This window comes from Amphibalanus amphitrite, unplaced genomic scaffold, assembly GCF_019059575.1.
Source record: "Amphibalanus amphitrite isolate SeventyFive unplaced genomic scaffold, NRLGWU_Aamphi_draft 000684F_arrow, whole genome shotgun sequence".
In the NCBI taxonomy this organism is placed as follows: domain Eukaryota; kingdom Metazoa; phylum Arthropoda; class Thecostraca; order Balanomorpha; family Balanidae; genus Amphibalanus; species Amphibalanus amphitrite.
In genome coordinates, this window is record NW_024882178.1 from 27020 (window position 1) to 87967 (window position 60948).

Here is a 60948-nt window from a genome sequence, read left to right on the forward strand (position 1 = left end):
GATCTGCCTTCATTGATGGATGATCGAATTAACTACAACCGTTTGTCAAACGCATACACGCATGTAGCCAATCACTCACTCACTGCTCCAAACAGCGCGAACCCAGAGGTTGCATTCGTACCTAATGTGCCCTCCCGTGCCCAGCTCCAGAACGGACCCCATGCACTGCCCCATGGCGACAGGCTCTCTCTTGGACGGGCGCCGGGCACGGTCGGTCCGCCGCTGCGAATTAGAGCTTCTCCGCTATCGCCGCGGCTTTTAACAGATAAACTGAGAGCGTAAAAGGGATGATGGCGAGCCACGGCGGCGACAGGCGACCCTTTGTGGGCCTCACGCCGCGTTAGACGGTTCCGGCGGCTCATTTCCGGCGCGCCGGCGGCGAATCCGAGCCGCCGCGGTGAGTGCAAGGGCGGCGAGTGGTCCGCAGATACAGAGACACACGTCACAGATAGCGCCGCCGGAGGATGTCACAAATAGAGCGCCGCCAGTGAGAGCGGAATCGCGCAGAACCGTGGGACGAGACAATTTGACACTCATTCGCTCGTCAGTCTGTATGACAGAGTTATCTGGTGCCCGAAGTGTTCAACAGATGGCCTTGTGACTTTTTATCTCGACAATGGTTAACGACCATGAAGACACATCGTAGTATTTTCCAGCATATTCGTATTTTCTGATTATCCACGCTATGTATTTCTCTGAGAAATCAAATCTAGTCAATGATTTTAGATAAATATAAAATACGTCCATGTCACAATTGTCACATGGACACACCTGAGAGTAAGCATGTAAATATATGTAGCATTGGCGAGCATGGTTTCGTTACCAAAAGATGGCAATCAATGAGTTAGATTCAGCATACGAGTTTTTATTTTTCAGAACGTTTTACCGGAGGGCAGTCACTGGAAAATTGCATTAATAGTAAATACCAATCCGAGCATTAGAACGTCATTAAACTTCAACGAACTTTAACGTCACAACCAACTAGAAAGAGATGACTTTTCGCGGACAGGATTTTCTAGTGCAGCGAAAAACCTGACTCTTGGCTGAGCAATTTCCTTGGCTATTGAAGTTGCGATTGGCTCTGTGCGGAGGCCTCTCCTAGTGAATGAGGACAAATTGCTCCGTTAAAACTTGCAAGCTGTAATGTCGGCTCTGACTTCAAAAAAATGAAATATTGCAGGAAGATATTGAAAACATGATTTCAGCTGCTTCCAATTGTCATTATCAAATGTTAATTACAGCTTTTAGTGTATCTCACATTTTTATTCTTTGACAGCATCTATTTAATTGCAATAAAACAATTTAAGCAAAAAAATGATCGATCAATACAACTGACATATATCCGCCTGTGCGTCCAAAAAAACTTTCATATGTATTTAATATATAATTCAATTCAAACATGATTTATAGTTCCTAAAATAGTGTTATGGTTAGTGAAGCGATGAAGCAATTCATAGATTCCGGGTCAACTGGAAAACAAGGGATGTTTCAAATGATTGAAGAGTCTTAGCTATCCACTAAAATGCTGACAGGACGTATATTCTAACAAATTATACCAGTTGAATGCATCACGTCCGAGTTAGAAGAAGAATGCGCCACAGGGCTCTCTCGACTTTCATATTTCTTATTGATAAGATTTACCACCGGCGGCATTTCGGGTCGATTATTCTGTCACCATAAATAAGACGTGTCGCGCCGGAGCAATCACATCGTGTTCGTGGGCAGAGCGGCGCTATACCCGCCGATCGAACGGTACCGAGACTGCAGTTTGAGCAGATCGCAGCATGAAGGGATTATCTATTTCCAGTCGATTTTTTTTTTACTTCAACTAAAAAACATTCCGGTGGAATCCGAGCCTTCGTTATCGTGTAGACCCAAGGCGTGCACCGAGAGAGAGAGGAGAGGGAGAGAGAGAGAGAGAGAGAGAGAGTGAGAGAGAGAAGAGAGAGAGAGGAGAGAGAGGGAGAGAGGTAGGGAGAGAGAGAGAGAAGAGGGAGAGAGAGAAGAGAGAGAGAGCTCCCCTCAGCCCAGGTCCGTTCAGCCCTGCCCACACAATGTAGCCACTTGAGTCGCTCAGTGTGGACCATTACCTGATCGATACTAAACGGGCTGCAGCTCCCCACTGCAATGGTCGTCTACAGAAGCACTGTTTGCTGTCGCCGCCGCCCCATAGTTCCCTGTAGAGCCAGGCGCTTGGGGCGAACATTTTCCCAGTTGCCATGGTAACCACAAATGCTAGTCTCTAAAAGGCAGGTAAGGGTGTTCTAGCAGAATATTCCAACTAATCCTCCCATAAAGTTATATTGTATTGTAGGTTATTATCAAAAGAGCCGTGGGTCGAAGAACGGGAAATTTGTTGCAACACGCTATGGAAGACAATGAGGCAGTTTTTCTTTTATTTTCTTTTAACAGATTTATTCCTTAAAAAAAAACTACAAAACTTGTCAATATCGGACAATATGAGATACAAATGTTCTGACCCCCCCCCCCCCTTCCCAGTCGATTTTGCCAGTGAATGGAGCATAATGACCAAGTGTCGATGGACATCTATGTAATCACCAACAACCAGAGCAAATTAAAACATGATTTTGAAAGGCAAATGCAATTTAAATCATGCTTAAATTCAGGTAAACATAAAGCAGGTTATTTAGCCATCCATTACCAAACCCTAAAATCTTCCCTTATAAATACAGGTAGGTATAAATAAATGACACAACAGCCAGAGCACTTTCTACCTGCCATCACTGAGCAGCTCTCAGCTCAGTAGAACGATCGCCGATCACGGCTGCACCTCTGGGCCGCTATGGGGCCATTTGTCGCCGGTCGTCGGGACCGTTCGGCGTCAATCTCCACGCGGCGAGTCTATCTCGCCGACAGGCGATCGGACGGCGGCCGTCTCGGCCGGGTCGCATGCATTCGGACGGTCATCGCCGGCACTTTATCCGGCCATCGTTCAGCCGAGCCGCGCGCCGACGGCCGCAGAACATTGCGCCCAATGTGACGCTGATGGCGCAGCAAATTGTTCGGCAGAGAAGCCCGCAGGAAATTGGTCCATAGTCGGCCTCCATTTCATGTCCAGTCGTATTTTACATTAGTCATCGACAAGGGCTCGATGCGCATTGTTCGATTGATCGATAGTGACGGTTTTATTTCTGATGGATGTTTATATGTGAAAAATATAGAATTGATTAAGTAAATGCGATTTTTCAGAGATATCCAGTTTTAGTTGTAAAAACTCATGCCTGCAGTACAACTACCGGGTGGATGTATCTCCAAATGCATGCTCAAGTTACATCCTTCCGGTGTAATTCACGCAAATGGCACACTTAAAAAGTTTTATGCTCCTTTAAAACCTGAAGAATAATCCTGCAGAACAACACCATATCACAGACACAATATCACATAGTCCGTAGCAAAACCATGAGTATAGTCGCGTTTCGCGCTGGGCTGTGTCGCCAGTCGATGCGGCAGTTACGCTCTTTCCAATAATAAAGAGCAATTGAATGAGGATATCACTTTCATCGTTTAAGCACTACCATACTATGGCCTCCGGTCACAATAAGGGTGTAATATTTCGCACTATAGAGGTCGTTGAACCACACTCATCGCTGGGGATTGCGTTGATGGACATGCATTACTATGAACCGGAAGGTCCATCCTGTGCCACTACCGGGTCCCAGTGGTCGTTATTTATCCTCCATATCCGCTCACGGGCAGTTCCTGAAACTTCCGACCGATTCAGCCTCCCTGAAAGTCTCATCGCAACGGCAAGGCAGGATATCCACGCCATTGATACGCAGGCCATAAGTAATTAAGGAGTGCCTGAAGTGCTCGTATGGAACTGTTTTTACTTTCTGAATGTTAGAAAATATCAGAAGCTTCAATGTAAGCTTCAATGTCAACTGCAGAAGCAACATCATTGTTTTAGGGCCTTGACATTTACTATCTAGCACGATCTCATACACAGTTATGGAATATTACCAACTGGGGATTCAGAACTCGTAATTCCAGCTCAGAGAGGCGATTTATAGCATTTGATGACACAGGTTTGTTGACAATAGCTTACATACAGGAATATCTGTCATTACGTTATATCGCACTCGAACATTGCTTCTTAAGAGACGTTTGATTCATATCTAGATACTCCTGCCCAAAAAACACACGCATTGATGGACAGTTGACACCCTCTAGTTATATGACAGGCGACCCTACAAAACACAGACCTTTTCGATGCCTCCATTGGCTTGGCTGTCATCTCCCTCCCTGATCGGTTCCCTCACGTCTCTTCCCGTCACCGGGTCATAGCGAGCCCTGACGTATGATGAGCCGCCCGCCATTCGACCGCCGCGCCGGCTCACAATGCCCATTCCATTTCCGGCCGGGAAATGGAGCCTCGTCGCCGCCCACATTGGCAATGCGTGCAATGTGCCGGCGGCGATTTTTCATCGCGGCCGCCGCCGGCCGTCATCGACAGGCCGCCGCCGCCAATGTAATGGCGCTCCAAGGAGATGAGAGTCGAGCCGCATTCGGCTCGGCCCGGTATTGGATCTCTCCGCGCTATGACTGGTCATGCGCCGCGTTTGAAATGAACTCCACCGAACCACCCGCCCGGCTTCGACTGCCGAGGTCTCTGGTGTAATGTGGAAACTGGGTGCCTTTCAGGTCTCGAAAGGTTGTGGTGTGTCATGCCATCAGGGTTTGATGGCGGCACAGACTATAGATACTTATACGTCACCTGGCTGGGCGTCTGAACTTACCTAGAAAAGACCCGCTGGGAGATTCTGAAACAGACAACTTGTCATTCAGCGTGACTGCAGCTTCCAAAAACACCCGCATTTTCAGCAATAGCAGCGGGCTACAGACTGATTTAAATTAAATACCCTTAGGGCGGTTTGACGGCAACATATAGGCATGGCTCCATGACTGGCAGATTATAAACGACTTTCCTTATCAACATTACAGACAGCAACGAATAGGCTGTCTATGATGATAAAGTGCATGTACACAACAACACATTCTTGAGATAGACGAGCTCACCATGAAACAATATGACGCTTTGGTATGAAAAATGTATGTCACTATCCCCGGCATATAAAGCTTGTTCTTTGTAGCTTGCTCGATCTAGTTTCATGCGTTTTTGGTAACTGACCACAAACTGCTCTAAATGCATTGTATCAGCTGGTGCAATGGACACCGGATGAGCCTGCACGGCAAGCCAAGTAAGCTGGATACGAACCGATCGACTGTCGAATTTGATGATTTCGTAGCTTATTTCCTCTGTTATTAACTAAGTAGTGGGGCTGGGAATAATGACAACAGATAAAAAAGATCATGAATGGTAATCGATAATCTGTAAAAATCATAGTTATCTGCTTAGCTGCGTGGAATTATTTGAAGCAAAAGCATGCATAGCAGCTCGCTAATTCACCTTACACTTCATTCTATTGAAAAATACAACAAACAGTAACCAGCACAACATATAAGTTCATATAAACAACTGAATGCATACCATGTTGCATTCAAAACAAGGACTCTTACTGATATAGGACGTCGACTGCTTGGTTGAGCCCAAAAGTCCCGCGGTTCAAATGTTTCAAGCCATGCGGCACAGCATACCCCTTCAGGCGCCTACCACTGCTGCCATCTATGGAGACGATTGCAGTTACCGCCACGCGGCCGGCCGGGACGTTGCCGCCCTCAGCAAACGGGTTCACGCCCGCTACCGCTGCCCTACCCCGAGGGAAGAACTCCATGGGGTGTGACACCCTAGCGGGCTGTGGAGGACAGCACCGTCACCGCCGTCGCGCCGGTGGGAAGCCACTCGCGTGTCAGCGACGCTGCGCTGCGTGAGCGATTGGCGCCGCGGCCGATTGTCTAATCATGCCGACATCAAACATGCAGCGGCCAGCGAGCGCTAATGGAATCGCCGGCCGTGCGGCGGTCGCATCAGCGCCAAAGGTGATTGACGCTCACGCAGCGGGCGGTGCCTACCCCGCGGGTTGGAGGGGACGGGTCAGAAGACGAACGTTATCACTGAACGCTGATGGGTATAGCGGGGCGGCGCCGCCAGGGCGGATATGGATACTGGGGTGGTGGGCTATGGATATTAGTGTGTTGGTGAGACTTGCCGTTACAAATGATCACAAAGTTGGGTAAAAGAAAGTTCAAGCACTATTTGAGGACAGAGAAAATGAATGATATAAGGATAGACACTAGACAGCACTGTCGTTAAAGACATAATGTAATGTTCGATAGAGAATTGACGCAGAACACAAAAAGTTGCTTATAAAGAGATTGTTGGAAATATCGATCATAGTCGCCAGCGGCGTTACGAATCAAAGGCATCGTGGTAGTCTATGGATATTGTATTATTGTATAATCGAACGATTTTTGCAGTCAAATATAGAGTGGTATAGAGAGCTTCGTCTATAGATATATTGATTGGTCTAATATTTGGTAAGTACCACTGTTGATAAAAGTCATAGCAAAGAGCAAGCACAAAGCAACTACAGGTAAGTCGTTCTGGGAAAATTCATTGGATCTTCTTTGGTATTTTTCTTCAGCAGGCACCCGTACCAACTCCAGTTAGATTAGCATGTCGTGTGTCGCAATTTAATTTAGCTTGCCTCTTGAGCTGCCTATTTTTCTTGTTTTCTGTTCTTTTTGCGCTCTCAGATGTTCCGTAATTGCTTTCCTGGAAACCATGTTAGGTTGGAGTGGCAATTTCACTTGCAGTCTCGAAAAATGTCCAAGTGTAAGATGTAAGAGAAACAAGTCTCAGTAAAATGTGCAAACATATTATGTTGGTGCAAATGTGTCGAGGTGGTGAACTAGCCCCAGTTTTACCTTCCCCTATCTCAGTTCTGCCTCTTCAGTAACCCGTCTTCTTTCTGCACTCACATGCAACGACCTCAATTGCACCTTTGAAGGGTGACCACCGCCCATCCGGCCCCATCGCGACCCGTCACCCGTTATGTGGCATACCACAACCCAAGGCGGTCGGTGGCACGCGCAGCGAGAGAAAGTGGATGTTAGGAAAACGGGGCTGCTTGTGTATTCGTTTTCACGCGCTGTATCAGCGGCCGCAGGCGCTGTTTGCGTGCCTCTACGGCCTCCGATGTAATTACCGAGCACCGGCTAGCACAGAACGAGACGCAAAAAGCACCACGCTCCGGTGGGACGGGAAGGAGGGGAAGAGGGAAGGGAAGAGGGAAAGAAGAAAAGGAGGGAAGAGGGAGGAGGGAGGAGGGAGGAGGGAGGAGGAGGAGGAGGAGGGAGGAGGGAGGGGGAGGGGGAGGGGAGGGAGGAGAGGGGGAGGGAGGAGGGAGGAGGGAGGAGGGAGGGGGAGGAGGGGGAGGAGGAGGAGGGAGAGAGAAGTGATGGAATCCAAGTAGAGAAGGAGGAAAGAAAATGAGAAGAGGCGAGAGCATGAAACAAAGGACGGCGGAGAAAAGACAGAGAGAAAGAGAGGAAGATGGAACTATTTATGCCAGAGATGACTGATGAGCCAGGGAGGAGAACAGGAGGCTGTGTTTGTTGGCAGGCATGTGACCAATGGTCTCTCCCCCGCAGTCGACCGCAGCGTTTGTTTGTGTTAGCTGTGTTTGTTTGACTGCTCTAAAAACGTCAGACAGCGGGGTGTTATCATGGCATTGGTATAACACGCGTATTGTTGGAAAACAACACCGGCTAAAAGAGGCACGAAGCACTCGAACCTTTGAAGGGGCAGACAGTCAAAACCGTCATAGCTTAGCACAAACTGCAAATATCACCCAATGGACCATTTTATGACGATAGAAACAGAATAATTTTCATTGTGATTCGAGTCCAAACAACGAAATATTTCACAAACCATTACAATCCCAAACGTCCCAAGAATGGCGGCATTCCACTGGCCTGAAATCTTTTCACCCCATGCTTCAGGGTACCGTCAGAAGGTCTGTCTCCACCCATGGTCCGCGACGGTCCCTCTCTCATCCGACGCGCAGTGTCTCTCAGTCCGGGGCTGCGATGATGCACTGCCGTCCATGCGGCGGCTAATGCATCATTATGCTCTCGGCATCCATCAGCCGATGACGTATCTGGGGCCTCGCGGCGCACGAGCTCAATGGGGCGGTCCGCGGCGAGAGAGGCGGCCGAGCGGCGCGCCGTCCGAGCGGCGGCGCCGCCGGCCAGGTGATGGATGATGCCCCGGAGAGCGGCGGGTCCCGAGCACCACACAGAGCGCGGGCGGCCGCGCGCAGCGCGCCCATAGAGGTCCGTGTCCGCCGCACTGATGGAGAGCTATTCAGCACACAGATATGCACAAGGACCGGATGAATTGCAGGGTTCTTTGCACTACAATGGGTTGGGTGGAAGCTCTGTTCTGTTTTTCGACTGTGTTGGAACAATGACGCCCTGGCTTTCTGCGGTGATTGTTCTCGATTTGGTGCCGCTTTCGGTGTTTATTTCTCACGTTCCGTGCAGAGCCGGCCCGGTAAATACGACCAGCACTGGCAGGGCGCGGGCCGTTAGCCGTCAGCGCCAGCCGAACGGACGACGAATGCGGCGCAGGGGCAGCAGAGCGAGGCAGTTAACACGGCCATTAGGCAGATTGCCAGCACCGGCCCAATGGTGCCGGAAAGGCCATTGCAGTCGGTGAGTTCGGCGCACAGTTCAGGCGCCGGTCCGAGCTGCACAGCGCTGTCCAGCAAAGCGTGGATCATACGGTATTATGGGGTGCAGTTCCCGGGGAAATGACTCTAAGTAAGGAGTGTATGCTTACCAAGCAATTGTGAAATCCCGAAGTGTTGGGTAGCCATTTAAGAGAAATGATGGTCTTCCTACAGCCCGACACTTTTGAAGGATATCCATTCCATCGACACTCATTAAACACGCGACTGTGCTTTCTACCACCCTATTATCGCCATACGACATCTAGCGCACGGAACCATTTACACGGCCCCAACTCAAACACTTGGACGAACCCCACTCACTCGGTTCCTTAGCCACCACTTCAATCACTAGCGAAGTCCAGCAGATGTTTCTCTTGATGACGCTGCTCATTTTAAGTTTCCCGTCAGCAGCGAGCGTCTTCCTTTTTCTCCGCCAGCCCTCCGCGTGTCTCTGAAGTATGGATGCGTGAGAGAGCGGAACTGCATACAGACTGCCCTGGCCTCTGCAGCGCGTGAGTTATTGATGAAGTCGTGTGCCCGCCGCGGCAGCTGAGCCCTGAAATTCATGGCGACGAACTGATGGCGAAGGCATCGAATGGCTTCGGGAATAGAAATGGTAGCTGTATGAGAGGGAGTGGGAGAGAAAGTGATAGAGTGGAGAAGAATAAACCACGGAATTATGCTAGCACATGTCATATATTTCGAATAGTTTATACAACTAATAGCAGGAAGGCACACACAGAAAAATATTACACCGTTAGCGGTGTAATTGCACAGTACATATCTGAGCACTTGAGGAAAGTTAATTTAGTCCCTTCCCCGCTTAAATTACTCGCGCTTCCAAATGAACACCAGGAAGAAGGTAATAGAACACTGTTAGGAGGGTTGGGTGTTTTGCTACATGTAGTAAAACACCCAACCCTCCTAACAGTGTTCTATTACCTTCTTCCTGGTGTTCATTTGGAAGCGCGAGTAATTTAAGCGGGGAAGGGACTAAATTAACTTTCCTCAAGTGCTCAGATATGTACTGTGCAATTACACCGCTAACGGTGTCAATATTTTTCTGTGTGTGCCTTCCTGCTATTAGTTCGTATAAACCTATTCGAAATTATATGAACATGTGCTAGCATAATTCCGTGGTCTTATTTCTCTCTCCCCTCTATCCCTCTTTCTCTCCCACTCCCTCTCCATACAGCTACCATTTCTATTCCCGAAGCCATTCGATGCCTTCGCCATCAGTTCGCTTCGCCATGAATTCTTCAGGGCTCAGCTGCCGCGGCGGGCACACGACTTCATCAATAACTCCGCGCTGCAGAGGCCAGGGCAGTCTGTATTGCAGTTCCGCTCTCTCACGTCATCCATACATTCAGAGACACGCCGGAGGGCTGGCGGAGAAGACGCTCGCTGCTGACGGGAAAACTTAAAATGAGCAGCGTCATCAAGAGAAACATCTGCTGGACTTCGCTAGTGATGAAGTGGTGGCTAAGGAACCGAGTGAGTGGGTTCGTCCAAGTGTTTGAGTTGGGCCGTGTAAATGGTTCCGTGCGCTAGATGTCGTATGGCGAATAATAGGGGTGGTAGAAAAGCACAGTCGCGTGTTAATGAGTGTCGATGGAATGGATATCCTTCAAAAGTGTCGGGCTGTAGGAAGACCATCATTTCTCTTAAATGGCTACCCAACACTTCGGGATTTCACAATTGCTTGGTAAGCATACACTCCTTACTTAGAGTCATTTCCCCGGGAACTGCACCCCATAATACCGTATGATCCACGCTTTGCTGGACAGCGCTGTGCAGCTCGGACCGGCGCCCTGAACTGTGCGCCGAACTCACCGACTGCAATGGGCCTTTCCGGCACCATTTGGCCGGTGCTGGCAATCTGCCTAATGGCCGTGTTAACTGCCTCGCTCTGCTGCCCCTGCGCCGCATTCGTCGTCCGTTCGGCTGGCGCTGACGGCTAACGGCCGCGCCCTGCCAGTGCTGGTCGTATTTACCGGGCCGGCTCTGCACGGAACGTGAGAAATAAACACCGAAAGCGGCACCAAATCGAGAACAATCACCGCAGAAAGCCAGGGCGTCATTGTTCCAACACAGTCGAAAAACAGAACAGAGCTTCCACCCACACCCATTGTAGTGCAAAAGAACCCTGCAATTCATCCGGTCCTTGTGCATATCTGTGTGCTGAATAGCCTCTCCATCAGTGCGGCGGACACGGACCTCTATGGGCGCGGCTGCGCGCGGCCGCCCGCTCTGTGTGGTGCTCGGGACCGCCGCTCTCCGGGGCATCTATCCATCACCTGGCCGGCGGCGCCGCCGCTCGGACGGCGCGCCGCTCGGCCGCCTCTCTCGCCGCGGACCGCCCCATTGAGCTCGTGCGCCGCGAGGCCCCAGATACCGTCATCGGCTGATGGATGCCGAGAGCATTAATGATGCATTAGCCGCCGCATGGACGGCAGTGCATCATCGCAGCCCCGGACTGAGAGGACACTGCGCGTCGGATGAGAGAGGGACCGTCGCGGACCCATGGGTGGAGACAGACCTTCTGACGGTACCCTGAAGCATGGTGGTGAAAAGATTTCAGGCCAGTGGAATGCCGCCATTCTTGGGACGTTTGGGGATTGTAATGGTTTGTGAAATATTTCGTTGTTTGGACTCGAATCACAATGAAAATTATTCTGTTTCTATCGTCATAAAATGGTCCATTGGGTGATATTTGCAGTTTGTGCTAAGCTATGACGGTTTTGACTGTCTGCCCCTTCAAAGGTTCGAGTGCTTCGTGCCTCTTTTAGCCGGTGTTGTTTTCCAACAATACGCGTGTTATACCAATGCCATGATAACACCCCGCTGTCTGACGTTTTTAGAGCAGTCAAACAAACACAGCTAACACAAACAAACGCTGCGGTCGACTGCGGGGGAGAGACCCACTTGGTCACATGCCTGCCAACAAACACAGCCTCCTGTTCTCCTCCCTGGCTCATCAGTCATCTCTGGCATAAATAGTTCCATCTTCCTCTCTTTCTCTCTGTCTTTTCTCCGCCGTCCTTTGTTCTTCATGCTCTCGCCTCTCTCTTCATTTTCTTTCCTCCTTTCTCCTACTTGGATTCCATCACTTCTCTCCTCCCTCCTCCATCCTCCCTCCTCCCTCCTCCCTCCTCCCTCCTCCCTCCTCCCTCCTCCCTCCTCCCCCCTCCCCCCTCCCTCCTCCCTCCTCCCTCCTCCCTCCTCCCTCCTCCCTCCTCCCTCCTCCCTCCTCCCTCTTCCCTCCTTTTTTCTTCTCTTTCCCTCTTCCCTTCCCTCTTCCCCTCCTTCCCGTCCCACCCGGAGCGTGGTGCTTTTTGCGTCTCGTTCTGTGCTAGCCGGGTGCTCGGTAATTACATCGGAGGCCGTAGAGGCACGCAAACAGCGCCTGCGGCCGCTGATACAGCGCGTGAAACGAATACACAAGCAGCCCCGTTTTCCTAACATCCACTCTTCTCTCGCTGCGCGTGCCACCGACCCGCCTTGGGTGTGTGGTATGCCACATAACGGGTGACGGGTCGCGATGGGGCCGGATGGGGCGGTGGTCACCCTTCAAAGGTGCAATTGAGGTCGTTGCATGTGAGTGCAGAAAGAAGACGGGTTACTGAAGAGGCAGAACTGAGATAGGGGAAGGTAAAACTGGGGCTAGTTCACCACCTCGACACCCATTTGCACCAACATAATATGTTTGCACATTTTACCTGAGACTTGTTTCTCTTACATCTTACACTTGGACATTTTTTCGAGACTGCAAGTTGAAATTGCCACTCCAACCTAACATGGTTTCCAGGAAAGCAATTACGGAACATCTGAGAGCGCAAAAAGAACAGAAAACAAGAAAAATAGGCAGCTCAAGAGGCAAGCTAAATTAAATTGCGACACACGACATGCTAATCTAACTGGAGTTGGTACGGGTGCCTGCTGAAGAAAAATACCAAAGAAGATCCAATGAATTTTCCCAGAACGACTTACCTGTAGTTGCTTTGTGCTTGCTCTTTGCTATGACTTTTATCAACAGTGGTACTTACCAAATATTAGACCAATCCAATATATACTATAGACGAAGCTCTCTATACCACTCTATATTTGACTGCAAAAATCGTTCGATTATACAATAATACAATATCCATAGACTACCACGATGCCTTTGATTCGTAACGCCGCTGGCGACTATGATCGATATTTCCAACAATCTCTTTATAAGCAACTTTTTGTGTTCTGCGTCAATTCTCTATCGAACATTACATTATGTCTTTAACGACAGTGCTGTCTAGTGTCTATCCTTATATCATTCATTTTCTCTGTCCTCAAATAGTGCTTGAACTTTCTTTTACCCAACTTTGTGATCATTTGTAACGGCAAGTCTCACCAACACACTAATATCCATAGCCCACCACCCCAGTATCCATATCCGCCCTGGCGGCGCCGCCCCGCTATACCCATCAGCGTTCAGTGATAACCGTTCGTCTTCTGACCCGTCCCCCTCCAACCCCGCGGGGTAGGCACCGCCCGCTGCGTGAGCGTCAATCACCTTTGGCGCTGATGCGACCGCCGCACGGCCGGCGATTCCATTAGCGCTCGCTGGCCGCTGCATGTTTGATGTCGGCATGATTAGACAATCGGCCGCGGCGCCAATCGCTCACGCAGCGCAGCGTCGCTGACACGCGAGTGGCTTCCCACCGGCGCGACGGCGGTGACGGTGCTGTCCTCCACAGCCCGCTAGGGTGTCACACCCCATGGAGTTCTTCCCTCGGGGTAGGGCAGCGGTAGCGGGCGTGAACCCGTTTGCTGAGGGCGGCAACGTCCCGGCCGGCCGCGTGGCGGTAACTGCAATCGTCTCCATAGATGGCAGCAGTGGTAGGCGCCTGAAGGGGTATGCTGTGCCGCATGGCTTGAAACATTTGAACCGCGGGACTTTTGGGCTCAACCAAGCAGTCGACGTCCTATATCAGTAAGAGTCCTTGTTTTGAATGCAACATGGTATGCATTCAGTTGTTTATATGAACTTATATTTGTTGTGCTGGTTACTGTTTGTTGTATTTTTCAATAGAATGAAGTGTAAGGTGAATTAGCGAGCTGCTATGCATGCTTTTGCTTCAAATAATTCCACGCAGCTAAGCAGATAACTATGATTTTTTACAGATTATCGATTACCATTCATGATCTTTTTTTATCTGTTGTCATTATTCCCAGCCCCACTACTTAGTTAATAACAGAGGAAATAAGCTACGAAATCATCAAATTCGACAGTCGATCGGTTCGTATCCAGCTTACTTGGCTTGCCGTGCAGGCTCATCCGGTGTCCATTGCACCAGCTGATACAATGCATTTAGAGCAGTTTGTGGTCAGTTACCAAAAACGCATGAAACTAGATCGAGCAAGCTACAAAGAACAAGCTTTATATGCCCGGGGATAGTGACATACATTTTTCATACCAAAGCGTCATATTGTTTCATGGTGAGCTCGTCTATCTCAAGAATGTGTTGTTGTGTACATGCACTTTATCATCATAGACAGCCTATTCGTTGCTGTAATGTTGATAAGGAAAGTCGTTTATAATCTGCCAGTCATGGAGCCATGCCTATATGTTGCCGTCAAACCGCCCTAAGGGTATTTAATTTAAATCAGTCTGTAGCCCGCTGCTATTGCTGAAAATGCGGGTGTTTTTGGAAGCTGCAGTCACGCTGAATGACAAGTTTGTCTGTTTCAGAATCTCCCAGCGGGTCTTTTCTAGGTAAGTTCAGACGCCCAGCCAGGTGACGTATAAGTATCTATAGTCTGTGCCGCCATCAAACCCTGATGGCATGACACACCACAACCTTTCGAGACCTGAAAGGCACCCAGTTTCCACATTATCCACCAGAGACCTCGGCAGTCGAAGCCCGGGCCGGGTGGTTCGGTGGAGTTCATTTCAAACGCGGCGCATGACCAGTCATAGCGCGGAGAGATCCAATACCGGGCCGAGCCGAATGCGGCTCGACTCTCATCTCCTTGGAGGCGCCATTACATTGGCGGCGGCGGCCTGTCGATGACGGCCGGCGGCGGCCGCGATGAAAAATCGCCGCCGGCACATTGCACGCATTGCCAATGTGGGCGGCGACGAGGCTCCATTTCCCGGCCGGAAATGGAATGGGCATTGTGAGCCGGCGCGGCGGTCGAATGGCGGGCGGCTCATCATACGTCAGGGCTCGCTATGACCCGGTGACGGGAAGAGACGTGAGGGAACCGATCAGGGAGGAGATGACAGCCAAGCCAATGGAGGCATCGAAAAGGTCTGTGTTTTGTAGGGTCGCCTGTCATATAACTAGAGGGTGTCAACTGTCCATCAATGCGTGTGTTTTTTGGGCAGGAGTATCTAGATATGAATCAAACAGTCTCTTAAGAAGCAATGTTCGAGTGCGATATAACGTAATGACAGATATTCCTGTATGTAAGCTATTGTCAACAAACCTGTGTCATCAAATGCTATAAATCGCCTCTCTGAGCTGGAATTACGAGTTCTGAATCCCCAGTTGGTAATATTCCATAACTGTGTATGAGATCGTGCTAGATAGTAAATGTCAAGGCCCTAAAACAATGATGTTGCTTCTGCAGTTGACATTGAAGCTTACATTGAAGCTTCTGATATTTTCTAACATTCAGAAAGTAAAAACAGTTCCATACGAGCACTTCAGGCACTCCTTAATTACTTATGGCCTGCGATTATCAATGGCGTGGATATCCTGCCTTGCCGTTGCGATGAGACTTTCAGGGAGGCTGAATCGGTCGGAAGTTTCAGGAACTGCCCGTGAGCGGATATGGAGGATAAATAACGACCACTGGGACCCGGTAGTGGCACAGGATGGACCTTCCGGTTCATAGTAATGCATGTCCATCAACGCAATCCCCAGCGATGAGTGTGGTTCAACGACCTCTATAGTGCGAAATATTACACCCTTTATTGTGACCGGAGGCCATAGTATGGTAGTGCTTAAACGATGAAAGTGATATCCTCATTCAATTGCTCTTTATTATTGGAAAGAGCGTAACTGCCGCATCGACTGGCGACACAGCCCAGCGCGAAACGCGACTATACTCATGTGTTTTGCTACGGACTATGTGATATTGTGTCTGTGATATGGTGTTGTTCTGCAGGATTATTCTTCAGGTTTTAAAGGAGCATAAAACTTTTTAAGTGTGCCATTTGCGTGAATTACACCGGAAGGATGTAACTTGAGCATGCATTTGGAGATACATCCACCCCGGTAGTTGTACTGCAGGCATGAGTTTTTACAACTAAAACTGGATATCTCTGAAAAATCGCATTTACTTAATCAATTCTATATTTTTCACATATAAACATCCATCAGAAATAAAACCGTCACTATCGATCAATCGAACAATGCGCATCGAGCCCTTGTCGATGACATAATGTAAAATACGACTGGACATGAAATGGAGGCCGACTATGGACCAATTTCCTGCGGGCTTCTCTGCCGAACAATTTGCTGCGCCATCAGCGTCACATTGGGCGCAATGTTCTGCGGCCGTCGGCGCGCGGCTCGGCTGAACGATGGCCGGATAAAGTGCCGGCGATGACCGTCCGAATGCATGCGACCCGGCCGAGACGGCCGCCGTCCGATCGCCTGTCGGCGAGATAGACTCGCCGCGTGGAGATTGACGCCGAACGGTCCCGACGACCGGCGACAAATGGCCCCATAGCGGCCCAGAGGTGCAGCCGTGATCGGCGATCGTTCTACTGAGCTGAGAGCTGCTCAGTGATGGCAGGTAGAAAGTGCTCTGGCTGTTGTGTCATTTATTTATACCTACCTGTTATTTATAAGGGAAGATTTTAGGGTTTGGTAATGGATGGCTAAATAACCTGCTTTATGTTTACCTGAATTTAAGCATGATTTAAATTGCATTTGCCTTTCAAAATCATGTTTTAATTTGCTCTGGTTGTTGGTGATTACATAGATGTCCATCGACACTTGGTCATTATGCTCCATTCACTGGCAAAATCGACTGGGAAGGGGGGGGGGGGTCAGAACATTTGTATCTCTCATATTGTCCGATATTGACAAGTTTTGTAGTTTTTTTTTTTAAGGAATAAATCTGTTAAAAGAAAATAAAAGAAAAACTGCCTCATTGTCTTCCATAGCGTGTTGCAACAAATTTCCCGTTCTTCGACCCACGGCTCTTTTGATAATAACCTACAATACAATATAACTTTATGGGAGGATTAGTTGGAATATTCTGCTAGAACACCCTTACCTGCCTTTTAGAGACTAGCATTTGTGGTTACCATGGCAACTGGGAAAATGTTCGCCCCAAGCGCCTGGCTCTACAGGGAACTATGGGGCGGCGGCGACAGCAAACAGTGCTTCTGTAGACGACCATTGCAGTGGGGAGCTGCAGCCCGTTTAGTATCGATCAGGTAATGGTCCACACTGAGCGACTCAAGTGGCTACATTGTGTGGGCAGGGCTGAACGGACCTGGGCTGAGGGGAGCTCTCTCCCTCTCTCTCTCTCTCTCCCTCTCTCTCTCTCTCTCTCCCTACCTCTCTCTCTCTCTCTCTCCCTCTCTCTCTCTCTCTCTCTCTCTCTCTCTCTCTCTCTCTCTCTCTCTCTCTCTCTCTCTCTCTCTCTCGGTGCACGCCTTGGGTCTACACGATAACGAAGGCTCGGATTCCACCGGAATGTTTTTTAAGTTGAAGTAAAAAAAAAAATCGACTGGAAATAGATAATCCCTTCATGCTGCGATCTGCTCAAACTGCAGTCTCGGTACCGGTTCGATCGGCGGGTATAGCGCCGCTCTGCCCACGAACACGATGTGATTGCTCCGGCGCGACACGTCTTATTTATGGTGACAGAATAATCGACCCGAATGCCGCCCGGTGGTAAATCTTATCAATAAGAAATATGAAAGTCGAGAGAGCCCTGTGGCGCATTCTTCTTCATAACTCGGACGTGATGCATTCAACTGGTATAATTTGTTAGAATATACGTCCTGTCAGCATTTTAGTGGATAGCTAAGACTCTTCAATCATTTGAAACATCCCTTGTTTTCCAGTTGACCCGGAATCTATGAATTGCTTCATCGCTTCACTAACCATAACACTATTTTAGGAACTATAAATCATGTTTGAATTGAATTATATATTAAATACATATATGAAAGTTTTTTTGGACGCACAGGCGGATATATGTCAGTTGTATTGATCGATCATTTTTTTGCTTAAATTGTTTTATTGCAATTAAATAGATGCTGTCAAAGAATAAAAATGTGAGATACACTAAAAGCTGTAATTAACATTTGATAATGACAATTGGAAGCAGCTGAAATCATGTTTTCAATATCTTCCTGCAATATTTCATTTTCTTTGAAGTCAGAGCCCGACATTACAGCTTGCAAGTTTTAACGGAGCAATTTGTCCTCCATTCACTAGGAGAGGCCTCCGCACCAGAGCCAATCGCAACTTCAATAGCCAAGGAAATTGCTCAGCCAAGAGTCAGGTTTTTCGCTGCACTAGAAAATCCTGTCCGCGAAAAGTCATCTCTTTCTAGTTGGTTTGACGTTAAAGTTCGTTGAAGTTTAATGACGTTCTAATGCTCGGATTGGTATTTACTATTAATGCAATTTTCCAGTGACTGCCCTCCGGTAAAACGTTCTGAAAAATAAAAACTCGTATGCTGAATCTAACTCATTGATTGCCATCTTTTGGTAACGAAACCATGCTCGCCAATGCTACATATATTTACATGCTTACTCTCAGGTGTGTCCATGTGACAATTGTGACATGGACGTATTTTATATTTATCTAAAATCATTGACTAGATTTGATTTCTTCAGAGAAATACATAGCGTGGATAATCAGAAAATACGAATATGCTGGAAAATACTACGATGTGTCTTCATGGTCGTTAACCATTGTCGAGATAAAAAGTCACAAGGCCATCTGTTGAACACTTCGGGCACCAGATAACTCTGTCATACAGACTGACGAGCGAATGAGTGTCAAATTGTCTCGTCCCACGGTTCTGCGCGATTCCGCTCTCACTGGCGGCGCTCTATTTGTGACATCCTCCGGCGGCGCTATCTGTGACGTGTGTCTCTGTATCTGCGGACCACTCGCCGCCCTTGCACTCACCGCGGCGGCTCGGATTCGCCGCCGGCGCGCCGGAAATGAGCCGCCGGAACCGTCTAACGGCGCGTGGAGGCCCACAAAGGGTCGCCTGTCGCCGCCGTGGCTCGCCATCATCCCTTTTACGCTCTCAGTTTATCTGTTAAAAGCCGCGGCGATAGCGGAGAAGCTCTAATTCGCAGCGGCGGACCGACCGTGCCCGGCGCCCGTCCAAGAGAGAGCCTGTCGCCATGGGGCAGTGCATGGGGTCCGTTCTGGAGCTGGGCACGGGAGGGCACATTAGGTACGAATGCAACCTCTGGGTTCGCGCTGTTTGGAGCAGTGAGGAGTTGAGTGATTGGCTACATGCGTGTATGCGTTTGACAAACGGTTGTAGTTATATTCGATCATCCATCAATGAAGGCAGATCGAATGGTCGATGTCGTCACATGTTCCTCTTTGTACCCAGCTGAACCAGTTGATGTTTATTTCGCTCGCGGTCAGAGTTAATCAGCTCAAGCCCTTTGATTACACTGATGGAACTATTCCGGCCAAGCAGCGAATGGATCCAATGATGTCTCACGGGAGGCAGGCAGTGAAGCAATCAATGTTTCGATTAAATACCACAGATTAACAATGGCTGTTCCAGCGATATTCGATTACTCTACTTGATAACGTCCTTCTAACCCACGAGTATATTCTGAGTCAGGAATCTCATGAGCATTTACATCTACACATACATTTTCGTTAAAATGACACCTCTATTTTTAACATTTGGTTGTTGTCCTGTGACCACTCTACATATTCCCCAAAGCTGAATTATCTTGGGCAGAACGCCAGTTGCTGATGATACGAAGAAGCGATATGGATATTTACATCGTAACTACTTTGATGTGCTTAAGACCCATTAGATATCGTGCTCTTTCATGGTTCATATCCTGTAATGGTGTCTGTCCATCAGCCATTGAATTATTGACTTCTTTGGGCTGCTGCGCTGCTGTAAAGAATCCGGCCCGGCTCCGCAGCGCGGCGTGCGCAGATCATCAATCTTCCGTTCTGGCACGACAGCATTTCTCACAGTCGGGGCGTATTGACTTTTTATCCATCAGGCAAGAAGCTCCGGGGGACCAACACAATATGGTGGAGGAGGTGCGACCCGACCGCGACTGGGCTGGAGTCCGGACTGAGAGGAACACGCGACCGAGACCGGCCGGAGTCCAGACCGGCCCACTGGGAGACCTGCTCCACACACCGCCCGGAGTCCAGACTGGCCGGCCGAGAGACCTGCTCCACGCACCGCTGAGAAACGTGCGCCGGAAAACACCTCCGACCGAGGATATTAAAGGCCATAAAATGTTACAGATGGGCCAAACTCCTACTTTCTCACCTTATGAAGTGATTTGATGACTATATGGTGAGATGATGTTCAAAATCGTTTTGACGTAATTCATAAACGCATTTCCTGGCCGCCTTCTTCCCGATTCTCTGTTCATCCCTTCCCTCCGAGTAATTTTACAACAGCTCGCTTCGTCCGTCCATTCACAAGCTCCGAGCAGTTAGCTCTGTTCGTTTCTCAGTCTCAGACATTTCGACCCGTCCGTTCACGGCCTTCTCGCAGTTCGTCTCGGACATCCATTGCCTGTCAGCCGTTGGTTCTGCCATTTGTTCAGCTCTGCACTTCCCCAATGCTGCGCTGCCGAACTTACGCCGGTTCGTCCTGCTTGGTTTTTTGCTCTTTTATTTAACTCTTCGCTGTGTTTTTGATCAGTTCGTTGCTGTTTATTTTTTGCAATGCTATTTGGCGATTCGCGATAGCACCTATCGAATGTCAGCTAACATCAGTTCATTCTCAGATAGCATTTTTATTCTCTTTGTCGTGTTTATTAGCCTAGTTAGTGTACAGCAATCTTTACACGTTCGCTGTTCGTTTTCTCACGGAAACTGGCACCTGTCGCACGTTTTTTCAGCTCCTGCAGTTTTCTCCTTGTCGTTGCCCATCAGTTTGGCGCAGCTTACAGTGTGTTTGGTATCCACCAGCAGTCAGCGTACAGCCATGCGTTCATTTTCTTGTCATTGTTGGATTGAATTGCCCTGCCGGTGTAACTATTCACATATCGCTGCTGAGTATGTTTACTGCTCGCATCTCCCTGTCTATTCGCTCCGTGTCGGCGTGTTTATATCCCGCTCAATCGCTTTGTATCGGCTCGCTAACAAATCGCTACCGATGCTGTTCCTGTCAGTTTGTTAGCCATATCTCCAGTGAATCGCTCCTTGCCGGTGTGTTTGCATCTCGCTGCAAAATCGTCCCTTTACCGGCGAATTCACATCTCTCCACCGATTCTCTCCGTGCCGCCGCTCCATCAGCCGTGCCGCTACCGGCGGCCGATATATGAGCAGCCGGCACTGCAGGCCCCAGTCCCGATAAACAGCTCTGCAGACGGATAAACAGGCGCGATCGGTGCTCGGAGAAGGTCTCTCTGCACCGGCTCTCCAGGGAACGGCCGCCGCTGATAATGGGATTAACGGTGAAATGAAGACCCTGTAGTCGCTTTAGATATGGTCACTGACTGAGGATAGCGAAAAGAGTAGTTGGCGATTATACTAGAAGTTTCAGGCGGCTTTTGAAAAAGTACCGTACTAATTACCGATGCCTAGGATGGATGTCAGGTGAATTTAACAGCATGATTGAAAGCATCGTTCCACTTTTCACCGGGCGTTACACGCACGTGTATAACCACCTTGTTTTGGCAGGCAAAGCGATGTTTTGCCAATGATGGGTAGTCATGGAGTGTGCGATTATGCTGATTATTATTAATTCATATCGTGCAACCTCAACAGAGCCCATTCCGATCGGTTCACATGTATGTACATAGAGGTCACTGAGGCGTTTGGCGAAGCATATTGCAATGAAAGATGAATTGGCTTATGCACGAATTGATAAGTTACAATCTTTCTCATTTGGAAACCCCTTTGATACGAAGATCACTGAATATGCATATTTGTCATTTCGTTTGATCGTGCGATCCACACTTAGGCACCAAATCAAAGTTGAAACTAAGTTGTCGCCTAGCCGTCTCTTTATTGGCAGCATTGATGCGTTTTTCTGCAGGTGGGATGTCTTCAGCCACATAATAATGCAATAGACCTAGCAATATGCTGAGTAGTGAGTATCAGGATCAATTAATATCCTTCATAGAACCCAGACATGAAGCTCTCAATGTGAAATGAAAACCCGCTATTTGCACAACAAAGAAAGTTTTGCAGCATCGGTTCCAGTACTAAAGTTGAGCTATAGACCATAAATACTGTAAGTAGGTACATACCACGATGCGAGCACCAGTCTGGCGACTTTCCAAATTCTTAGTTACGCATTTTTTTTTTTTTTGCTTCCAAGACGTCTCCCTCAAACCTGCAATCAACGATAGCGGTAGGCCAACTAAATTCCCAGGGATTGAATCATCAGCGTTTTGAACCGAGCCAGTTAATTGAGGGATCTAAATGCAAATCACGCTAAGAAAAGCAGACTAAAAAGTTGGGCCATAGTTTGCAGTTGAGGCTATGGAAAGATTTGCATTCATCATACAACTGTTAATTACAGACAGGAATAGTCTATGAGCAAGCTTCGAGTAAAATTGTTTGGTGCCAGGGTATTACGGGTCTTTGTTGTATAATGTGTTTGATTTTGTAGAAATGCAACGAATACATACAATAATGTTTTCACATATTATACCTTGAGTTTTTCTTACATATTTACGGTAACACACTTATGCTAAACTTGCCCGGCTGAAATATACAAAAGTCGCAGCCTCGTAGAACGCCATTGTCGCCGAGTATCACAAATCCACTGGAGACATCATTAGCTTCACTTCAGTACCAACAAGGCGGTGGCTCCTTGAAAAAGCTGATCCGGTTCCACACTATGCAACCTAATTTCCGCCGGCCGCCTTGTTCTTTAAAGCTAATTTGCACTTGAAAGTGTGTGGATTTAATTACGGAGGACATGGCGACACACTGGAGACGGCGACTCGTCGGGCGACAAAATAAGACGGCCACGACCAGACGAGTTTGGGAGGTCAGTTTGAGGAAAGGAGCTTCCGGATAGGCGGGGGGCTAGGCAAGGAGTCTGGGATATGGGGGCGAAACAGAGTGGCTGATGGAATGAGAGAGGCGAATTGTTGAGAGTTGAGACATACCTACGCAAAACTCGCAGAGATTTGTGAGGGCAGGTGGGATGAGATGTGTAATGAGTCTTACAATTCCTGAGTGCGATGCTTTTCAGTTCTAAAGGAAGCAGTTGGTTTCGGAGTTTATTTTACTTCTGCATGCATATCACGCCCCGGCCAAGCAATGGTATAGCCGGCGAGAGCCGCACCACCACAGCTGGGGCAGCAGTGTGGTGCCCGAAGGGCCGGGGAGGGGGGAACTGCGGACAGTGCACCACCGGGACCGTCATCCGTCAGGCTGATGAATTGATGACGCGGCCGGCACCCGTTCTCGCATGCAGCGCTATGCAGATGACATGCAGATGAGACGTGCGGCTCGTTACCCAGACTTCCCTACATCGGTGATCGAAAACGGCACTCCAATTAACGGTAATTCCCGCTGATCAGCGCATAATTATACCGGATCCTTCTTCATTGTTTGATATATGGGACGGGATCATGGGTGCGTTCACCATAAGCGCGCATGGTTTAAAGGTGAGAAGGAAATCTGCACTCTGCTGTTTGCTGATGCATCTCAATGAGCTGGTAAGAATAATTCCAGCTGGAAAATGGTAAGATGCTGTTGCTGATATCGGAAGCTGAAATGCTGTTTGAGCGCAATGGAGATTTCTGTGCGTCAAAATGAAAAAAAAGATGTCCGAATTACATGTATGTCAACGAGTGCTTCTTGCTAAATTCACATGAACATCGCAGTGGATTCCCCCAGGCAATCTTCATGAAACCTTTCAGCGCGAGTCACGGTGGCAGCAGAGTCCCACATGAGAAAATGGGATCTACTCAATTGGCTTATCCAATATCTGTCAGATGCACACCGATTTTATCCTATCTGAGGAAAATATGCGTATAATCTAGTCAGGAATCTGGTTTGCTGCCAGCTTTCCCGAAAAGCGTCTGCTCTCCGGAAATTCCGACATATCTCAGGCTCAGTCCTCAGCCATTCCAGCAATATACCCGCCTGCACTGGCAGTGCACTGCTGGCATCAGTAATCCAGCGAGAATGGCGAGCCATCAGGAATGCTAAAAGTGACTGGCGACACCGTAAATTGCATTTCTCTAACTGGATTGCGGTGTGACCAGATAGTCTCCACATATCCTGCCGTCCTCTGTTCCTCTCCCCAGCTCTCTCTCTCTCTCTCTCGCTCTCTCTCTCTCTCTCTCTCTCTCTCTCCCTCTCTCTCTCTCTCTCTCTCTCTCTCTCTCTCTCTCTCTCCTCTAACCGGCGTCCCTGCAGGGTTCAGCAATGACCTCTCCCTGCTCTGTCCCACGGAGACTGGCCACGGGGACTGCCGGCGGCGTCCCCTGGGGAGACGTCCCCTACCCTCGACCTCGGCGGAAGAGAGGGAGGGGAGGGGGACCACGCCCTCGGGGACACAGCGGTCACGCCCGAAAAGCCACCCGATCTTGGCCGGAAGGATGGTCACGGCGGCAATTAGCGAGTGGACGGAACAGGGTATGTGGGCCACGGGAGAGAGACCTTGCAAGACCGGGTCGGCTCGGCCGCGTCACTTGGGGTCTTTGATAATGACGAGAACATTATATCAATTTGATAAATGTGCAGTGTTTGCTTTACATGTTGGTCGAAAGCATACAGATTGAAAGCATACATATTTTAGGAAGCGTCGCATCGCTCTGTCCAAGCGTCTAAACTGTTACCCGCTGTCCGTCTTGCGCAAAGACATCTCAAACCAAAATTAAATGTCTACAGCAACGTATGGTATGTACAATGTACATATAATAACCGGTGACCACGGAAGCCTCTTAAACATATGTAGACATTTTCCACTTTCATTGATCCCATCATCGCAGTACCTCGTCTGTTGTCGGACAGTCCCTCTGGCCCCGGCCTTGTGTCGTGTCATGGAGAGGAGCGCGGGGGCCGCCGCTGCGCCGGGCCGGGCCGGGCGGGTCGATCGCTTTTAGACTAATGAGGGGACAGGGAGCGGATCCGGCGACTTCTGACCGCGCGGGCGTCACTCCCGCTCCCAGGGACGCTGGTGGATGGTCCCCGATCCGAATCGAGTCAACTGTGAGCCACAGCTCAGGGGCTTCGACTCCGCTTGGTAGAAATGAAGGAATAGCGGGAGAAGCTAGAGTCAGTGACTGAAAAGGCTTCCGGTTGTTGCAAGAAATAAGAACAAAGTGCAAGAAACGCGTCTTTGAATCAAGCTCGTTGTATTCGAGCATTCGACCCCCGTTAAGTCTAAAGTAAGAATCAGTATGTTTTGGCTGATACATACTCAGTTGGGTAAGATGATTGTGAGGTCGTATGGAACTAAGCTCAGCGATTTTGAGCTCGTTACAGTTGAAAGCATTAATAGAATACCGCCTTTTATTTAGTTTTCTAGTGGTTCAGTAAGACACTCAAGGGCTCTAGTTTAGAAGCTCTCCATCCAGCTCAGAAATGAACAAATTCAATATTCACGTGTGCTTGAGCGTCTTGTCTTGCAGCTTAACGAGAGATTAGAATCATAGTCCAAATGCATTTATAATGTATGTTAAGAGGCTTTCAGCGCGCCACTGTCTGGTGTTTAGCGAGTCCACACGTTAAACGTCACCTGTTCTGTGAACAGCGGCCCGGCGCCGAGGTATTTAGCGGCACGATATGTCAGACTCGACGTGGAGCGGCCAGGTCTTAGAGACCGCTTCGGTTTAATCTGCCCGGTCCTAGCCGGCTCCGGGTGGGGCAAATTGCCACTACATAAACCAAATGGTCCATTTACGTGGCCGCGGTCCCGTCCTGCCTGTGGCCGCCCTACCACCTTGCCAGTGGGCTGGAGAGGGAATGTGGCTGCCCTGCCATCTTGCCAGAGGGATAAAGATAGGGGAGAGGGTGTGGACGAGCGGTAGGGCGAGGGGAAGAAAAGAAATGGTCTGCGCTGCCGATCTCCTCCGCTAAACACGTACTTGTGCGGCGGGGTCGGGAGTACCCGTAGGGTGTCTGTTATGCTCCCTTCTGTTCAGAGGTGAGTGGCTGCCGTCGGAGCCACCAATAGCGCTGATGAGCCTCTAGATCAGTGGTCGGCAGGTCATTCGGGGTCGTGCCCCCTTTTTGGGCGCCAGGCAGGGCCATTACCCCCACCTACCAGACCCCATTGCTGACACAACTATGTTTACTGAAATTCCATACCGTCCTGGAACTCTTTGGGTATTTGTGCATTTCCAATGCATCAAATTTAAAACATGACACTACCTCCACAAAACATTTAATGCCTATATCTCATTAGCGGCGGAACACCTTCAATTAAGGGGGAGGGGGGGGAGCACTGCCGACTTTTGGTCCCATTCTTTCCATGCAACGCCCATAGGGCTAATGTTAAAATGCAAAAATCAAAGGGTGCACGGTGCCCCGGTGCCCTCCCCGTTCCGCCGCCTATGCTATATCCCATTTAACCCTTGTACGTATAGGGGCGGCGGGTGGTTTTTCGTTAAAAGCTCACGTAAAAGGCATTGGATCACGACCAAATTGTACCCTCGAGCCCATCATTTTTTTTTTCACCAGCCCGGAAAATATCATGACCTGAGACCAGTTTTACCAACAGAAAAATAACCGCCTGCCGGAATTTTTGCCTCAAGACCGCTTCACATACGGAGCGTAAACGCGATGGGCTCGTAAGCGGATAGGGCTTTACCGTTTACGCTCCATATGTGAAACGATCTTTAGGCAAAAATTCCGGCAGGCGGCTATTTTTCTGTTGGTAAAACTGGCCTCTGGACCCATAATGACCGTTGGCTTATGAGCTTTTTCTGGAGATCATCTTGAGCCATAAAATCTCACTTCAAGAAGTTATAGCGGGTCCCGATTTTCTCGACACTTATCATTGCCCTCTTGAATGAGACGGAATGACCAAGGACCTTAAAAATGGGCAGCAGCGGCTTCCTATGGTCACGGGTAGCCCGCTCGTCTTTTTTATGCACAGCTCCATATCAGAGTCCGAGAGGCCGCGGGGGTCCGATCGACCCCTCCCCCTTACGTTAGCGGCTGTTGAAACGCCAACAGACGGGCGACGGTTAAAAGTTGCAGCTGCTTTTGAACGACTGTACGGAGGGGTGAGATGGTGAGGCGAGCAGGTACGTGAAAATTGGTATCTAATCAATAGTGTGCTGTGCCTTTGGCCTGGGCTAACCTTTGAACCCTGGGATGCAACAGTCACGATGGCTCCATCACTGGAGCTACAAACTCTAAAAAGATAGGCTTTCTCAGAATCCCTCATTACCCCCACCGAAAGGGCTCCATTACCCCCAAAGGGGGCATGCCCCACCATTTGCCGACCCCTGCTCTAGATGAACAGACGCAGAGTCATCAACGTCCTGGGAAAGACTGAGCAAACGTCTCCCAGGGATAATAGAAAGAATAGAAAGGAAAAAGCTAGTGTGTTAATGCATACCTAACATGATGTTTGTGCCGTTTGAGGTTTCCTTCTCGTGCTTTCGGTAAAACTGGTTGAAGTTAAACAAAAATAGATGCTTATAACCGAATATTTAGTCTCATAAATTCGGTTTCGTACAGCAAGACACTATCAAGTATCAACCATAACAAAGTTACGCGCTTTTCAGCGTACGAATCGACATTCCTGTTCCTCATCTTTTCCTGCTTCTGTGATCAACCGGATCCGAATTATGTGCCTCGTGGTATAAATAAAAGATAAACAGGCGTCCCCGGGGGAACTCCTGCGGGCCTGCGGGCTCATTCTCTCGACGCAGGCATGTTTGTGGTGTGGTAATTACTCTGGGGATACGGCCCAGTCTCCTCGGCTCGGCGTTCGATTACGGCCGGCTTCCGCCGAGCGCGCCGGCCCGGTATAGACGGCGGAATGGCCTCTGCCGGTCTCCATTCACCGCGCACGGCGCTCCCAGATATCGGCGGAGAAACCACCGCAGGGAGAGGAAACCCGCCGCGCCGCCTCCGACAGCCAGACAGGCCAGATGAGGGTAGTTTATGTTTACTGTGAAACTTGGGTTCTAACGCCTCGCAGACAGTCGAGCTCGAACAAAGCCGGTGCCATTTGGCGTCTGCCGGTTTCTCCGTGGGGCGAAGACAGCTGATCCGGCGGCTGGCGGTCCAGCCGGTCTGTTCCCACCGGGCCGGTCAGCACCGGCGGACGAAACTGCGTCGACCTGAGCCGCCGCCGCCGCCGCCGCCGCCGCCGTCTGCGGACAGCTGGATCGGGCGGCGATTTAGGGTCGGCGCCGCCGCCGCCGCGAGCAGCTGCAGTTGGCGCCATTTTTAACCGATTTGATGGTGCGCCCCCGGCAAACATTTCGATAAATAGCGGGAACGGCTGGCGACCTGTCACCGTCCGGAGGTCGGCAGATCGTATCGGCACCGGCCGCCGGGGGTGCCCCACGTGGGGTGAGGGGAAGGGGACCAGGGAGACATTGAGAAATAGTCACTTTGTTCCTGCACTGATCTGAAGTCTTTTGTTGAATGGTCGGTTTGTTGTGAATTTGGTGAACTTGTTCTACAGTAAAATTTGCATACAATATGAAGATATATGCGTATACGATATGCAAAGGTACGCTTTCATTCAAATCCGGCAGGCATGCATGTATGGCAATTTCTGATTCCTTCTGGCAGGTGGTCGCGACATGCGTTTTTTACAGCTCAACATACGCATATGACTGCAAGGATGATCTCGTAATGCAATGGACATTGAACATTCTAAGATATTGGAATGTATAAGATGGGATAATTTGGGGTATCCTTTTGAATCTTTTCTTATATGAAGGCAGAATCTTTTCAAATCCTCTGAAATATTCGCTCGATTATTGTCGAAGCCCACATTTTGTTGAAATGGCTCATTGGAAATAAATTACTAGGTCGTAACTTGAGACGGCGCACTCGAATTCCTCTATCCTCCCGCGCTTATCGCCGAAAGGAGTGGATTCAATTTCCAAGTCATCCCTTTGGTGACGCCCTGCAGATCCACTTTTGGTCCAGCACGTTCTCTGGGCTGTGGAACGGAGCAGTTTAATATCTCGCCGCATACTTCTCTGGAATAGCATAGCGAATAGCGATCATTACGTGTATTCCACTTAGCATGTTTCTGATAAATGAAGTGCATACAAAATCGACATCACTGGATGCAAGTATGCTGCGAGAAACCATTCCCAGATACAGCGATCTTACACAAAATCTTCTCAAGGCATCACGAGGTATGTATCATCGGTAGGTATGTATTGCATGCAGTTATCCTATGCAATGCGTATACAAGCATAAGTAAGGCCACTTTTCCATGGAGTGACTTGTATATTTTTGTATATATTCACGTCGATATTTAACTATTCAGCATTGCGCAATACCAAAGCGTCATGCCCCACGAGGCCAGCAGTCCTTCCATTACGTTTCTGGGCCCGTTGTTGTGCATCCACATACATTGCATTGATTTTAGGCAGTCTGTAGTCTCGGTGTATCATGTTAAGCTGAAGTGTTTGCAACCAAATTGGATAGTGTTCCGAGCCAAACATGTTGATCTGACGTGCAGCTGCTATCGTATTTTGAGAACGATCAGTAGAATCGCCGAAGTGGAAGGCTGACTAGAGCTTGTTTCTGCCTAAGCAAATCAGATACATGAAATGCCCTTGTTCGCATTTTCCTAAGGTTGGATAGGCAGCTTCTTAATGCGCCAGAAAAGGAACAGTGTCTTATTAGTTTTGCTATGTTTTCACGACTTTCACGATTTATCACAAATCAAAAAAGGGACAGAAACTTGATGTCATTCTCGTAAACGTTTGGTAAAATAAGTATCAAAGCAGATATTGAAATCGTTCACGCACACCCATGATTTGTTCTTTCCAGAGCTGCAAATGCATACCCCTCAACGTTCCATACATCATTCGTCACCTCCTGCAGTATTATCACGACGATGCCGGTATCATTTGACGCAACATCTTCCCGTCTCGCTGTCGACACGTCTGTCCATCTTTCGGCACCATTCAGCGGCGGACATTTGGTGTCGTTTCCGGTTTCTGTGTCGGCTCGACTCATCGATCGGTATCGCCGTTTCCGGTCGACGGCTCTGCCCGGGAGGTGTTCCGTCCGGCTGGATGGGTCGACTCGTCTGTCACCGCCGCTGGCCACGCCCCCCCCCCCCGACCACGCCCCCTCGGCGCTGATAGACGACGCCAACGGGCGCTAACGAGCGTCTCGGTCGATAGTAAACCGAATACAAATAGTGCCAGCGGCAAACAAAAACGACATCCATCATTGGCAGCTGTCATCGGGTTGCCAGGGCGTCTCGGCAGAGGAGTCGACTGGCCTGGTGGTCCCCGAGAGGGCTCGAGCGTTGCAGAGATGTCGGCTATTCGGAGAAGCCCAGAATGGGCTCGACCCGGAGACCAATGTGACACAGCTGTTCATAGGTCAGTTGACGGCGTCAGACGTTGTATAAATGGTTATGCTGAAAAATCTAAGCTATGGATTGGGTTTAATCTTACACAATGTTTATGTTGATGTAGATAAAAATTGGAAGAATGGATATTGTATTTGATTTCTGTCTTTCTTTTGATTTTATGATAACCTGTTAAAATGGTGTTCATAATACGTTTACCTAAAGTATTGTTGCATAATCTGATCATTCAGTGACTTATCAAGCGGTCGAGAGAATCGGCGTGAGCATTCTGCACCTCAATACAGTTTGTCAACCATCAATAGATGTATTACATTGCAAGAACAACACGTTGATAAAATAGTTATCCACCGTCCGATACGATCATCACATTAGATATGGGGAACAAGATCAACACTCTCTCTGTGTGCGGTCGATTTCACGTCGCTCTCAACCGGGAGGGCAATACTGATCGACAAACAACGCGTTCATTCTGAGATCATAGTGGCGATCCGGTGGGGCTGGTCGGTAGCTCCACCTCTCGCCCTCGGTATCAGGCACAACAATGAGCCAGGAATGCAGGATTCAACGTATAACTCTCGACCGTGTGACGCCAGAGATCGGTCGGCGGGGCGAGGGAGCTGCTGGACCGCATCTCCCTCCCTCTATCGTCGCTGGCCCGTCGCCCGATCGACAACAGCCCAAGGCCGCGGTCAGGGCCGAGGTCATGTGCCGTTGGCGGCTGACCGCGCTCTGCGTTCACGTCGCTCAGGGGTCGCGTCTCTTGGCTGCAGGTCGTGCCTCTCCATGACGTTGTAGAGACGCTCCAGGTTGACCTCGGTCACGTGATCACCGGGACTGAGACGCAGCGCGGTCAGGTAGGCGGCCTCGGCCTCCCGCAGCTGGCCGGTTAGGTGCAGAATGGCGCCCAGGTTACGGTGGCTTTGCACGTCCTGAGGACAGAGATGCGGTGTCAGACAGGTTGTTTTACAAAGAGCCCGGTGAAGTATGAGTTGCGACAGACTGGCTCTGCTAGCGTGTCACTTTAGTGGATCGATTGGTTGATAGACATTGGGTCATTGGGAGTGGACATTGAGTGAGTGCGCGATTGATAATTAGCAACTAATCAGTAGCAATGAATTAGTGACAATGGGCAGCTAACAGCTTCGAACGATTTTGAAACTTGTCAGACATAGGTATGTATTCGAATTATTGTATCTGTTTTAGGATAACAAGATATTTTCTGTAATAATATGCCACGGAAAAATATAAAAGTCGGTATAAAAAGAAACCATTTCTGCTCCTCTAATTAGACCAGAACCGTCCTGCGCACAGCGCGGCCATACCTCGGGTCGGATGCGCGCCGCTCGCCGGTAGAAGTCCTCGGCCTGCTGGTAGCGTCCCAACTCGCGGTACACGTTAGCCAGGTTGAAGGTCAGGTCATACTCGCTGGGCGCCAGCTCAGTGCCGCGCACATACACAGCAGCTGCCTCGCGCAGCCGGCCCGTCTCATACAGGAACTGGCCTGGAATTGCAGGGAAGCAAAGTTAGAGCTTAGCTGGTTCCATTGGAGAGGGCATGGTGGTGGGAAGAGGTGAATGCAAACATAAAACAGTCACTGCCAACCGTAGTTAGAAACAGATCAAGCAGCTCATTGAAAACCATGCTATCAGTGACGTCAAGTTATCCTTATAAGAACCGTAGGAATTAACAATATCATTTTTTGCCACCTCTTACATTTTTAAATATGTTTCAATAGTTTGTGCAAACAAACTCACCGTAATGAAGGTAGACAACATAGTTGTTCGGCGCTGTTGTTTGCGCTCGGTGAAACCAGCCCTCTGCCTCGTCTACGCGAGTTTTCTGAAACAAGATCGGATGGTAAAATAGAAAAAACGAACTCTGGTAACAGAGCTAAGAGATAGTCGGGCTAGAACACTCCTTAATCTGATGATATTTACCAGCGATGTGTCTCTGCACGCTTCAACACATGCATAAAGCGTTTAGCTACATTGCACTGTGTGGTAAAGATGCATATTGCATATTCACATTATTCAACTCTGCTCGCGAGAGACGCGGGGTACATTATCTTGTCACATGCAGTATGCAAAGGGACCATCAGAAACACGCTCCCAGCGCGGGCAAGAAGCGCTTCAGGAACTGTGTCATCTTTGTCACACTGTGTTTCAAAGGGCTGCTTTGGGAACACCGTAGGGATGTTTGATGTTATTTCGTTGGATAGAAGCAACAATGGCGTGCACGAAGTTGAGTAATATTGCGAGAACGCAAACACAGCAACGGCGTTCATTATAAAACAAAACCAGCTTATTTCTCCCAGCTGGGTTTCTTGCAAAAGGATAAGATTAAATTTACTATCGTAAATGCCCAATAGTCATGCGTAGTCTGTTAGCCACTTACATTTTTGGCGAGCATTTTTCCGTAGAACAGGTGAGCGTGCACCATGGCGGGCTGGATTTCCAGCGCCTTCTTGAACCAGCTCTCGGCTTCCTCGTAGTTTGCCATGCGGTACTGAGCCTCTCCGATCAGGTTATAGATGGTCTGAAAGCGAAGCCATGTCGTCCAACGTAAATAGCGGCACCACTCTCCGGGCGGCACCGCCCGCGCCCCCGCCCAGACCGCCCGCCGGCCGGACGCTGCATATGCGGCTCACTCCCGGCTTCCACGGCTGGCGTCTGCACGGCGTTTACCGAACATCACATCACACTTAGCGCAGATGGAACCTTGAACCCGTAGATCAGCAAGGCTCGGTCTCAGATGGGTGAAAGGTCAGACGACGGAGCTCTGGGAGAATGGAAAGTGCTCAATTTTGCCGACCTGGCTTGCAGACCCAGAATACATACTATATAAAAGGATGAACGAGATAAACGAAAAATGCATGAGAAGATGCGGAATAAACGAACATCTGTCGGCTTTACAGTCGCTGAGTGACTTACAAAGCCTACTTCATCCTGAAGTGTTTGTTTGCACCGCTCGACAGTAACACACTGAGCAGCCCAAAGTTCGGACATTACAAAGTTGTTCAGGACGCGGCTGTCGTGTCGAGGCTGGCGCCGGTAACAAAGCGGTGACATGTGTCAACGGTCGGTGACATCGTTATCGCCGGCTCTAACGTAATTTGTGACACACCGGCTGGCCATATTGGTCTGATCCGTGAGACAGATGGGTTCTCTGCTAGCAACAGTTGTCAATATTGACGTCATCATCGTCACCGCCTGCAGTGCCACTGCCACCGCCACTGCCATCGCCAGTGCCACTGCCACGGCGACTATCGCCCGCGTTTAAACTGTTACCACCGGCAGCTCCACCGTCCCCGCCGCCTCTGCTACCGCGGCCGGTTGAGACGGATGGGTTTTGTTGGGGAGCGGAGCGGTCGGAGCGCCGAGGCCGGTCCCCCTCCCTTCCTCTTTCCGTCGCAGCTGTTGCTCTGCCGGCGGCAGCCGACTGATCGCTCAATAAGCCGGATTGCCAGATATGCAGCCCGGTTGAGACAACCTCGCGGCCATCGCGAAAGGAATTTTAGAAAACCGACTCTTCACCAAAAGAGAGTGTTTGGTTCTTCAGTGAGGAGTAAGAGATTTGTTCTATTTATTGAGAGCTTCTATGGTATGCATTATGAAGTTTTGGTTACCGACCTTGCTCGGATGAGTGATAAGCTGCACCACTCAATCGGTCTTGATTTACTGTGCAAAAATAAACATGCGATGTTTTGGAATGCCAGGGTGGAATATTTCAGCTGGAAAGCTTTTAACGGTGCACTATTTCGTTGGGCGCCCTGGGGCAAGCTATATACGGCCGCCTAGTTCACTTCTCATTATCCATTTCCATGATTTTTTTTTTACAGCAGCGCTAAAATGCATGCTATTCAGGCGAAGTAATAATAAGACATATTTTATTAAACCTAAGACAGCTGCATGCTTACCTCCTTGTTGTAGCCTTCGGGAGCAAGACCGAGTGCCAGGAGGTACTGTTTGAGGGCCAGCGGTGGGTCCTTGTCCTCCTCCGCGTACAGCCGACCGAGCTCCACCAGACAGCCGACCTTGGCTGAGGTGTGTGACCGGGGGTCACGTATTCGCGACCCGTGCAGATCACGACAGGCCAGCAGCACTTGTCGAGCCAACACAGACTGGCCTAGCTTCAGATGGGCGTGAGCCAAATTGAGGTAGGCTTCTGAAAAGGTAAAAAGTACTTCGTGTTACTTCCGTTCATATTCTGTTGAGGAATGAAATGTTTGTTCATGTATTATATCGTTATGAGAAGCTCGTATTGCAATGTCATCTCTTCACAGTAGCGAACATATCAAACGTACCCAGCAGGATTTACAACCCATTTAGAGCTTTACCAACATGAGCAAAAAATACGTAAACTTACGAGCAAATTGTCGTCGATATCCGACCGCATCTTGGTAGCAGGCTGCTGACTGACGGTACTTTCCTTGCGAGTATAAAAGGTTTCCTCTGCAAACGAAACAAAACATCAGTGAGTATCGATCGCAATTACTTTGCACCGCTGCACCAAGATGGCATTAGGAGACCCTCGCGAGCACAGTACCGTTTTTGCCGTGTACTTCCAGCCCACACCGCGCGCATCCGTAATGTAATTTTGGCCAAATGAGCCCGGGACTGAGTCATTTCACGTGTGTGAGTGTCATTTCGGTCCGTTGACGGAACAGCGCCGAGCACAGTGAGATGAGTCCCCCGGGACGGGGGCGCGCGGCGCTGTGACACTAATCGAATGCCAGCCCCGGACGGGTTATACACAGCGGGGGAGCGTACACAAGCGCGGCTCAACGGCGCGCCGACACGGTCGGCTGCAAACTGTATTAGCTGATGTTAAAACAGCCGACGGTGTTGTTGGGGAGGTGCGGCGCGGTGATGGAGCGGAGCAGCGCCAGCGCGGCTCGGCGGGCGGCTCACGGTGATGCCTGGGAGGTATACTATGCCGCGCGGCACCGGTGTTCAGCGGCACAGTCTACCAGTACAGGTGATATGCTCGGGCTGGATGGACTCCACAGGGCGCCGCGTCGGTTGAACAACTTCTGATGTTTTATTTGAAATTCTACCTCTACCCTTTAGAATTGAGAATATTGCAAGTAAATGACTGTGAAAAAAAACGTAACGTGAGTGCCCTGCACTTATATGTACTTTTATCTGTGCATGACTGTGAGGTTCCGTGCATTTTGTGAGGCCGTAATGTCACTGATATTTTAGAATTCATATTAGAAAATCTCCGTGACGTGCCGAAAACAAATTACGAATTCCATTGAGCTAATGACCGGTTCTTAACCCGCGCCCCACTGGGGTCTGCGTATAACACGCCCTACTGGGGGGGGGGGGGGGGGGCTATTCATAGCCCCCCCTCCTAACTCCGAAACTACTGGGCCGATTGTCAAAATTCAAACGGCGTCTGATAGCCCCGGAAAAACTGTCGAGCGAAACCTAATTTCATTGACCTCGAGGTCACCGATGACGTCACAGGTCAGGTCAAAGTAAATATTATTAGCATTTTGGCTTGATCACGTTTTGGGCTCTGGCCGCCGTCTTACAAGTCAGACCAGGCTCATTTTTGGATCACACACTCGGGAACAGATGCTCTAGTTACCCTGAGGGTACCAAACTTGTACTTTGATTTTCAGGTCAAGGTCAGGTCATCACAGGTCACGAAAATATTATATCATGCGTCGGTCACGTGACACATGTTTTATGGTCCATTTAGGTCAGAGATTTCGAATTTGATGTCGTCTGTGTTATTCGAGGTCATTTTGAGTCGAATTTAGCTTATGTTAGGTCACTTTCAGGTAAAAAAAGGTCAAATTTTGAAGTTAAAATTTTTTAACAAAAAAGGTGTCTATTGGATGCAGTTTGAGCTCAGGAACACGATGGTGCTATTTATATTGGCGTACGATGTCAAATACGTGCTGAAAAATTGATTTGAAAAATTAATAATTGTGAATTTTTGCAATAATGCGTAAAACTTGGCCATTTTTGAAGATATTTAGCTAAAACTTGCTAGAATTAGTCATAATAATGCGTTCTATCACATATATTCCGTTTTTTTCGAAAAGTCAGAAACTTTTTGAAAAAAATGTGAAAATATAAATTTTGGATATTATTATATAAATTTTCGAAATTTTCAAAATTTCGAAAATCCGAGATAGCAGTTTGATAGCGCAATCTATTCTGAGTCCTCTCATGCAAAGAAATTGGATCTAGCTTAAAAACTGAGCTCTTGGGAGCGATTGCCGTGGTTCAATGTTTTGCGTCGAAATCGGCCGAACATGACGTCACTCTGACGTCATTTCCGGCCGACCTATAGTAGGTACGAAGTTCAAATTTTGACACAAGGTGTCAAATTGATGCAGCCTAAGGTACTGAAAGTTTGGCGTCGATACGTCAAGCGGTGTGGAAGTTATTGCAGAAAAACGGGAGGGGGGCTATAAATAGCCCCCCCCAGTGGGGCGCGGGTTAAGACATGATGATTTTGCAGCTTGTTTATGTGCGCAATGTCTTTAGCTACGTCTCTCTCCGAAATGATTGTTCTACAGCAGAGTCTAAGTGAGTTGTCGAATTGCTGAATAGCCGGCAAACAGGTCAGCCGAGTCAGCAGCTCCGACTCCCACGTAATGGCCGAGCCCGGTCCCCGGATACCGTAATCCTATTACGGCTTCCGACTGTCCCTGTTTACCTGCTGACTTCGCAGCGGATGCCACTCACAGAAGTGGCTCCCTCCTGTGTATTGCGAGGCCGGACTCTCCCTCCCCCCGCCCCTCCCGCCCTCTCTCTCTCTCTCTCTCTCTCTCTCTCTCTCTCTCTCTCTCTCTCTATCTATCTATCTCTCTCTTTCTCTCTCTTTCTATCTGCCTTCTCTCTCTCTCTCTCTCTCTCTCTCTCTCTCTCTCTCTCTCTCTCTCACTCTCTCACTCTCCCCCCTTCCAATCGTCCCGCTCTGGCTCTCTCGCCGCCCGCCCAATCGGCGCAGCACCGTCGGTAACTCACAGGTTATAGTGGACGTCTGCCATGTTCCCTCGGACCGAGAGCGCCGCCCGGTAAGCCCTCTCCGCCTGCTCCAGACGACCCTGGCTAGCCAGAATGGTGGCCAGGTTGCCCAGCGCTGCAACGAACAATGTCAGTCAACGGAGAGCCATTCAAAGAGAGACGCGGCGCGGCAGCCGGCGACTGCAGGGAATCAGGGAAAACGCTAACCCGAGCCGCTTCCGCGTCATAAAAGCACAGTGGGGTTCCATACTCTGCGGGGCCGGCTTAGCTCGAGAGTAGGGCGCTCCGTACGGTTTCGTTTCGCTTCTGACAGTAAAATGTCAAAGCGTTGCTGTTCATCCAGGCAGCTTCATCTCAAGTTGATCCTAAAGATTTCGTTCGTCTTTGTTTATAGCTGGACGGCACGCCCAGCGTTTAGCCTTTAGTTTCCAAACCGTTGAGAACAACTCGACAGTTTGTTCCGAAGAAAGGGCGGCATTCTTTGAAATCGATGTGCTTAGCAAAGGCAATGTAATTGCCTACAAGGGAACGAGCCACTATCATCTGTTAAATGACAATGAAACGATATTTATAATTAAATCCCACTCCATGTAAAGCGCACCTGTTCACTCGATAATTTCACTCACATTTGGCCGGTGAGTGTCGGATGCCAGCGGTGTAGAGGGCCCTGTCGTCTCGCCAGTCCTGGTTTCTGACCACAGTTCTCGCCGCCAGCACGGCCAGAAGCAGCACACTGAGTGTGGGCCCTATCCGGCGCCAGCGGGACTCCGCCAGAGCCAGTCCGGCGCCCACCAGCAGACAGAACCCCACTGAGGGGGCGTACAGGGCCCGCTCCGCCACCAGAAAGCCCACGTAGAAGAACAGATTGCTGGCAGGAAGAAACATGAGCACGGCGAAACTGAGCGCGAACAGCAGAGACGCTCGGCCCGGGTTGTCTGCGCCCGTGTCTGCCGTTCTCTTTACGGTGTTGTTGTTGTGGTTGACGTTGATGCTGCTGCTAGCTGAACTGGTGTCAGAAAAAGGATGACACGCTGCGTAAAACATGACCGCCAGGCCGACATAAAACACGGCCGAGACGACGTTCCTGAGATCGCCCAACTGTGTGATGAGCGGCACGGCCGTCTCGGCCCAGTCGTAGCTGAGCTGGCTGGGCAGCAGCAGCAGACCGGCAGAGACCACCGGCAGGTGCAGCAGGGTCAGTGCCCGGCTCAGACGGCTGTCGCACGACGCCACCGGGTTATCAGCGGCCGAGAACCAGGGCAGCCGGCCGCGCAGCAGGGACAGGCGCGCGGTCAGCAGCGCGCAGCAGGCCAGCGCCACCAGCGCGCAGCACTGGCGCAGCCGCTGCAGCCGCTTGTCCTGAAACGTAACAGGCGTTTGGAGCGTGAGCTCTGGGTAATCTGCAGTTTAAGGCGCTTGGGTTAGCGAAACGCTACTCTTTGGTGATACCTTTACTATATGCATCTTCAGTTTTCATAAAATGAAGTTATCATTATCAAGTTATTTGATCTGTTTCAATAAGAAACATTCTACTGTATGACAATGTATGCAAAACAGTCCTAAAATGCGTTCGAGATTTTAAATGCCATAACCGATAAAGTTCCATGCGAATCAATCGCATAAAAGCTCGTGTTTGGAGTGCATTTTCCGTACACGTATTATAGGAAAGCATTAAAATAATCGTTCCGCTGCATTCAATCTCATCCCACATTGTGTCGTAGGCTTTAAATACCCGGATAAATTGGCGCTTAGGCAAAGTTTTAGCTCATTTCAGCAGATGTTCTGACGCCATTATGTTTAATCGACGGTGAATAAAGCTGCTCATGGACTAAGTTGGGTAGTAACTTGTTACGATCCCCTGGATTACTAGGAAGTCGACTGGCGCCGTATTTAGCCCGTGCTATAATTTTTGCGAATGTATCGCTATAAGTACCTACGTTACCTAGCATTTTATAGCCAATTCGATGACCCGCAAGCTGTTTTATACCATAATCTGGCAGCGACTTTTCATGGGTCACTCGGAATGAGAGGACACCGATTTAGGCTCTGAATGAGTGTCCACTGACACACCTCAGTCGGTCGGCTCCAAGTCAGTCGACCCTCTCCCCTGACCACCCTCTCGCTCCGTACCTGCAGTCTGCTGGTGATGAGCGCCGTCAGGCTGATCCTGCTGTTCACCCAGACGTCGTACAGCAGACAGAGGGGCAGCGCCGCGATACCCTGCTCCTTACAGAGCACGGCCAGCACGGCAGAGCCGAGCGCGGCGGCCAGCCACCGCCGCTCGGGGGAGCCCCAGCCGCCGGCCGCGCGCCGGGCCCGCGCCTGCCGTGCGTAGCTGAGCAGCGAGCAGAGGGTGAAGAGGAGCGCCAGCAGGTCTGCGCGGCCCACCAGACCGGCCACTGCCTCGGCATGTACCGGATGGACGGCGAACAGGGCGCCGGAGAGGAGCGCCGCGCGCCGGCCGGCCGACAGCCCGGCGGCCGTCTCGGCCACCAGCGCGCTGCACGCCGCGTGCAACAGCACGCTGGTGGCGTGATAGGCGGCCGGCCGCAGCCCCACCAGCGCGTGCGTCACGCGGAACGTGAGCACGGTCAGCGGCCGGTACGAGCCGTGCGAGCCGGCGTGCTCGAGCGGCGTGCCCCAGAAGTCGTGCCGCAGCAGGGCGGTCAGCGGGGTCGTGCCGCGCACGTCGCCGTTTGTGACGATCGCGCGCCTGTGGAGACAAGGGAGAGGGAGGTAAATGCGGTGTCCGATTGTATGTAGAGCTGCCGAATCGTAAACGTTACACGATGGCTGTTGGGCTCGGGCATTTTAGGTTGCGTGTTACTTGCGGTTTTACACCCTACATGCCCCTGGGACTTGTCACTATGCATAGTTGAGGTATTTTGGACGGGAACATCGCAGTTGCTGCTGATCTGATGGCGAGTGATAATATTTCGTCTAATTACGACTTAGATTGAGGGCAGTAGGCCATAGCAGGCGACCGAGTACTTATCGCGGGGCTACTAAGTAGTTAACCACACAGGATTACCATAACGGAGCTCCATTTGACAAAGCCAGTGTTTACATGTCACGGTAACGACTTAGATAAGACTACTCTTGGAATTCGATGAATATTTAACCAGCGTCTTGTTGAAAAGCCTATGTTTTCCTGTAATATTTATGACGCTGTAAAAGCATGCTTGAAGAGTGCATTGTGGCTTTGGATGTGGCTCGAAAATACTAATGGTGTTCCGAGTTAAGGACTGCATGACATTGAACTTCTGTGGTGCATCGCTCATCCATAATGCACGCAGCTAATGCTTACTGCCGAACAATATCGAACAGCTCTACTCGATGACGGCCATTTTCATTCCCCGCGTGATGTTTGTACCGTTGAGTTGAATTTCATCATCGAGTCGTCATGCTGAAACGTTTCAATTGATGGCCGGACCTCGGGAATGGACTGCGGCCTGATCGAGCGCCGGCCAAGTGACTGGCATCGGGCCACGCCGCGTATCGGTTATCGATCGTGGCAATGACCATCCACATTGACGCGGGCCGAATTAAGGTGTCAGCTCGCTGCACCATGATTACAGGCGACCGGCCAGAAGACGGCAGGGCCGCCGAGCGAGGTTCGATCCGACGCTTATGCCGTCCGAAGGGTGACTTTAGTTATGTGCCGGCCTTGCTCAATCAGAAGTTAAGTATCGATTGAATCTGGTACAAATTGATTTGCTGTGAAGTGTTGCTAGAGGTGCATTGCATTAAATATGTCGGTTTTGAGCCGTCATGCTCATTTGGCAGCTGGCACACATGATAGATTTCTGCACATGCATGGTGTTGTGGAGGAATAGCATACATGACCTCATTACATTTGTTGATGTTTGTTCAGGTACCAGAATCTTTGGTTTTACCTATGCATCTATTGGTGGCAAAGTTTCTCCGAGTTCCTCCCTTTCCAATCCTCCATATCCATTCCAAGGCGTCCATCCCAAAGCCGTATGTGAATGGTCTGAAACCGTTTCATTCGCTCATCCTTCTCGATTCGAATAATATATCTGCCGCATCCACTCTGAATGGGGAAGCGTCATCGTGGCTTTAGATGGCTATCCACCAGTGGTGCCAATATCAAGCCAGCGGGTCGAACGTCGGACTTACATTCGGACCGGTGCCGATTTGACGGTAGACGTGAGCTTTGCGACTGAACGGCTGGGCCTGGGCTCGTCTAAGATCACCCTTTATTTGAGATCTAGCCTGTAGGAAGCGATCGGTGTTTTCATGAGGGAAGCTGTTATTTTTTCAGGTCGCGGGAATGTCTTGTGCTGACTTTCATCATTGGGGTGTTTTTGCATCTCTACAGGCGATCGACCGGCCGCGTTTCTGACCAGTTTCACAATGTGTGCGGGCGCCGGCAGACTGTGACAAACTTGGGGCCGTTCATGGCGCCGATATTCCCTTTTACCGCGTCAGCAGCTGCCTGAAACGGCCGTTCCTTGTGCGGTTACTATGGCAACCCACGCCAAACAGGCCTGGTATCGTTTCCCACGGGCGGCGCAACGGCTGCAGATCGAAGCGGTGGCGAAATGTGCATAACGGGGGAGGGCGGGACGCTGCCCGGGCCTGCAGCTGCTCCCCTCGCGCGCGGAGGGGACGAGCGGCGCCGCTGAACCGACGAGAGGCGCCGCGCGGCCGGCCGGCCACCGCCGATCGGCTCCTAATCCCTCTGATCACGCTCCACCGGCCAGATATCGACGCCTGATCTCGTGAGCTTCCGCCGCACGTTGACCTGTCTTTCTACGACTCTGTCTTTCGACTCATCCGACGCTGCCTCTGCTCTGCCCAGCCTGTGCGCCAGTTCTAAGAGTGTCGAGGTCTGATGTGTGACCTTTCCCGTCCGATGTAATAGCTAATCTCGGACATCAAAGAGCCAGCTAACAGCATTTGCCACATGATGTCATCTCATACTCAACATCTGCCATCTGAAAGTATGACAAGAACAAACAGCAGCCTTTTCATCGAGCATGCCATGTGCAAACTACCACGCTGCTTTTCACATGCATGATATTTGATCTTTGCCGTATGTTTTCTTAGCAGTTGCTATTTATCCTGCCGCAAGTTATGGTCTGAGTCTAATGGCACTGCGGGCGCCGTGGGAAAGTTTTGTGAGCAGGCTGAAATCAATGTAGCGTAGCATGGCCTGCCTCGGTTCAAATTAGTATTTTCGTTTACAGCTGAATCACTGTTATGCTGCACAGCCAACTACTTGAAACATTCTCAACATATGCGCCAAAAAACAAGTCTAACCAAGGAGGAAATTGAAGCTGAAATTACAAGCACCAGTCTGAATAACATCTTTCCAGCCACCTTTGATCAAAGTCTGCGAGCTCGATTATGCAGTTCGGAATTGCAAAACAGCCGATTTAATATCACCTACAATCAATCACATTATGCAGGTGACGGAACCATTATTTTCCGTCCAACTTTCCGGCGGCTATTTTCTGGCGTGTTCTTGCAGCCAATCCAAAGGAAAGGCGAGAGACCAGAGACAAGAAACCGCTCCGCGGGGTGCTGTCGAAGTTTGTGATGGTCACGATTGTCTCTTTGGTGACTTCGATGGGAGCTGTGCAATGTGTATATTGTGAACTGTGCCAAAATCCCATGTTGCATGATCTCATCCATATTTTCCACGAAAGTTCACGCTTCGATGATTGGACCCCGTTGAGCTGGTTCGACGTTGGACCCTGTGTTGCTGAGCAGGTTGTTGGATCCCGCCGTGCCCTCTAATTGAGCTACAACAGGCACTCTTATTTCGGTCCCCTGTCTTTACCCGTTACCAGCTGTGGCCGTCCACACTGTGCCGCCCCCGCCCCCGCCCCCGCCACCGCCCACTCCGCCAGGCCGGGTCGCAGCTGGCGGCGGCGTCTGTATGTATCGTTACTGGCCAGCGGCCGCGGCTAATGCGTGGTGCCGTCATTTGCTCATCATTTGTCACCCGGCCGGCATCCCAGTGGCTGCCCGACGGCACGATATTCCAGCAGGACAGATGGACCGCCAGCGCTGCCGATAGCAGACAGCATGGGAGGCAACGTCGGCGCAGCGCAGGGGGTCTCCCTGAATGGCCGGCTCTGCACAGCAGTGTGACCCGTACGCCACAGCCGTACCGCAGTGTTCATGGCGGACATATATTACGCCAAGTGGTGCAAAACGGCAACAGAAGATTACATTATTACCGCCGGCGCTGCCGTGCTGAGGCGATTGCGGGCCGGCTGTTTTTAGAGCTGACCGTTACTGAGTGGTCCGTGCGGGTCGGGGAGGGCTGAGGGATATCACCACGCCGATCGACGGCTGAATTATTTACATCGGCGTGTGTTTTGCCGGCGCGCGGAAGAGTTAGCGTTCACCGCCGGGGCGGTGGAGTGGGAAGCAATCTAGCGGCTCCATTGGCGGCTCGATTGTCGGCCAGCCGAACCGCTCCGAATGTCGGCAGGATAACGGATAGGTGTTGGCCGCTTTCAAAACAGCGATCCATTTCGCCGGAGGGCATCGACAGGTCAGAGGTGGGCGGCGACTGGCGCCGGCCGGCCAGTCGGTCGGAAGGAGGGGATGGAGCTGTCCCGGCCCACTGCGCCGACTGAGTAATGTGCCTGAAGGCTGCTCACAGCGCGGCGTCTGTGGGAGCCGGTGTGGTGCATGACGCGGGGCGGGTCTGTATAACGCATGAGGCGCCTACAAAACGCATGACGTGTCGACGCCGCTCTGTTGATTAGTGACACATAATAAATAGCAGAAGAAAATAATACAGACACGTGGCAGCAAGTAAAACGTGGATTTTTGCTTTTGGAATGGGTAAGGTAGCCTGCAAAATCTTTAAAGGAATTCATGAATAGGTACCTACAGTAAAAGCCCACTTCTCCTAACACATGAAGTTGGCTAATTCAGAACTTATCGCACGCATCAAGCAATTACATACCATACATGAACAGAAATTTCTATTAAAGTTGAAAGTTGAAACCACCTTGCGTTTCAGCAATTTGCCTCGGCTCCGGAATTCGCGTCCCGGGAGACTGACACTGCAAATTGTCGCGTGGCTGATCGCCTGCTCGGGTTCAATAAACGGTCGCCGGTACGGGCCGCCGCCTGTCGGCCGTACCGGGCTGTTGGAACCGGTGTCGGCACGCGACAGTGACGATAATGCCTACGGCCCGTACACGGGGGCATTGTTACATGGAGCCGCGTCGCGTGCGCGGTAACCGCTCCGAATAACAAGTGTCGCCGGCGGCCCACTCGATCGGCCTGCTTGGGACACGTGTAGCAATTTGTCAGCGGCGCTGTGTGTATTAATGAGCGGTAAAGCGGCGCTGCTACGATCGGTAATAGTCCGCGTAATGCCTCCCGAGGTAGGCAGCTACGACTATTGGCCATGATATGGGCTCTATATGGATTGGAATGGGAACATAGATGACTGTGTTCCGTCAGTTACTGCTACAGAACACTTTTATGATTATGATATATTTGAGTGCCGGTAAGAGCCCTCGTCAGGCTTCGATGCATTGATAAATGTTTTGTTGCTAGGCTACGTAGCTTTAAATACTATCAGACGACCATGTTTTGTGCCGAGCTAAGAATGGAGGCGCTATGGGGAAGCCTCTGACATGAGATAGGCTTCGAGCTGCAAACCATCAACCGAATGTGATCAAAAGAATGCGACAAGACAATTCATTAGAGCGATACTTTCACGGAGTTAGGGGAAATAGATTGTTTCACTCTTGTGAGAGACCCGTTTGGCCATTTTCCGTGCGTCCAACTTCGCTATTAATGGGCTAAACTTTGCGCATCAATTACATGGTGATGAATTAATGCCATCACGACTTCGGTCACTGCCGAATTACTTAGCATGGACGAGGGCCAGTTAGACACGAGAGGGCCATCTCAGTCCCACTTCTTCTAATCTTTAATTCATTGAAATTACCTGTCAGGGTACCTCCGTGTTACATTTGGCAGTTGTACCATTGCCAATAACTGCTGTTTTGTGTTACTGACTATGGAGAAAGTTTATTTATATCGTCCAGAGCCGTACCCAAAGGAATGTCCGATACGTGATTGGTTCAGGGAAGTACGCCATATATATTTTTTTTTTTAATATAACGCATGTGAACAATAAAAGTAGCTAGAATTTCTACAATTTGCAGGGTCGACTTCGTGTCCCAAGTCCCATTGAATGTCAGCTAATCTATTTCTGCATTAAACGCCATGCGAAAACATCCATTATAGCTTGCGCAGTAACACAATGTTTTCTCATTCCCTATTCGTTGCAATGAAGGCTCCATAACTAACGTGCAATTTAATGCATAAGCTGCATGCATAGAGCCGGTCATGTTTGTAGCCTGGAGCGGGAGCTCTCTGTTATGGTCCCGACACATGTTTGACGCAGTTTACTGCACCATTTCGGTCCATTTCACTCAGAGGGGCCGGACAGGCGCGGCGCGGAGCCGGTCCTTGCCGTGCAGCGCCGCGCGACGATCCAACTGCAGACTGCAGTTAGATCCTCACTGCGGCTTGTTCCCGGCAACATCCTCCTTTCGGCGTGCAGCATGTTAGCCCGCGCCCCACTGGGGGGGGGGGCTATTTATAGCCCCCCCTCCCGTTTTTCTGCAATAACTTCCAAACCGCTTGACGAATCGACGCCAAACTTTCAGTACCTTCGGCTGCATCAATTTGACACCTTGTGTAAAAATTTGAACTTCGTAGCTACCATAGGTCGGCCGGAAATGACGTCAGAGTGACGTCATGTTCGTCCGATTTCGACGCAAAACATTGAACCACGGCAATCGCTCCCAAGAGCTCAGTTTTTAAGCTAGATCCAATTTCTTTGCATGAAAGGACTCAGAATTGAACTGCTATCTCGGATTTTCAAAATTTTGAAAATTTTGAAAATTGTATATAATAATATTCAAAATTTATATTTTTATATTTTTTTCAAAAAGTTTTTGACTTTTCGAAAAAAACCGGAATATATGTGACAGAACGCATGATTATGACTAACTCTAGCAAGTTTTAGCTAAATATCTTCAAAAATGGCCAAGTTATACGCATTTTTGCAAAAAATTCACAATTATTAATTTTTCAAATCAATTTTTCAGTACGTATTTGGCATCGTACACCAATATAAATGGCACCATCGTGTTCCTGAGCTCAAACTGCATCCAATAGACACCTTTTTTGTTGAAAAATTTCAACTTCAAAATTTGACCTTTTTTGACCTGAAAGTGACCTGACCTAAGCTAATTTCGACTCAAAATGACCTTGAATGACACACACGACATCAAATTCGAAATCTATGGCCTAAATGGACCATAAAACATGTGTCACGTGACCGACGCATGATATAATATTTTCGTGACCTGTGATGACCTGACCCTGACCTGAAAATCAAAGTACAAGTTTGGTACCCTCAAGGTATCTAGAGCATCTGTTCACGAGTGTGGAAACCAAAAATGAGCCTGATCTGACTTGTAAGACGGCGGCCAGAGCCCAAAATGTGAACAAGCCAAAGTGCTAATAATTTTTACTTTGACCTGACCTGTGACGTCATCGGTGACCTCGAGGTCAATGAAATTAGGTTTCGCTCGACAGTTTTTCCGGGGCTATCAGACGCCGTTTGAATTTTGACGATCGGCCCAGTAGTTTCGGAGTTAGGAGGGGGGCTATGAATAGCCCCCCCCCCCCCAGTAGGGCGTGTTATACACAGACCCCAGTGGGGCTCGGGTTAGAACAGCCGCTACCCAGCCCGTCCCCATCGCACTATCCTTTGTTCTCCCTCCATATACTGCGCCCTATCGAGGCCCATCGGGACGCTGGACGCCACCCCAGGGACACAATATAATCACTATGGCAAACTGTCCCCTCGCAGCTGTCTAATTCACCCGCCCTGTCTCCCAGCACGTGGCAGCCGAGCCCCGTGCCCTCCGATCCCCTGTTGTGACGCCCAAATCCAGCGGCTCTGGCGGGGCCACCATCGATTTCTGGGTGTGCGGCGCGCGGCCGTGCGTGCCTGGCACCTGCTCTGGACCGCGGCCGCTACCAGGTGCTGTGTATACTCCCGTTTCGTGACGGCTAAATGTGTAATCGATAATGCTAATGTTTCCTCGAAACGGCACGTTTCAGTCGGGCGGGCATCGGCGCCGGCCGACCGCCACAATAGACGGCCGTCCTAAGTGGGCACACTTCTCGGCAAAACTGCCTCTCCCAGCGCTATACGCATCCGGCCTGGGGCCCACCGACGCTGGCCCGACACGCGATATGTAGCCATTGGCTGTGCTGAGCGGGGCTGGTAGCGAACAAACACATGGAATTGACATGACTCAAACCCGACGTTTTTTTTTTTTTTAACAGTTCTTTACAGTTTGAATCATGCCCATCAAGGCAGTGCCGTGTCATTTCAACTTGTATCTGCTAGCTGCACTCTGCTGGTTGTACCCGTTTTCTTGTTTTAGCTAGCCACCTTTGAATGCTGCTTGTAAGGTCCCGATAGTTTGAAAGTAAATACAGCCTAGCATATATCGGCGAATCCAGCCGGGACTGATGAGAGTGGGCAAATGCCAAAATTGATGGCAAGATATTATTTGTCCAATGCAGCGCCATTATGCGTTGCAAATCAAGTTTCAAGATCTGTGACAAAATGCCCCCATGCGGCGCTAGTAAACGCTATCATAAGGGAAAGTCTTTTTGATAAATACGTAGAAAACATGCTCAAAAGGAACTTGCATAATGCATTTAAATTACGAATGATGAACGTCACTTATCTATTTCACTGACAAAATATTTTTATGTATGTCCTCCTTCCTTTGGCTATATTTTTCTTAGAATTTGGTTCCTCATTATTTTTAACGCTCAAAGTGCATCACAATCACATGAAAACCCTTCCAACGATGGTCTCGCCGTTATAAATCGCTTCTGTGAGCCGTAATCTAGTCATTATCACCACCGAGAGCAGCTATACACGTCTCTTGTAATGTAGCGCCGCGTAATTTAACGCACTGCAGCCAGTAATGAGCGAAGGTAAACGAGAGCCGCCGCCATTGAGTCTGGACGGCACTTGACGTCCGCTGCATTCAGCGCCCGTGCAGATGGAGGATTTCCTTTTCTCGGCCGGTAAACGGCGGCTGTGCGGGGCCTCGGCGCCTGATCGACTTCCCAGGAAAGGCGCAGTGCCATCAGCAGTGTCGGCGGCCGCGGCGAGTATTCAGCAGCGCTGCCCAGTCCGCCGACCGACGCCCCAGTGAGCTGGGAGACTTCACAGGAGACCGTGCGCGGGCGCCGCGCCTCATCAGAGCCCGTCAGACACGAGCCCAGATCCGGCAGTAGCGGGCCCGGTCACGCACGCTCTCAGCAGACTACTCGCCGCCGCCAGGGGTATGATCCCTGTGGACACAGGTCCACAGGCACCCCTGATCCGTCACTCCGATCATCGTGATCTGCCGGGACTTTGGTCCCGCGGGTCCGGGTACTAGTTCGCGGAAGGTGCCAGGATTGTCCGCCAGGAAATCCGCGTCGAAGTCTGTACGGTGTTCCCGGTATCGGCACGCCAGTCCCATCGGACATTGTGTGACTCACATAGTTCTATAGGCTAGCGCAGCCCTTACCTGCTGTTCCCATCTTCATCCTTAAAGGTATGTAGTGTGCCACCTTTGAAAGATTTCCCATTTTATTTTTCCTAGGATAAGAAGCTTCTGTTTTTACCTAATATCGCAAAAGAAATCAAAAATGGGCCTGGAATAGTGCCTTTTTCGCCTAAAAGTTTATCGGTTTTTCGATATGTATAACAACTGAAGTGGGCTGAGCTGCAAACAGGCGTCGGCAACAATCGCGAATGCGGCGCACATGTGACAATAAGCAAAGGTCATTATAGAGTTACGACGTACGGGAATGAGTTATCAGCTGTCTAATCGTAGACAACACAATGTCGAGCCTTAAACTGTAAGCCTGTATTGGTGTTGGTTCTTTTATTTGTCTGTCGAACATTATTTATGGTTTGAAATATGATTTTATGTAAAATAATTGATATGAAAAAGCCATCTCTTAAGTTATGACCCCATTTCACCACACGCAAGTGGCAGAAATGACAATGATCAGCTGACGCATTTTTCTTGGCCAAAGTGAGAGCGCGCGGCCCGACGCACCACCACCGCACCACAAAGTATGAGCAGAAGCCGCGCCCAAAGCCAGGGCCCCGGTAACGTGAGGTAGCCGAGTCGGGGCAGCGTGCGCTGACCCAAGCCGGGGCCGCAGCTTTGGGCGCGGTCTACCGCATCCCCGCGGGCAGCCCCGGGCTATCACATGACACCGGGAGGACGCGCGGCCCCGGCTTGGGTCAGCGCACGCTGCCCCGACTCGGCTACCTCACGTTACCGGGGCCCTGGCTTTGGGCGCGGTCTACCGCACCACCTAACAGGCGTGTTCGAAACCGCAGGAGATGATGATGAACGGGTTTATCGAAACTTGATTGGATGAACATATCGGTAATAGCGATTTCAGTGTGTGCATTTATTGTTCATAGTGGTGTGAAATGTGGTTGGGGTACGACCGACAACCCGTCGGGGCAAATTTCGCACTGGGGTACTCAAAATTTGAAGAATTTAAGACGTTTCCATGAGTTTTGAAGGTATGGATAAGTTCTAAAAATCCGGTTCTCCTTATCTGGGCCATTAACTCCATACGGTCCAGCAAAGCTGGCACACTACCTTTAATCCTTTCTTACGTCTAAAAAAATCCGTTAATGCGCTTCTCATAAATCATGGACTCTGAGCTTTGTAGTTCAGGAGAAGGACCAGCAGCGTTTCTCACAAGCTCGGTGTCATCACGAGTCTATGGAAGCAATCACCACCTTCCCTCCATTTCTCCAATGTCGGCTCCCAGATAACCCTTTCTTCTTACTACTCAAAATGCATTTGGCGGCGCGACCTCTAAAACGAACCCTCTCGTACCACGATGAAATACATCCTGTTTTGCTCTCAGCTCAGGCCGCTCAATCACATTCGGGGAGGGAAAATGGTCCTTTCGATTAGCGGTTATTACTCGTGATTTAACCTTGTGAAGTCAAGTCCATCCGTGAAATAGATGATTTCCTGAAAGATTCTCAGAAGGTATGAAGCATTTACCCAACACTTCCTCATCTTACGGTAAAGGTTCATAAAGTACGTGGCAGGACTGGTGCAAGACTGGACTACGAATCCAAGATCAAACCATGGCTAAAGTAATTTTCAGACGCTCGAGTGTGATTCGATGCTAACGGGCTACATCAGATCAAGAAGCGCAAAGCGCCCCTCTCTCGCTCTCTCTCTTTCTAGTCTCTCTCTCTCTCTCTCTCTCTCTCTCTCTCTCTCTCTCTCTCTCTCTCTCTCTCTCTCTCTCTCTCTCTCTCTCTCTCTCTCTCTCTCTCTCTCTCTTCCTCTCTCTATCTCTCGCCCTCTCTTCTCTCTTTCTCTCTCTCTCTCTTCCTCTTTCTATCTCTCCCCCCCTCTCTCTCTCTCTCCATCCCCCTTCCTTCCACATCGAGTCTTGTGAACCGATCGTCTTCATTTCTCCTCATATCGCTACCCGCCTAATCCCTCACACTGGTCTTATCTGGCCAATCGTCACTGACAGACCAGCCACCACCTATCTTCCGAGCCAGACTCTATTTCACCCTGCTCCACCGTCTCCGGCCCGTCGCCCGTCGCCCGTCGCCCGCCGGCCCGTCGCCTTGCCGCGCCGGCTGTGCCGCACGGGTCGGCTGTCTCGGCCGGAACCATCCCGCCGCGGGTGGCCGCCGGAGACGACAGGGCCGTCCAGGGGTGGTGCTCTCACACACAACGGCGACAGGGTTCTCGGAGCTCTGAATCCGGACCGGGTGGTAATCAAGCGACTGGAAGGGATCAGCGGCCGTCGGCTCACCGACCCACCGGTCACTGATAGGTGCAGCCTTGCATGAGTCGGAATTTAATCAGCGACCAGAGCAGATTTCATTACTCACTTAGCGGAAGTCCTTTATTAGGTTTCATATATGCTGGCAGTGGCACTTGATGCACTTGAAGTGGCTCTTGTGGGTGACAGGCGACAGCCAACTGATCTTACTTCCTTTCATTGCTTACGCACAACTTGGGTTTTGGTTTGATTCAAGTGACACATTTGCACACTTGTCTGTTTGGATATGAAGCGAATCAAAATCATAATTCCTTCTTTATCATCACTGAAAGCGATTTTTTTCTCATTGCAGTTTAGCTGAATATCCTTTATTTTGCAACTGGCCCTTCTCAACTTTTTGAACAACGGTAAAACAAGCATAAAGTTCCGCCAACTCGTTGAGCACGGCGTGCCATCATACATATTTTAACAGTGGTGGAAGACAACACATTTAAAACCCTACCAGTGAAAACTGCCTTTTCTCAGGCGGGAGGAACTGACTTTTGTAAGTACTCTGTCATTTTACAATGCACCTATACCTAACAGAGAAAAACTGCATTGCTTCAATTGGCTCTGAGAGCGACTTTTCCTTTTCGGCTAATGACCGTCATATAAGCCAGAAACAGATGCAAACACATCAAACACTTCATCCCTAGCCCAAGTTGGGCTAGGACTGTTGCTTTACTTGTCGATGAGATATGATGTTTTAAAAACAGTCGAAACAACTTAGGTGGTAAAAGTCTAGGGATGTTAAAAACAGGATTTGTTGGAAGTCAAACCATCAATATAGTCCTTGCTTTATTTTCCGTTATCTTGTTGTTGTCAACATGCGACGATGATAGGAGTTAAGCGGGAAATGTTGCCTCTGTCTGCGAAACAATATTATTGGCTCGTACGCTATTGTGATACACTCAAGCAGCAAGCGAGCGTCATGCCACGGAATGCTCCTCACTTTTGCAACATCACATCAGCCTTACCTGGTGGAATGCTACAGATTCTTTTGGAGTTACATTCCATTTGTTCGCTTTTCCACCAATATTGCGTTAGCCGAGAACGTATTACACCGTGTATTCTTCTTCACCGCTATTACACCCTAGTGCGTACGCCCTGGACAGTTGGTCCGCGTTTCCGCGTCATTGCCGAGTCGCCGCTGGCGTGGCGCGCGCGGTGCCGGTCGTGTTTATCACAGCGTGCCACTGGGACGCGCGCTAGTGTCGCCCAGAATGGATGGGATTTGCCTCCCTGTTCTCATTTGCATGATAGCGACCGGCGCTTAGTGCGGCGACACGGCTGGTATGGGAATATCTAATGAAATTGTTCCGCCGACAAATGCTTAGCCTTCCCGGTAAGGCTAAAAGCTAAGCCGTGGATAAGAGGAGAATACATTTGTTAAAAATACATTAACGATGGGATATGCTTCTGAATAGTAAAAGCAAGAACGAGACCAGTGCCAAATGGAGAGTGGCAGCTTTTGCCTTTTGGGTAGAAGATGAATATTGAGCACATAGATAAATGTGCATTGTGCAATGTGCATTCATAAAAAGTGTTGTGGATCTTTCCCCATGGCGAAAAGAAGCATGCATTTATCGATAAAAAGCATGCACTATGAAGCGTGCATGTGCAAATGAAAAGTAAGTGATGATGTCTGACCTCGCAGCATCATCAATTTCATTAATTTATATTTCTTTTGTGATGGTAATGTAGGGACATCTTCGAGCGTGAACAACACATTGTTTGCTGCCATTATTCATTCCTGGCTGTCTTTTGGAGCATATTATCAGGCAAGCGTATCATTAATCCTTTGCTAGAGCCATTACACCGGATTTGTTAGAAGCTATGTGACCCACGCTAAAGCACATCATGGCTGATAGTTATTCTGGCTGGTGAATAGACACGTACATTTTCGCCAAATTACTGAGCTTATGTATTTGAAATGATCCTCGGCAATCCAGACGATAATATTAGACCGGCCAGCTTGGAAAACGACGAGAAAATGGCATGCACTTAGCAAGCTCTAGACCATTTTCATGTAATGATATTATTGCCAATCAAGTTTGCAGCTCCTTGAAACACCCATCTCAGCTTTGGTTGCCGCTCGCATTGCACAACGCTCAATGTATGTTTGTAGAACAAGTTTTTAAGGGAAGTTCGTTGCTGATCAGAGGCGTAGGTGGGCATTTTCTCATACAGCACTTCATTATAACACTCAAGTTCTTCCAAGTTTAGGTGTTAAACGGCAAGCACGATGCAAATTGGCTAGACCGGGGTCATCCACGTCAAAACTGGAACTGGTTTGGGCTACCACGTGTGTGACTGCAAACAGCGTTGCCATCTACGACTGCCACTTACGTGTCATCGTAGACGAAGTCTGCCTGCAGCGTGTTGATGTAGCACAGCACCGCCAGCAGGCCGCTGGCGCAGGCGGGGTGCCTCCAGAGTCGCCTCCACAGCTGACTCGCGGCCGCCGCCGGCGCCGCCCGGGGCGCGGCCATCGCTGCCGCCGCCCGCCGCCCGCCGCCGCCGCTGACTGAGCCGTCGGTACCGCCGGCGGCTCAGTGTCGGTCCCGACGGCGCCGACGACAGCGCCCCCGTCGGCTCCGACGGACACCGACCGGCAACAGGTGGGCGGAGTCCCGGACCCGCTGACCGGTGACCTGGCCTGACACTGACCGGGCACAGGTGCTCCTATGTGCCTGGCGAGTTGTTCCACCCATTGATCACATATTGCCCGCAGACAAGTGGTCTTGGAGAAGCAACGGCTTACTCACTCTCAATTACGTCGCATTTCATGGAAGTGGTATTTAAATCGCGTTACGTCGCTTGCTGGCTGAGGATTTCTACGAGCCATCACAAGTTGCCGCTGTCGCCGTAGAAGCTGTTTCATTGCATGCGAGCTTCTCTAGACATTTTGTTGGTGCATAACACCTTGTAAATAGTACTCATTTACAGGCCATTGAATTTCTGTTTAAATCAATCACCAATGCATTTGTGAGGGTACGGATTGGCATACCCAATAACCATCTCCCTGGTGCCCGCAGTGACACATGACCATTAGCAAAATTACCCGGTCGACAGTGGTCCACGTCTGCCGCGTCAGCCGTCCTGACCTCGGCGCCCCTGACCGGAACCCCCCTCCCCCGCTCTGCCCGACCGCCGGGGGCGCTGTCGGCTCGTGTCGGCGCCAGATGACCGGCGGCCAGTTTTGGTCCGGTCACCCTCGACCGGAGGGCGCCGCGCCCGGCACAGCCGTCCGTCCGGCCGAGCGGCCGCACTTGAGCGTAATGGGGCGCCGTCTGCTGGCCTCTCGTGACGGCGGCTTCATTAGTGTAAAAGGTTCTGTTCCGAGCACCGTCGGTCGCCGTTTCCGCTGCGGGTCCGCTCGCGGGATAGGTCGCGGCAGAGTGGCTTGATCTCGGCCACGGGAGTTGTCTGATTTCGATTAAGGATACTTCTGAGTTCTGAGCGTGGTTGGAGGAGTTGTCTGATTTCGGTCTAGTGAGTGTCTCATCCGATCAGCGTAGTGCATGTTCTCGATTTGTTTATTTGTCTATTTCCGTTTTTTAGTGTTCTTTTCTTGGTTTGTGGTGAAGGATTTTCTCATAAAAGAGATAGTGTGTTCCTTGCCATCCGATTAATCATTGCAGTTTGATATTAGATTACGATAATCTCTAAAACTTCTTTCACAAGGTGCTGAAGGAACGCGTCTTGCTAGTTTTAGTACTTCACAGATTATCTCTGAGCATCGTCTATACATGTGAACAATTTGGACAATAGAGATGGCTTATGGAAGGAGGAGGAAGGGCGAACATAAACCAAATTTGACAAGTGTGATGGAAGAAGAGTTAGGCAAATATATCAATATAATTGATCACAGCGTGCATTGATTGCTTTTTCTAACAGCAAAGGCGTGGGTATAAGATTGTTTTGACAAAAACAGTCTAGAGTCTCCTGCACCATGAATGGGCGAGAGGATGATTAACTATTTACATATTAGGGGAAGTTGGGGGAACGCCGAATACTTTTTTTCTGACGCCCGTAGCACGCAAGGTAGACAACATAAGCTATTCTTGTTGGCGTCATTCGAGAGGCCAGTCTTTTGCCTTTCAAACATACCAGGCGCATTTGATGAATTCGCATACCGTTAAGCGCACAAACTAAAAATATCAAAGAAGTGACTTTTTCGGTGTTGCCCCGGACTGCGGGGAAAGCCGAAAATGGGAGAAATGATCTACGGGGAATGCCGACATTGATGTTTTGCCACATTATCTCAAACTTTATCCAGAATTTATCAAAGCTGACACGCGTTTTAAGAGCTTGAGGACGCTTGGAGCACACTGGAAGTTATAATTGTGTGATATAATAAGAAAATGCCAGGTAAATAATTCCTTATAGGTAACAGGCCGTTGTGTCGGTTGAAAGTGTAGCTTGTGTGACTAAAAATTCGCGTTGCTATTCTACAGCAGTAAAGTCCACGTAGCGTGTTAACGTGCGTAATTGCACGTTTTCGGCATTACCCCAGCCAGCCATACTTTCATTTGCAGGCCCATAACTTTTCAACGTGCCGTATAAATTTCAAATAGGCAGCACACTTTTGCAAAGACATGCTGAAGATTACTTGACCGAATTGGCCAGACAAACGGTAGCATAATGAGTAAGAAATGCAGCTTCAAAGGCGCATGTAGTATAAGGAACGCGTACCTTGAAAACGCTCTTGGCGCCCTCACAGCCGAAGTATTCCGAATGACGACTCGTAACAAACATGCGATAATTGTAGTTACTTAAGCTTCAGAGCATCACTGACAGGTGGCATCCATGTCTTACAGTTTTCGAAATATCTCGAATTTCGGCTTTGCTCCAACTCCGGCATTGCCCCAACTTCCCCTACGGCATGGTTGATTATTTCTGTGTTTGGCCTACCGTTGTTCACTTTTTTTCTCTTCCTTCTCGCCCAATTGGAGAACACCGGAAACCGAATGCCAGTACATTGCAGATCAATAGACGACGGCAGACCTCGCGGGTCCAAATGAAATTTGTCCCGTCCAACTTTGCACATCGCCGGAAAGTTGGGCCGCTCTGGGCGACTGGGAGGGGGGGGGGGGGGGGGCGGCCCGGGTGGCGCACCGTCGCGACCGGAGTCTCCCGGAGCGAGCGGCCAACTTGACGGGCAACTTAGCACAAAGCCATGCGACAAGTTTGTTGCGGAGGCCTATTACATGAACTTTGTGACACATAGAAGCCAGGGATAATTAAATTCCAAGACGGTATTTGTTTGATTGATTAAAAGGACTGGGTTCGGCTGGGACGGATAGAAAAGACGGATAGAAAAGCTTTAGTAGTCCGGAAAGTTTGGAATTAAAAAAAAAACGATTAGGCAAAATAAAACATTTGTTTTATTTATTTCGCATTGTCTTTGCTATAATGCTATATTTATAACTTCTCCGTGGCATCAGACTGCATTAAATCATGGGTGATCGTATTTATCTTTCAATGTTGATTCTTCCCGCTAACAAAACTTACCCGTATAGCTTGACATGTAATGTAACCCTAGAACTGCGGTCATTATGCATCAGTTAAATTTTCCGATTTGCGTTAAAAAGGAATAAGCTGACTGATGAGAGGCTTGTTACTTCCATTCACATCAGGAATTCTTTTTATTTAGTGTATCGGCGTAAAGGCAGGTCTCGCGTAATAAACAACTGCAAAAGTGGCAATTGGGTGAATGCGGAGCATCTCTCCAGCGCCAATTCATACTTGTAACTCAATTGAGATGTTTTCTCGGCGTCTTATATAGGTGAGCAAGGTGATCAATTACCAAAATTGGGTCTGGAAATAGTCTCGTATAAATGCATTAGCTTCCAGATATAGCACCCACCGCCGACCAAACAGCCGACCGACGACGGGGGCGATGGAAGACTGCGCCGCGGAGTTGCTATTCCTAAGAGAGAGCACCGAGAACTTCTTTCGAGTGGTCCGATGAAGTTGCCACTCGCACGAGCGGGGCTGGCATTATTCATGGGCGCACCCGGCGGGCGGCCGTTTGTCACCGGGAAAATATTCCGAGCTGTCGGTGGTGCAGGGGATAGGGCCGGCCGACTCCGCAGCGCCGGCACAGCTTCATCTCCGTGCGGAGCACACCCAGACGCAGAGTCCCGCAAAATCTGGCCAGTTGCCACCTTTATCCCTCGTGGATTTGCATTTAGATTACACGGCTGGTCGACGCGCGGCCATATACCACGCTCTGCATTTATTTCCACTTCATTCAGACTCGAATACGGGAATTTCCCGCCCTCGGCGCCTCTAAGGCCCTCCTGATGTGCCTTTTTACCATTGATGTGTCGACTGCAGCCGAGTTTCATTTGATAAATCGAGTTTGGCCGGAGTTGCCGCGCCAAATATGATGCCTAGTACGTGGGCTGAAGTCGGGAATGGAGTTTCGGCCGCGTCCAGAGATCTGCAATAGTCAATAAGGCACGGACGGGCTTCATCTGAAATAAAGTTTCTCCGTCTCCCACGGGTTACATACAAAGACGGTATAAAACGTGGGTAGGTACTTGCGCTTTGTATGCAGTAGATGGGCGACGTACACTACCAGCATACGAATTTGTTTGAGTTATTATTTCACTTATAAATTCTTAACTTAACAATTTCACCACTAGCTTCGATATCCAATTTCCCGATATCGGTTGACCTGTTCACACACACGCATTTGAATTGCGTATGTCATGAAACTGCTATGACACATGACTATATTTAATACAATATAGTTCAGCATTGAAATGACACTTGTTCCTCGCTAACCATTCATAGGTGACTTGCACACCACTCTATCAGGAACTCGTCTGTTACAGCACTCTGCTAACTCGGGCTAATTTTTGGCCCGCGCTACCATGTACCGTCGAAGCCGACACCGCCGACACGGACGTTAGCGGCAATTTGGTGCGGCCCGACGGCGGCTGAATAGATTGGCGATCGATGGGAGCTCCGCCAACAAAAGAGCCCACTAAACGACGGAAGGGGAGATTCCGCGGGAAATTGCCACGTAGTCGCTGCGAATGGCCTCTTCTGGATAGACAGGCTCACCCAGATCGATGCCCGGCTGGCTAACATGAATTAGGTGTGAAAGGTTGCGCCTTCACGGCCGTCCTTTGTAGCAGGATGAGGTTCGATTGGCTGTCTTCGGCGTCATGGCACTCATTCGATGGATGGGAACAGCCATGCTCTAATTTCTCTGCTTTCTGGGATGTTATTGATCATATGGGGCCACAAAGGATGCACAGAATGGCCATGGGGAACTTCGTGATGTGATTCATTACCATGCATGACATTGACAACAATAAAACGTGTTTCCAAATCATTTGTATTTTTTTATCAAGAATACCGAATTAATAATTGATGTCATTTTTCTGGCTCACTCCAACACCTTTCGATCAGTCACAGTGTTTCCTCATTTTTTTTTTATACTCATCATTTTACTGATTGTGCTGGTATGTATCATTTTGCTGATTGTGCTGGTATGTATTCTTCGGTTCAGCATAACTTTCAGGAAACAGTATCTTTCAACAAGAAACACCCGCCACGCCATTAGCCAAGTTCCCAAATGGTTTGTCTGTTAGAGTTAGAACATTGTTTAAAGTATACCCGTCAGGGCTTAAGTATTCCATTACCGACTGAGATCAAATGAATTCTTAATACCACCAGGCCGAATCCAGCTCCACGACATGTAAATAATTAATACGGCGTAAATCCACCAGCACGTCACAATGGCGACAGGCGGGAATACCGGAGTGGCCGTCTCTTTGATCCACGCTCGGTATACAGCTGTAAAACACATGAGGGTTACATTCCGCCCGTAGTTGGCAGTGCTGACGTAAGTAATGACGAGGTGAACCGCGGTTATGTGCCATTATTATTACAATGGTAAGAAGAGGTGATGATACAAAATGGCGACTATAATAGTGGCATTGCTGACGAAAGGAGTTGGATGTGATGGAGGAGACTTCGTTTATCTGTTATCGGAAACAAATAAAAACATATCTAAATGCCCTGCCACCGTCTCAGGATTGGTAGGATTCAACCCAAAAATTCACTCCCTGTTACAATAGGCTGCATTACGGAAGTGAAATTATTGGAGGGTCCGGCCCCCCGCCATCCCCCCGGTGGCGGAACCCCTGTCTAAATGATTTTAACGCCGTATTTTGTCATCCGCACATTTTTCACACACAAACAAAAAACGATTCGATACATCACTTCCAGCATTTCGACGTAAGCTTGCAACGACAAACATATCGCAATATATGCAACACTGCGACGGAGACCTCTTCCCATTTTTGCATGCCAACCGATGCACTGGGACCGATTTCCTCCTGCATCAGAGCAGAGCTCGGAACACATCGAACGAGAGGCACCAGTCGGAGACATCATGATTCCGTCCATAGGGCGGCCATCGCGCCGCCATTCGGCCCTGCCGCGCAGCGTTCATAGCCGGCCGACGGCCGGCCGGCGTCACTTTACGATCTTACACGCCGCTTTACTGCCGCTCGTTGGTCGCGCACCACGCTAAAACGCGTCGTAAACCCTCCTTTACAATGATAAGCCCGGTTGGGATGATTATTTTCCGGGAAGGGACGCCACCTGAGTGCGCCGCTGGTGGGAGATGGCTTCTCGGCGCGGGCGGCGCTCCGTCCACCTCCGCTGTCCGGTCCCCGCCGATTGAATTCCGCGAGTGGCTGAGCGTCGGGAGAGATTTCCAATTTCGGACCGACTGACAAATGGTTGGTGTGGACGCAGCTGATCAGCTGACTGCTGACGTCAGTCGTCAGCTGACTGTTCAGTGTCATCACTTCTACCGGCAGACAGTTCATGATTCTCCAGATGTGGCTATAACTGCCTCTGATGTCTGTCTGACTTTGTCTTCACTCTTCTGTCTTTGTCCGTCTTCCTGAGAAAAGCTTTGTCATCAGCAGATGCTGTGTTCGATAGGAAATAGTGCAATGTCTGAAAGGCAGTGCAACGTCAACAGCTGCGCTCAGAATCCGAACAGTTGCTAAAAACAGAACAGCAGAAGCTGTGTGTCAACAGAGCAGACGTTTTGCCGATTCGACTGCGCGGCGTTGCCATTCGAAGCGGCGGCCACACCAGTGACCTTACTTCGACAGGGTGTCTCAGAGGTCCGACGGTACCTCTGCGTCGGAGAGTGCCCGCTCGGCACTCTGGAGAGCCAGAGGGAATTATTGATACCTGGCCGTCTCCGGCGCGAAGTGGCCGTTTCAATAATTCACGCGCACGTCGGTGCGAAGGCGGCACGGTAGGACGCTTAGGTCTCAGAGGTGCGCGCCCAAAGTCCTCGGCCCTGGGAATACCTTACCGGGGTCAGCAGAAAAATGGCGAGAGCAGAAAGCATTTTACGGTATTCTGCATGTGCTTTGTGCTGCAGTTAGGCATTTAGTGTGGTGGGGCATCAAATAAGACATAGTAATGTTACATTTACGAGTATCTTGAGACGTCGCTACATAGAGTGAGATCTGGCTTCTCTTGCGTCTTGAATTTGTGCCTAATATTTTTTATCTTTGCATAGATTGCGGTAGTTAACTACGGAGCGAGGAAAATTGCTTTATAAATATGAATTGTGCGCGTATAGTCTGCATGACCTGTTTCTTGCTGATGGGTATCGGAAACCCGCCATGACGATG

General features: G+C 49.7%; 1 protein-coding gene across 1 annotated transcript; it reads right to left on the minus strand.

Moving 5' to 3' along the window:
* Positions 1-30637: 30637 nt before the first annotated feature.
* On the minus strand, positions 30638-53771 carry LOC122364574 (protein O-mannosyl-transferase TMTC2-like). The gene is made up of 10 exons (XM_043335092.1): positions 53609-53771; positions 39467-40049; positions 37963-38695; positions 37337-37451; positions 34713-34798; positions 34264-34511; positions 32742-32882; positions 32102-32186; positions 31670-31848; positions 30638-31276 (listed from the first exon to the last, which is right to left on the minus strand). The coding sequence occupies exons 1-10, from the start codon at positions 53749-53751 to the stop codon at positions 31049-31051; spliced, it is 2541 nt and encodes an 846-aa protein (XP_043191027.1). The 5' UTR covers positions 53752-53771; the 3' UTR covers positions 30638-31048.
* Positions 53772-60948: the final 7177 nt, after the last annotated feature.

Bases quoted from the DNA above. Each gene is read 5' to 3' on its own strand.
- LOC122364574 (XM_043335092.1), bottom strand. From the start codon at position 53,751: ATGGCCGCGCCCCGGGCGGCGCCGGCGGCGGCCGCGAGTCAGCTGTGG. The intron at 38,696-39,466 runs GTACGGAGCGAG...GTTACGTTTCAG, and splicing joins TCATCACCAGCAGACTGCAG to GACAAGCGGCTGCAGCGGCT. The intron at 32,883-34,263 runs GTAAGCATGCAG...CTTCGCTTTCAG, and splicing joins CCGAAGGCTACAACAAGGAG to ACCATCTATAACCTGATCGG.